The sequence below is a fragment of the Salminus brasiliensis genome, chromosome 13 (genome assembly GCF_030463535.1).
Source record: "Salminus brasiliensis chromosome 13, fSalBra1.hap2, whole genome shotgun sequence".
NCBI lineage: Eukaryota > Metazoa > Chordata > Actinopteri > Characiformes > Bryconidae > Salminus > Salminus brasiliensis.
Window position 1 is genome coordinate 37,712,233 of NC_132890.1, and position 71,760 is coordinate 37,783,992.

The following is a 71,760-nucleotide window of genomic DNA, read 5'->3' on the forward strand; positions in this document are numbered from 1 at the left end:
AGCCATGTGCTCTCAAGCACATTGTTACACATAATAGAGGCAGGCAGGACAAGCATAACTAAAAGGAGAGAGCCAGAAGGTAACACAGACATTGGAGCACTTTAAAACACTGGAATCCGTTAGCTCCACCATCCACAAACCTGAGTGATCACTTTCAAACGGTGGGGCGACAGCTCCAGCATTTCAGTTTACCACAATTCCTTCTGTCCAGTAACCCCCACTTCATCTAAAGGGAAACATTAATTACCGAAGGCTTAACTAAACAAATAAGTTGTCAGCCTAGACAAGATTTAGAGTCTAGAAACATTATCTGGTAGGTTATGATTTATTAATCGACGGTCAAGAATTCACTGGTTTATTTAAATTCATATAAGGTTAAGTTGAATTCATATATTGTTAGATGTTCAGATATTAAGTTGAATAAAATGGCCCAAATAAAACCTGAAAATATCTGAAAAGGCTATCCGTCCTGAATGAGAAATGATAGGGTTCATATTGAGACTCTTATTTTGGCAGATCTGAGCCCAGTCTGAGCCTTTATTGAGATCTGGCCTAAAACTCAGAATGAGACACATGTGAGATTACTGAGGTCTTCATTAGTCTCCTCTGTCTTTCCGTCTGATCTCACTGTTGTCTAGGAGAAACTACAGAGATATTAAGGAGATCCCCTTTAGGCTTTTTTTCCTGAGGAGCTACTGGAAGGTGATGCCACATGCACAAAAGGTTGTAACAGAGGGATTTTTCCCACCATGGAGTGAAATAGTGCTGTAAGGACATCGTAACTTGTGATGAGATGCATCACAATAAAGAGAAACATGATAGGACAGAGATTCAGTGATGCTCCATTTGCATCTTTCAGCTGAGGATCACAATAAGACTAAGTATATGCATTAACACATGAAGAAAGTGAGAGTATACGTGAGAGAGAAACGGATACAGACTGACTTCACACTGAATACACCCTCTCACGCCCAGTTCACCTCCCCAGGAAGCAGTTTAATGAGAGCCTGATGACTGGAGCTCTGCATATCCAATTTCTTTTACATTACTCACAGAGGAGGTTGTGATTTAGCACGAGTTTCACAGCCAGGCGGGGCAAGCGAGGTAGGCTTACTTCACAAACTTGAGAAAAGTCATGAGACAAGTAATCCTGGACTACACTTGGGAAGTAGACAGTAAGAAAACTTTAACCAGTAAAACAATAAACCTGCTGAAACTGCTAAAATGCTTGATTTTTTGAAATGCTTAAATGCTTGATGCTTCTATTTTATAAAGCTCTACTTCATGATGAGAGATGGAAAATGAGAGGAGTTTTCTCATTGAAACAATTAGGGATGGGTGAAGCTACAAATCATACTGCAACCAGCCAGCAGAGGCACTAGACCAGTATTTGCGTCACTTTTGAGAGACGTTGCGATGTCCATGTTTTCTACAGTTGTTTTAAAATTGGAAATGCTAGGCTAATGTTGCTAAAAACACTAGAGGTTCGTAGTCAACCTAACTCTGTTCCATAAATACATGCTTACACACATATCGTCAGACTTGTTGAATTCTTAAGTGTGACCTCAAACCATCAGCTAGATGATTGGGACACAACTGGGTGTTTCGATGGAAAAAGCAGGCTAACAATACGTTTCTGGAATGGACTTCACAATGTCCTGACCTCTGGACTGTCTTTAGAGTCGAGTCCATGTCAGGAAACAACCAGAATTCTCCCAGAATGGCCACCAAAGAGTAGGGTCAAGGTACAACTTGCTAAGGGTACATTTGACCCAATATTAGGTGTGCTGCATGTCTAATCTTAACCCTGTATTGATTTCAGATTAAAAGTAGTGCACTAGGTTATTTTTTCTATTGAAGATGTATGTTGAACACCTTCTGCCTCGATAAAAACCAGTACAAAAAAATCACTGGAAGCCTAATATTACCATGACATACCTGTTCATGATGTGTTTGTACAAACTTCTGACCACAACTGTAGATTACCCAGTAAAGGCCTGTTTACACCTGCTATTAACAGTGCTTTGGTGATTGGATCACATTCAGATCACTCAGACCACCCAGTTAAAAGGTCCATGTGGGTACCTTTATGGGTATCCCAACTGGGAATCACTATGTTCCCAAGATGTCCACCAAGGTCAGTGGTAGAACCATGAGGGGTTAAACATGGGTTGTTCACTACAGATGGGGCCTAGATGGGACCCATGTGAGATTAAGGTGGGCTGTATCGTATTTTGGGAAGCCCAACTGGGTCTCAGGAACAACACATTACAAAGTACAAACCCACTCAGAAGCCAAGCCCACTTGGAACCCACCTAGCCCAAGCGAGCCCCACATGAGCATGTTTTTTCAAGTGCAAAAACAGAATCCGGTCAAAGTAGTAGATCCAGATACCAACTGGAAACCAAACGCATGTCAATGCCAGGTGTAAACAGGGCCTAAGAGTTTAGAACCAGAATCCATCCATTTTAATGCTTTAATTGAAATCTATAGATGTTAAAACGTTTGGAAATTTCCAGATCACATGTATTGATCTAGTGTTACATACCAACACCACACTCATTCACATTGGGCATCTGAGCTGAAGCATTCCGCATGCTGTCAAACAGCTCATTCGAACTCTCTGCATTGAGGTGTAACACAGGGTCTCAAAAGCCCATCTATTCTTGATCTTCGCACTATCATCAAAGAGTCACAGCCCTAATAATGGTCTAACACAGGCAACTCCCCACACCCAATATCCATGCTCTCAGATATTGCCACCATGTACTCTCTCACACACGCACACACACACACACACACACCTCTTTGATTAGCTTTCATGGGCCTCTTGTAACATTTGCACTAAAGACATGCCGTAATGTGTGACTTATCACAAATGAGTCGGTTCTGCCTGAGCTGCTGCAGACAACCGGCAAATGAAAACATAACACCAAGTTGGCAGACTCTGAAAGGCTTGCTGACAATCTGTGAAATCAACACAGCAGCCATGGCTACCTGTCCGTCTGTGTGCGTGTGTGTTCGAAGTTTTCACCTCCAGAGCATCCAGCATCAGATTCTTTGTGCTTTCTGTGCTCGCGTTCTATCTATGCCTCAAAGTCAGCAAAACAAACCTACTAAAACTACTAAACAAATAGATCTTCATCGTAGTTTGCTCCCCATCCTTTTTGAGGCCTTAAGAACTTTGTAAATTCTTGGTTGTAGAGTTTTCTTTGCACTACCACAGTAACACAACTCATGCATTTTGTCCAAACATTTTGTACATGTATTAAATACTCTCTGCAGCAGATTAACATTATGAAGCTACTGGCACCATGATGCCTAATGCCAGGCGTGGGCTAGAGGGGTATAAAGCCCCCCAGCATTGAGGAGCTGTGGAGCAGTACTTTTGGGATGAGTTGGGAGTTAGGGATGAGGTGACTTTACTAATGATCTTGTCGCTGATTGCAATCAAATTCTCACAGCAATGCTCCTCTAAAATCTAGTAGAAGTCTTCCACTCTGGACAGTAGAGACAGTTACTCCAACAAAAGCAGGATCAGCTCTTTTTAATTCCCTTGATTTCAGAAGAAACAATAAATTAGCAGGTGTCCCAATACTTTTGTCCTACTAACCCTTTTATCTAATATATTTGTACACAGAATAGAGTTCCATAGAACCCTCTTGTTTCTATATATTTAGTAGATTTAGTTGGAACCCACCTAGGAACCCACCTAGCCCGAGTGAGCCCCACATGAGCATGTTGGCTGGATGCATTGGACGGTGGTCAGAGACGGATGTCACCCACTTTTATTACAAGTGCAAAAACAGAATCCGGTCAAAGCAGATCCAGGTTTTAAAGATAACGTGTGCTTCACAGCGACCCATTATTAATTAATTAAACCTCTCCCCCAGCACACTGTAACTACACTTTCAGGGCTGCCAATTCTCACGCATTTGAGATTCACAGTTAGCTCTAATCTCACTCTTTCGTGCCGCACTTGCCACTTCTCACGCATTTTTAACGAGCCGTCGTTTCCCACCAAACTCCCTCTGAAAGACTTTTCTTCAGCAGCTGCGGCTCCAACTTTCACTGATCCAAAAACTTTGAGGGCCGGCAGCGTCCACCTCCTGAAAAAGTGAGTGAGAGCACCACCTAGCAAGTTATTCACAGACCGTTGGTCCAGAAACACTCCACGCAAATGCCAACGGCCGGCCAGCGCTCTGCATGACGCATGGTCCTGCTGCTTTTACGTGTCGGTTAACCACTCAGTTCTCGGGGGGGGGAGAACTCATTAAACTGGTCCTCCATGACCAGGAAAAAAGAAAACTGCTGGTGATACAAGACTTTGCTGCCACTGTAGCGCCTCCTGTTTAGAATGCAGCTCAGTGCGTTGTGACACATTTATGAATGCAACTAGACGCATAACCCAGTCTACAACTGCGTCCTTGCATAAGGTATGTTTTGGGCCTTAGGTTGACCATAGCAGTGTATATGTGTGTGTATGTGAGGGTAGGAGGGAGTTAAACATCTGTAAAATCATGCAGCAATTAATGAAGATTAATACATAAGAATTTACTCATTTACCAACAATAGTAACATCTATGTGGCCAAATAATCTCCTTTTATCTTAAAAGAATAAAAAAAATAAATGATAATAAAAATAATAATAAACAGTACACTGATAAAATAAAGTCAGTTGCTGTATACAGTTCACTGTTAGACTGGACACTGGTCAGTCGTCCTGATGTGTGAGACAGGCTGTAACTGTGTGTGTTCAGAACTGGACTTAAATCAACACTGAATTTTACATGTTCAGCAAAAAGGTGGTCATCCTGCAGTCTGCTAGTGTGTGTAGATTAGGGCCCAGAGCAATGGCTGACCATAGTGTTGTAGTACTGGTCTGGTCTCGGTCTTGTCCTAGTCTTGGTCTCAAGGTAGGGTGGACTTGGAAATCGTTGTTTGGGACCAGACGAGTCTCTACAGTTCTCTACAGTCTCTATTAAAGCCATACATTCACTGCACCGTACCACCACCTCTCAACCTATAAATACTATCACACACCTGCAGGTATTTATAGCCCTATTAACCTTGTGCAGCGCCATCTGCAGGAGCCTGAACTTACTACCACCTTAAACTACCACCTTAAACAGGCTAGGTGACTAATCCGTGGAGCTTACATATATACATTTATTTATTAATGTATATATTAACACTGGTTTAACATACTCAGGCTTTCTATAAAAAAGAACTTGAACACATGCAAGCAATTCTTGTTAAAGGAATATCTTGAAGAAGGAGTTATACACACACACACACACACACACACACACACGTTTCTGGAGAATAGTCATTGTGATTTGGTCTATTTCCAAGAGTTGACTCATGTAGTAAAGTTAAGAGCCACATAATCTCATGTAATTGGATTATGTGAAAGAGCATTTGTAGAGTTCAGCTCAGTTTTAGTTATGAAGATAATCTTCTGATCCACAGTGGAGTTAGTATAATTATCAACCAAGACAAAGAAGCAAAAACAGCTGCATAATAGCAACAATCTTCTACCTCATTATTAAGATACAACTTAATCAATTTCCCCTAACAAGTACAGGAGGACAATGAGGGTAAAAGAATTGGGTCAGAAAATAAGGGAAGTTAGATGTACACAGTAAAGGCAGTATCAGATTATAGATTGTCTCCAGATACACCAATTATTAACAGCTTCACCTGGTGAAACTACCTGGTGGGTTGTAGTTAAGGCCAATAGAGGCATTAGACTAAATCACGGACAAGACCAGGACACACTACTGAGCCTGAGTGAGGACCTAATCTTTATAGCAGTTTTTTTGTTTGTCTTGTTTTTTTGTTTTTTTTAGTTTCAAATATAATATCTTTTAGGCTAAATAAATTAAAGGTACAATAGCTAATGAATCTGTCTTAATTCAGACTTTCAAATGAAAATTATTTTCAAAATATATATAGCTCTATGTTGGACAAATAAATATCTAAAATGTTTATGTTGGGCAGAATAACTGCAAAACAAACAAACAAACAAGCAAAACCAAACAGAAACTGAAACAGAAATAAGGAAGCCTTGCAGTCGTCTGGTCTGGAATACATTTCTGAGTGTTCCTTACCTTGAGTCCGGGACAAGACAGAGTCATAATAACATTAAGACCTAATGAAATTTGTGGTCTTAAAAAAACTTGAGACTTGAGTTCTACACCACTACTAACTGATGCCAATTATCAGCAGGGTTAGGGTCATGGTTAAAAGCAGAGTTATGATAACCAGAATTCTGCATAGTTTACTGGTTAAGCCATTATCACACACCAAGGCATGTTAATCAGTAACTACAGGGTCTGTCACACTGGTGGGGCTGTTCTCTGGTAATAGAAGTGTTTGTAATAATTCTTCACCTTAGCTTCCTGTAGCTGCTGCCCTCATCAGATTCAGACCCCTGACTCTGGCCTACAAAGCCTAGACTGGACCAGCCAGCCCCTCCGTACTTGATGGCGATGGTCAAAAGTCGATCTGCACCAAGAGCCCTTCCAGCTTCAAGTACGGCTCGGCTCGACCCGCCATCCTTTAAGATCCACGGAAGACGAGCGTCCAGACTTTTTACTGTCCTGCACCGAAGTGGTGGAACGAACTTCCCCTGGGTGTCCGAACAGCAGAGTCCAACGCTCGCTGTCCTCAAACCCAGACTGAAGACCCTCCTCTTCTGAGAGGACTTGGGTGAAGAGTAGAGTAGTAGGAGAGTAGTAGGAGCTCTAAATTTTTGTCTATTTAAACTAGCTGAGGTTCTTCTTCAGTAAACAGTGAAGCTGTTTTGTGAGTCACTCTGAATAAGAGTGTCTGCTAAATGCATGCGTGAATGTAAATGTACATGTTAAGGGGTTAAATCATTCAGAGTATTTTGGTGTGAAATGATCTGATGAAGAGAGGCGTACAGTCAGAACTGTTCTCTATATCACAGAACGTTAAGAAATGAAATGAAATAAAATACATCGGGAGGTACATGCTGGAAGCTGAAAGGCACAACAGTCCATGAAGGTAATGTCATTTTCAGATTTACTGCTGTTAATTTTAGTTCATCTGTCAGATTTATCACCATTATCAACATCACATACTAAAACTCAGAGGACACGAAGTTCAAACCATGTAAAAAGCTACAAGTGGACTACAGTTGACTATCCTGGTCAATATGTTCTTATACCTGAGAAAATTCAGAAGTCATCCCATGATCACAACAATGCTTTGAGAAGGGCGCAAACTAGCCCAATCAGAATGCCAGACGTCAGGCCACTTGCCCCAGAGCTCAGCCTGTCACCATACTGGTCCAGCAGCTGCAGTGCGACACCATTGGTCCAGCCGAATCCCAACTGAGGAAAAGGAAAGCACAAAGCCGAGTTAGTTCAAATAATCAGGGACTCGGTGTGTAACTGGACTGTAACTATCTCGTCTAGATGCGGGCCTGTATTCAGCATCAGCCAGTGCTGTGGTGTCGGGTGAACTCATTGGAAACTTCAGTTTATTTCATGACCCTCTCACCTCGGGATAAAACGACATGGATTAAAATGAGTTTCCTGCTCATCCTCTGAGTCACACTAGTTTTACCCGTAAGCGTGCAACAGTAAATGAGATACTACATCTCTGGAGCCGTTTCACTGGGCTGCAAAACACACTTAATTCAACTCTAATTCCACACGGGATTAAAATGATGTCTCCCTAGAGCTGTGATTGGGATGCAGGGAGAAATATGAATATCTAAATATGATTATAGCGTCAGGACCTGAACTTCATATTCACCACCTCCTCCAGGTTTGCCATCTCCGTTGACATCATACTGCAACAGAGAGAGAGAGAGAGAGAGAGAGAGAGAGAGAGAGACAGATAAAACAAGCTGTACCAATTACTGTAGCGCCGCTCCAGACAAAACAGATTTAAAACAACAGTATATATGTATGCTAGCCTGAGGCAAACAGTGTTCAAAATCTGTCTCCACAGCTACAACAATACATGGCCTAAAGTATGTGGACACTCGCTTGTTGAACATCCCATTTCAAAACATGGTCATTAATATGGAGTGCTGTCCCATTTGGGCTATAATAGCCTCTATTTTTCTAAAAAGCTTTCCTCAAGATTTTGGAGTCTGTGAGAATTTGGTGCATTCACCAGTCACTGTGGAAAACATGGATGCTGTGGTTCGATTGCCTTCCCTTCTATAGAAATGAAGCCTAAACTGTCCACCATGTTGTCAAATGTGCAACCAGAGTCTGCGCAGTAGAGACCAAAGGCCTAGGACCACACCCGCCTACTCATTTGGCAGACCCGGCCCTGACCAAACTCAGTGCAGAAGCAGAGCGGATTTCCCCCTGGACTCCCAGTCTGTCCGGTAAGTGGACGCTCCAACAGTACAAGTGCAGCTCATGTAAGTTCCTCTACAGCTCAGCTCCTCCATGTACTGAACAGAGCCATGCAAAAACTGATCATGTAAAAACGGGCCAGTATCAGCACAGGGAGACTGCTGGAATTTGGAGACACTGGAAAATGGGTGGAGTTTTCTCATTGAAACATACGGGGATGGGCGGAGCTACACATCATACTGCAAACCAGCCATCAGCGGTGCGCTGTCCTACAGCGGTGTGTTTCCTACAGTCATTATTCTACTGTAACCCTGCTTTGTTCACAGGGGCGCAAAGCTGTAGCCTACAATTGCCTCCAGTGGCTTTGGATGCTGTAGCATCAACATTAGCCATCACTTGAACTGTGGGGCCGAGCAGAACCCTGAAAACAACCCCAAACCATTGCCTCTCTAGATTTCACTGTTGGAATCATGCCAAACAGTAATACTAAACCAAAGTTCATCAGTTTATCCATAGTAAAGTGTGATTCAACCAGAGAACATGTATCTACAGCTCCAGACTCATGTGGTACACTTGCCATTGTGCATAGTGATCTTGGGATGTGTGTAGCAGCCACGGAAACCCACCTCACAAAGCTCCAGACACACAGTTTCCATGCTGATACGGCACAAAATTGGCAATTTATATGTATTGTGTATTTCAGAATTCTGCACTGCTCAGTAAGTTTGTCTGGTCTGCTGTTGCTGAGCTATTGATGCTCCTAGATGGTTTCGTTTCACACTATAATTGCACTTACAGTTGGCCAGGGCAGACCTCGCATGTTTGAAGTGACTAAGCTGTACAAACGGCCAGTGTTTATCTATGGACACTGGGCCACTATGTCATTTTATATAGCTGTTAGCAATGGGATGCAGGTGAAACACCTGAACTTAATAATGAGGGGTGTCCATATACCTTTGGCCATATAGCATATAAGAAACCAAAACGCTGAATATAAAAACACAAAGTATATATATATATATATATATATATATATATATATATATGTAACGCATATGAAAACACACCTTCTCAAACATGGCATCATATTTAACATAAGCCAGCCAGTTTGTTCGGATCCACCGCTGGGCTAAATCAAAGGCCAGCTCTTTGGCGTCTGCCAAGTCAAGCTGTGACAAGCCTGAGAGAGAGGAACAATGACAGATGGGGAAATGAGCTGGAGAGCCATAATTGGATGATTTACACTAATCATGTCTTTAAAAACTAGCCCTTAAATACACTGATGTATTATAAGACCAGATGTGCATTACTGGGTACAGTAATCTGTACTGTATTTGTTCTTTATATAATGTAAATGTAGTAAATAAAGTTTTATTTGGAGTGATGCACTACCTCTTATATCCTATACTATTTCTGAGGGCTAGAGTACAGCACAGTTTGATGCTTTCCCAACTCAAACACAACGGGATCAACCCACCTGTCAGTTCCCAGGTTAGGTATATGTTTTCAAACAGAAAAGCTACTAAACTGTGCTGGATTCCACAGTTAAAACTTTTCGTTCCCCTGCCTGTAAAATTAGGTCCTAAACTACAAGGCAAGGTGTTGACTTTGGTTAACTTACTGCACAATAGCAACCACTGAATATATTAAGATATTAAAATAAGATAACCCAAGCTTGTACGATACCAGAAAGCATGCAGCACTGCAGCAATATGAAAGATTTCTGCTTTGTGTTTTAGTGTATTCTCTACTTGCTTCTAAATATGTCACAGACATTTATAACCATTCATTATGCAAGAATTTGTATTTATTGCTCCTGAGCTCCCCCTACAGTTGGGAAGTGTAATTCATGCTTTGAGCCACCCCTAAAGAAAGGCATGCTTTACACATGCATTTCTGGATGAGCTGAGAGAAACAGAACTGTCACTGAAAGGTAAACAAGGTAGAGCAGCATGTGGACTGAGGGGGTAGAGTAATACTACAGGATTTTACACTAATATGACTATGGGTTACGCAGCGTTACACAGCAGCTCTGCAGAGCGCTGTCCTGCTTGCTTCACCAGAGCTCCATAGTGCAGTTGGCAGAGCTCCGAGCCCGGAGTAGCAACGCTAGAGACGCTGTTCTCCCTGATACAGCCAGTGGAGCTTCAGCATGATCTTGAAGCTGCTGATTTACACTTAAAATGCTACATAAATTAGCTTTAAAACGCCAGCCACACTGATTAACACAGGAGTGTGCTGCTCCTGTGCCATGGCAGCTGCTTCTGGGTGAATAACAGGCTTCACTTTTTACAGCTGTTCTTTCAGACAAATAAATATAGGCGGTTCTGCACTCGTCTGACCTGATGTCTGAAGTCCCCCTTACTTTAAAACCAAGACAAGTCCCCGACCACTTGTTCGTATGCAATCTAGCCGACATCCTTAAACACACACATGACCTCACTTAACAGACATCATGCAACATGATAAACGACTATAGGCAGCTATAATGAATCAGAGCTCCCACCTAACGTACTGTGGCTCTGTTGGATTTAAAAAAGGAAAATCTCACAACAAATATTGTTTATACATACGCACACATACGCACACACTTAACTACACACACATGTTCATGTTCAGGGAATACTATGTGCAATATCCCCCCCCCCCCCCCCATGTGCAATTAAGAGTCTTTTGCTGTAAATAGTATTGTTATTGCTCTTTTAATTCTTATTTATATTGTGTATATAGTGTAAATTATTTATCTAAATTTTTGTAACTGAGTGTCTTGCTATCCCTTTCTGCTGTCACACTGTGAATTTCCCCACTGCGGGACTAATAAAGGACTATCTTATCTTATCTTATCTTATCTTATGCTAATTAAGTACTGCTAAGCAGTTAGGCTCCGTTTAGCTTTTGAGGTATATTACACTCTGTATTTCCCTACTGTTTACTGGGAGTGATCAATAGGCCGGATGTGCAGTCATACTGATCAGTTCAATCAGCTCAAACCTCCGATATGAGCTGACGGATCCTTGTTTGGTTCTGGGGTTTGTCAATTTTCTGATACCTGAACTTAATCGGAAAACTGAGAACTGTCAGCTCATATAGAACAACATCAGACAGACAGAAAGGTTTGCTCAGGGGGGGTCACAATATTCATGCCTGCATCCCATGCAGATACCTTCATCTTGCTCATACCTTCTATGACTATATGCTGGAGCGGGGGCCAGGCATTAGGCATGTCCCACTGTTGCCCGCTCTCACTCAGGGAGGTGGGAATGCCATTAGGGTAGTCCAGACCTCCACTGCCCTGCGGGAGAGAGAGAGAGAGAGAGAGAGAGAGAGAGAGAGAAAGAGAGAGAGAGAGAGAGGTAAAGGCATGACTACACAAATATGGTGTGTAAAGAGTTCCATCTGCTGGACAGTGCTGTGCATTTCATCACATTGGGAGTGGGTCAACCTTCTGCAGTTCATATGATGCAACTTACAGATGCTTTACGTGCTCTGTAGTAGTAATAAACATGGCTCAGACGCACACAGCTCGAGTGTGAGTGTCCTAATTAGACAAGCATGAAAACAAAGCATGGAGGCTGAAAATGAGCAAAAACATTGTGTTTTCATTTGCCGTTGACGCTGAATTAAATATGTGTCTCACAACAGCATTCACATTTGTGATTGCAAGCCATCACATAAATGCCAAAACACCAGTGTTTCCTTTTTTTTCATTTGCAAGATGCAAATAGTAGAGCTGCTTTATAAACAGTATCCAAAGTATTCTTGAGAGAATCAATCGAGGGCAAGACCTTGTTTCTGAACACGAATCTCTAATTTAAACTTCCCGACAGCAGCATAGGCTCGGGGGATCTGACAAATTCGTCTGATCTTTTAGTGGACAACCGAGAATACAGAGAGAAGCTCCTGCTCTCAAAACATCTCAGAAAATCTCTGAAAACACTTGACAAATGTTACTGGACGCTAAATTGCTTCTATTTTCTGAAATGCAGCCCAGCATGCTTCAGGCCCTGCATGCGCTCTGCAGGCAGGTCCGGACAGTCTGTATTAATGACACTTGGAAGAGTGATGAGATAATTCAGTGGTTAACTCTACAGCAGGAAAACATTCACTGCCAAACTACCCCTAAAGACCGGCCATGTCTTGTAGTTAGCAATATTAGCATGACTTTAGGGTCGCGGTACGAGTATGGCAACTTTCTGAGTGGGTTTCCGGCCTCTCTAATTGCCCACTATTCTCAAGCTTGCAATACATGGCAAGAGTTGCTCTGTGTGTCAGAGCATGAAATGAGTCATATTCCAGTTACGCTCGCAGTTCACTCATCCACACGTTATGTAACGCAGTGACTCAGAGGTGAGACCTGTGTGTACACAAACTAGAACATCCAAAACATTAGCAACAGATAATTGCTTTAAAAACTGGGATCAGACAGATCGTTAGCCTTGACTGGCATCTCAAACCGACGTCGGCTGGTGTATTTCCTGTACTCTAGAAGAGCTAGAGGAGCTTTCTTGTTTGCTGGGCTTCTACCAGGGTTTCTGTTAGCTGGTAAATGAAAATCTCACTGGCAGGAGCGTGCCTAAGCCCTGGCTACGAGGCTATTTGTATTATTTAAACAAACTCATAAAGAGGGTCGGCTCTGTCCTGGGATGCTTCTTAGACCCAGTGCAGGTGGTGGGAGACAGAGGGATGACAGCCATGCTCTTATCTTATTTATTTCAACACAGTGCAACTGCACCAACCAAGCCACAGTACTTTTAAATCCTCTGACCCACAATTTTCATTTTTTTCCACCAAGTTGGGTTATTGAAATTGCAGTTGAGGCTAAAAAGCACCAAAATTGTTTATTATAAATATGCAGTGGCAACATTGATATGTACAGTTACAGCCCAGCAGTCCAGCACAAACCAGTATAACTTAGGATATGGACCAATATCATTTGCCAAAGCAGAAGCAATAATAATAATAATAATAAGCAGCATTAAAATATGCATAATGTTTAATTGTAGATAATTATAAATTGTAAGCTATTAGCTACTGAATATTACCTGACACTAATCTAATAAGCATGAGGATGAAAGGATACAGTGTATAACATAACAGCTATTTTAGTGAGCAGAGACTTGAATTGGAATTATTCCCATTGCTTGGACTATTTCTTTTAACTATTTCCATTTTGAAGGTTTAAGATCAATGTAGTTAATGCTTCGGTCTGTGGTTGTGTTTGGGTGTAGTCCCCTTTATCAATAGACTTGATAGACAGGTTAAGTGTAGTAGCTTGTTTCAGTGAAATGGTTCTAATAGAGCGAAGCTTCTCATAGGAAACGCTGATTTCATGAGCATTTAAGGGGCAGTATCTCAACCTTTTTGTACAGTATAAGCAGTACAAAAAGGTCCTAGTGAAAAACTCTGGCTATTTCTTTGCTAATAAATGTAGTGCTGATTCTCATATTTTAGAAATATTTATGTATCAATATAGGCAGATATGTACAAAAAGAATATGTGGAATTGGCATCAGCCCAGAATTACACTGGTGACCCCCCTGCATGGTGTTCCAACACACCCAGTTTACCTCAGGAAGGGCTTGTAAATCGCTCATTAGTCACATCAGTTGCAGGGCAGTACTATCCCAGGAGCAGGATTAAGCAGTGTTGATTTTCTAAATATTACCATTACAGATACCAATGATACTGGACAGATACTTAAACAATTACTTGAGTACTCAAACACAACCCTAGTTATAAAGAGAGCAGTCCACTCACTCTCAGATACTGCAGAGCCAGCTGTCCCATGCCAGGCTGCGAATGGCTCCGTGCCCAGAGAGGACTGAGGTTAGTTGGATAGAAGGCTTGGTGCCTGGCCCCACTCAGCAAATTGTAATCAAACCAGGCTCCTTTCTCTGCCTCCCAGAACACACTCTCTATGGCCTTCAGCCTGGCAGAGGCCGCACTGTCATACAGCACCGCTCTCTCCTCGTCGCCTACGGACAACAAAACAGAAGAAAGCACTTAGAAAACCCACTGACATACAGTATAGCGTCTCAATGTTCAGTGGGCAGCCTGCTCATTTACACAACCTAGGAAAAGGAAAGGTGTGCTGCTCACGGTGATAACTTTCTGATGTTCAGAGGCCAACAAGAGCTCCTCAATATTTTACTGTAATTGAATTAATGAATTATTATTAGTATTATTAGTGAAGCTATTTTAAATTAGTGAATTCAGCGAGGTCCTGATTGAGTCCACATTCAAACCTGGCAGGAATGCAAGCAAGACTGCAGTTTGTCTGCAGTGTTAAACTGCTGTGGATATGAATAAATAAATGTAGATTACAATGTGGAAACGATTATAGATTGAGAACAGCAATTAAACTTATTTTATTTAGGTTATCATACCAGGACATTTACACAACGTAACGCCTCTACATTTATAAAGTTAATGTGCTTTAAACTGCAGGCTTAAGTAATACTACGGGTAATATTAAAATGATAAATATCCTCCGTAAATCCAGATTCTCATACAACGTATGTCCAGCGCCGGCTAGAGGGGTTTAAAGCTGAGCTGTGGAGCAGAAGTCCTGTGTTCTGGTAAGTGATGTAGCTCTATTAAGCTCTGGGAAGAGTTTAATATGTATTTATGATCCAGAACTAATCATCCAATATCAATACCTGGCCATATGCTAATGATCATGTGGCTGAATGCATTCAAATCCTCACAGCAGTGTGTAAACCCTTCTCAGTAGAGATTGTTAAAGCAGCAAAGTAGTCCAGATGTAAGAGTCTGAGCTGTAATTTATCACTCAAGATTCTCAAACTTGATAACAAACAAAGATTCATTATATAGGCAAAAGTATTGGGACACCTGCTCATTCTTTGTTTCTTCTGAAATCAGGGGGATTAAAAAGAGATGATCCTGCTTTCGTTGGAGTAACTGTCTCTACTGTCTAGTAGACTTTCTACTAGCTTTTGGAGCATCCCATCTCATTGCCCCCAACACATCCCAATTAAAAGTACTGGATGGAGCTCCTCCACCATCATTCCAAAGAACACAGTTCTTCCACTGCTCCACAGCTCAATGCTGGGGGGCTTTATACCCCTCTAGCCCACGCCTGGCATTAGGCAGCATGATGTTTATCTGCTTTGGAGAGTCCTATTCTATTGGCAGTCCTTCTTCTTTACAGGGACTAGACATAATAGCTGTGTTCCAAAGCCTAGTTGGCATTTCTCAGCTGCTACGTCAAAGACTGTTGTTCTGAAGTGAAGGACAGTTCGTATGAAGCCTCAGCATCCTCAAAAATGGTGCATAATGAAGCCTCCAGAGCTTCAGAGAGTCTCCAGAGAGTTTATTTTAACATATTTATAATTACATTATTTTTTCATGGGCTCCAAGCTGTGCGCAGGAGTCGGGACATTTCCAGTGACATCACCCCGCTGCCTTGTTAGACTGTTCCAACAAGCTACTAATACGAAGTCCTACCTAAGACCCACCCAACCTCAGCTTCAGCCTAGGCTTTGGAACGATCTTTGGTCCACAGACCAAGTGTTCTCGCTCACCCAGTATCCTGGAGAAGGTGGCCAAGAGGTGTTCATTGCGATACAGCAGAGCATTGAGCTCGACGGGCAGGATGGAGCTGGTGTTGGTGTCTTTGAAGGACCCAGCGTTTTGACCTGAGCTGTCGATGTACCAGCGCGTTGAGAAGTCCCAACCAGACTCAGCTCCTGCTTGTAGCTCTGCCCACAACTTCTCCTGAGCCTCTGAGAGAGAAAGACATACACATGCACTACCTACAGTCAGCGGCCGTTTAATCAGGTACATTTACAATATTGATGCGCTTTGCCTGCAGGCACCCGAGCAAAAGCACCATTGTCCACTGGGGGGGCTTGGCACATAGCTGGAAAACTGCTACGCTACAAATTGTGCATGGCAACAGTATGCACTAGTGTTTGTCCCAAACAGGTAGGTGTCTGATAAAGTGGCCAATGCACACAGTGGTCAAATGCCCCAGACAATACCATATCACAAACATGGGGACGTCACTGCTGTGCTCAGAATACAACACCACCCAAATAACATGTGGTTAGGGATAACTGTGTGGTGCTCCTATGATGGTGTCTTTTCAATAATGGATATGGAACAGAGTGGCTGACAAATTGTGCATACTAACAACATGCACTTACCAGCAGGTAGACCTTCTGCGAGCTCTGCATCATGGGTATATGACTCAGGCCTGCAGAACACAAAGACAAAACATCAGCTAAGTAACTCTTCAATGTAACATGCACTATATGCCCAAATGTTTGTGGACACACCTTCTAATGAATGCATTCTTTACTTCAAGTTACACCCATTGCTGACACAGATGTGCAAATGCACACACACTCACAGCCTAAAGAAATATGGCCAATAAAATGATCTATGACCCTATTGGCTCCATGCTGCCTGATGCCAGGTGTGGGCTAGAGGGGTATAAAGCCCCCCAGCATTGAGCTGTGGAGCAGTGGAAGAACTGTGCTCTCTGGAATGATGGTGGAGGAGCTCCATCCAGTACTTTTAAATGGGATGAGTTAGGGATGAAATTAGGATTGGGATAATCAGCAGAATCACAGCAGTGCATCTCCAAAATCTTAAACACACAAGCATAAACACACATCCAAGCTAGTGAGGACCAGCTAAATCTAGGGCCGCAGACTGGCGGGGTGCTGGTGCTTGTGTTTTGTCTCCTAGCACAGTTTGTTCTCTCATTTTAACTCTAGTCTTTCCCAGGCAGAACACTAGATTATATTGTGGTGAACTTGTAGGCTATGCTAGCGCACTGCAGGCACTCCATGCACATGCTCAGTAGTCTGTCCTGTCGGGCTAACGGGAGCAGTGAATATGTGAGCTCTTAAGCCGTGTTTTTGAGTGGTTTCTACAAAGTTGCTTACACATTGTTAAAATGACAATTACGATATTATCATAGATGATATTTACATTTATGACATTTAACTGAGGCTCTTATCCAGAGTGATTTACAAGGTGGGCCAATGTAGTGTTGGGAGTCTTGCCCAAGGACTCTTATTGGTGTAGCGCAACATAGTCACTCAGACCGAGGATCGATCGTAGTGGTGTTATCTGTTGCGCCACACCAACATATCGCACACCCCTACTGCCTATGTTTGCATTGCAGACCCATCAATGGCGACTCCTAGTTCGTATCACCGAGAAGAAAATCATAGCTGCAGAACACCCTTCATCAGCAGACCACACTGGATGACTGTTCTGCATCGTCCCGGCTCAATTATACAGAACATGTGAAAAATCAGTGGAATACCCCTTTAAGGAGTTCGCGACACCATAATATCAGTGTAGGGATTCTTACCTGGGCTGGCCCACCAGTACATTATACCGGTTCAGGAGATGCACGGCCCCTTTCATGTCAACTTCAATGGAACGATTCTGCATCCAAAAGTTATACTCCTTCTCCAAGGTTGGTAAGGCCTCCCTGCAAACACCACCAACACACGCTGTCAGAGCCCACTGATTACACTGCTGCTGTTGGGAATTTACTGTAAATGCAATACCTGAGGAATTCTGCGTCTTTGGTGGCCTCATAGTAACTCTCCACCATTAGGCAGAGGAAGGGTGGCTGGCTGCGTCGCTCATAATAAATTCTGCCACCATTTGGTACAAAACCATATCTGCATTAAAAACAATTATATTCTGATTAATGTCGGTCATGGATTTCATAAATCAACATTATAAAAGAACTGTTATATTCAGGCTGCAAAACCAGTAAAGCTGTAAAACCAGTGCTTTATTGGTTTATATAGAGAAGCTAAGGAACACTATATGTCCATATGTTTGTGGACACCCTGTCTATTCCCTGCTAATAGGACTGCTTAGGACTCTCTAGTGCAGATAAACATGAACCTAATGCCAGGCATGGGCTAGAGGGGTATAAAGCCCCCCAGCATCGAGGAGCTGTGGAGCAGTGGAAGAACTGTGTTCACTGGAATGATGGTGGTGGAGCTCCATCCAATAATTCTGGGATGATGGGGTGGGATGGTGATCATCATCAAACATCCTGACCTCACTAATACTCTTGTTGCTGAATGCAATCAAATCAATGCTTCTCCAAAATCTAGTAGAAGACCCTTTTCCCCAGACAGTAGATCATCACAGTTACTCTTTTAATCTCCTTGATTTCAGAAGAAGGTTTAGGTGAAGGTCAAAGGCAGTGAGGTCACCTGTTCACCATATACAGGAAGTTCTGGATCATTCCTTTGGCTGTATCCATCATCTCAGAGAGGAGAAGACCATTTAACACCCAGTACGAGTCCCTGTGAGGTAAACCATAAGGTAACAAATGGTTTCATCAAACCAGATCAGTGGTCAGTTTCTGTCCACAGGGCAGTGCACAAACCTACTCAACACCACAGTGCCTGATACCCTCACACCAGCAGCACACACACACTACCATATAACTTCCACTGTATTAAAAACGGTCTATAATATAATATCTGCTTATCTGGTAAATGGAGTAAGGGGTGGCTGATAATTGTGCAGGACAGCAGATAGGCTTTAGTTGGCAACTGTATACCTACAGTCTTCCTCTTATGTATAAATACCGCTGATAGATTATTTGAAAATATGAGTGATTATATGAAATATGAAGGTATTTATCATCATACAATAGTGCCTTTATTACGCACCAAGGAGCCAAAACATCATTTAATTTGTAACTCACAGCTGTATAATAATAATATTTAAAACAGCGACACCAGCAGGGAATCATATCAGTGTTTTAGTTTCGGTGTTAAAAATATAATACTATTATAATATGTAGCTTCTGGGAGCTGTAGCTGGTGAGAAACCAGACAGAAAGCGTAGAGCTTGACATTTTGTTTTCCATGATCCCTCCTTAAAATAAGGGCATAAAAATATGTGTGTTTCATTCTGAGATCAAATAACCCATAATAAATAAATAAATAAATAAAAATGTTATATAAATAAAATAAAAAATAATAAAAGTTACGTTAAAAGACATCTCGCTAAATTTGCCCCAATTAAAGTCAAATTCTTACTATTTATAAATAAAAAATAACTTAAATACTCAACAGTGTCTTTTGGCAACTTTAATATATATATATATATATATATATATATATACTTGCAACAATAATGGACCTTTAAGGCAGACAGACCTCAACATATTGCCATTCAAGCAGACATAAAAGGGTGAGCATATGTGGGTTCCCTTACCAGTAGTAAAACTCAGTGAAGCGTCCACCTGGCACAATGACGGGATTTGGGACATAGATCATTGAGTGCAGCTGGGGATTGTCTCTGACGTCATTACTGACCTGAGAATACGGAGTGAGAGAGCGAGAGAGCGAGAGATTGAGATCCATCATGAGGACGCCTTGATCAGTTTTGCAGTTTAAAAAATGCAGCTCTACGGCACTGACCTTTCGACCAAGTGACTTCCACAAACCATGCAACTGCTCAGCCCAGCTGCGAAGATTGGGGTCAGAGACCTTGGACAGGAATTTGGGGCTGCAAAACAATAAAACCACAGCTACCGTCCTTCCTGATTTTAAATGACATAAATATGAAGTACAACGGCACAACCCCTCACGCTAACAGCTGTAGCGCTCCTAAACCACAGTGGACACCTCACACCCTAATCTATAAACCTAATCTATAAACCTAATCTATAAATCTAATCTATAAACCTAATCTATAAATCTAATCTATAAACCTAATCTATAAACCTAATCTATAACTGAACTGAGCTTCTAAACTTCACTGAACTGCAGCACAGTACTGATACATAACATGCAGAACATTTGCACTAAGGTTATTTGCACAGCTGTACAGATGTTAATCTTCTGTAAATGTTTATATAATTATATCTGTACATATTAGGGTTTTTTCCAGCTCTTTATTACTATTCGTACTTATTTTATACACTTATTTAACTTATTATTCTTTATTCTATTTATTGTTTAGCGTATTTTTCTCAGTGTAATGCTTTACTTGTTAACAGTCTGTTTGTTTGTTTGTTACATGTAATACTTGTGTTGCTCTCACCAAGTACAATTCCTCCCAGATTCTGATTCTGATAAATGTATTGATTATGCTTTGAACTGGGCACATTTTAAAATCTGTAATATAAACAATGGCTTCAAGTGAAATCCATCCTGTTTTGCAGACAAAGTCATTCGAAATGGTTTTAAGTGAAATGTAACATTGTAAAAACAGACATCATTAAACTCATTAACTCTGTTAATTAGTTATGGCTCCCCTAGTGGTGTGCTCAACCCCAAGAAAGAGCAGAAGGTTATTAGGCAAAAAAGCATAACTTTTTTATATATTTTTAATATATCAATAACTGAATTATTTTGGTATTTTTTGCCCAATATGGTTCTGCCAATTAACCCACGCTTTCATAGTTCCCTTTAGCAGTAGCGATGCTCCTGAAACTGGGAAGGTAAGGACTTAACACACGTCTCCTCTGATGCATGTAAAATCAGCCACTGCCTCTTTTCTACCTTTCGACACGCTCAGAAGAAAGCACCGGGCCTCCCGCTCCACCACGCCAGCTAACCTGTGCCGTCCAACATCGCTTTTAGAGTGATGAGGGAGAGAGCATGGCCAATTGTGCTCTCTTTGACTCCGTCCTCTGATGGCAAAGCAACATGGCTCGGGATTTGAACTCAAACCTGGTGCAATAGGCTGCTCTTTAAGCAGTTTTTTAAAAAGGATGAAGCCTCGACTGCACAGTCTATAGAAGTCCCCCTTTAAGCTACATTTTATTATGATATGTTCTGCATCTGGAAAAAAGGGCTTGAGTCTTAAAATTGAGACTCCTATTTTTGACGGTAGACAGGGGAGTATCTTACTTGTCATGCCAATCGGGAGGAGTCCACGGCTCAAACTCCGTCCCATCACCCGAAAAATACGTGTTTACAAACACCTTCAGCTCAGAGGCAGGAATGACCTGATCTGGAAACTTCTGCATCAGGTTGGAGAAGGCATCTAAAACAACCTCTGAACAGAGAGGAAAGAGCAAGAGTTCAGCAGACAGAGAAAACACGGGGTAGCAGAGGTGAAAAGCAAAAGACCAAAGCAGCCTCGTACTCGGGTCTGCAGTCAGCTTCATATCCACAAAGGCCTTGTTGTCATTAAACAGCTTTGCAGTCTGGACCTGCCGCAGGAGCTCCCCAGTGCAGTAGATCTCACTAGAGACACAGATATCAAGCAGTTGGACACGAGGCAGTAGCAAGCCAGTAGGTCTGATGTTCAAGGTAGTGCTCATTAAAAAACGAGATCAGTGGCCTTCTCTAAGCAGGTCTGCTTTACTGACGACGTCTGATCAGCTGGGTTATCATCATTCCAGAGTTCAGTAATAGGAGGACCACCCGTCTCTGTCTGTGTGATCCGTTATGAACTTCAGGCGACTCTTTGTAGCCTGGCCTTTAACAGCAATGGTGTTCTGTGGCAGCTTGAGTCCATAAATTAGGAGCAAGCCTCGAAACAACTAACATGGTCACATGGTTTGCATATAGTAAAGCAGTGTTGTAGGGAGCGAGTCTGGTCTTGGTCCAGACAGCAGTCTTAAGACTGCTAGTGTATATATAGTTTATAATATATAGTAGTAGTGTAATAACTTAAATATAGTTTAGTATATAGTAGTAGTGTAATAACTAATATAGTTTGGTATATAGTAGTAGTGTAATAACTAATATAGTTTGGTATATAGTAGTAGTGTAATAACTAATATAGTTTAGTATATAGTAGTAGTATAACTGTAATTTTAGTTGTATAACTGTAGTTTAGTATATAGTAGTAGTATAACTGTAATTTTAGTTGTATAACTGTAGTTTAGTATATAGTAGTAGTATAACTATAATTTTAGTTGTATAACTGTAGTTTAGTATATAGTAGTAGTATAACTGTAATTTTAGTACATAGTAGTAGTATAACTGTAATATAGTTTAGTATATAGAAGTAGTGTAACTGTAGTCTAACAAATTGTGAAATATATATAAAGTTCCTTTTTCCTTTGTTATATTGTTATTTAGGTTATTTGATGTTTTTTTAAGTATGTATTTTATTATATTCAGTTTTGTAGAATATTATGAAATTATTTAGGTATTATTAAGGTGGAGGCTTTTTATAAACCTATATGGATTTTGCATCTACCTGCACTGTATATCACGTCACTTTTGTTTTATGAGTTTTTTAAAGTGTGCAAAGAAACTAAACTAAACTTTATTATTTTAACAACAGGTTTGGGGGACACTAAATTAGTTACACTAATAGACTGTTGTATGTTTGTTTACCTAAACTTAGACCATAGCAATAAAAATAACTTACCTTAACAGTTAATGAGTGAACTGATATTAATGGATTAATGAGAGTTAAATATTCCAGCTTGACCGGATCCTCTGGTCTCCTCTTAAGATCTCCTTTAACCACAAGCAGCTAAAGTGTTTGTTTTTTGTCAGATTTCTTGCAGTGGAGTCTGTTTTAGGCTGCAAACTGACAGTTAGGTAAAATATGTTACGAAAGTGGCCTCCAGAGGGCGCAGGTCTGCACTCCCCTCCCTATATGTGCTCTGAATCTGAGACAAGTGTTACTGCACAAAATATTTACCCATTATTATTATTATTATTATTTTGTTTTTTATTATTATTATATTTTGCAACGGATTTAGAAGCGTGTATATATGATCAAAATGTCTCTTTTACAAAAATACTTTTACATTTCAAATTCCATATTGTTTTCCTTTCTTTTAATCTTATTCAGGCTTTTATGGTTTGTTTTATTGTTGATGTTGTCCACTTTTATGTTATTATTTATGTGTTCTGTGACTTTAATCTTTTTACTGTTTTATTGTATAGTGTCCTCGGGTACCTTGGAAGGCTTTATACACAAAATGAGCTTTAAACTAAAATGAGCTCACTAACTCAAAAACTCCTGTAGCTGTGATGTGATGTGGCTACATGTGGTACATATGGGTTCAGGTAACAGGTACAGTGAACTTTGTATATACACACACACACACACACACACACAGGAGTGAGAATGGGAACCCACCTGTCACACGGAGGAGGGAAAGCAGCTTCATGAGAACCCAAGATGAACAAGAAAACCCCAACAGAGAGCCACCACATGTTTTTACAGTCAAAGCAGGACCACTTTCTGCAGCGAGGAGCGGTCAGGCCACTGCAGCTCCAGCAGGACCAGAACCCAGCCTATCTAAATGATCTGTGGATGACGACGAGTTTATAGCCCTGAGGTGATTAACCTCCCCCCTAAACAGATGGCTTATGACTTCTCTTCGGGGAAGTCAGGGCAGTGTACAACCCGTCCTCATATTTAGTCACTGATTTAAGGTCATTCAAGTTTCTCACAAATGTGTTTATAAAAGTATTGGGACACCTGCTCATTCACTGTTTCTTCTGAAAACAAAAGTATTAAAAGAGCTGATCCAGAGAAGAAGGCATTGCTGTGAGGATTTGATTGCATCCAGCGACAAGAGTGTTAGTGAGGTCAGGATGTTGGATGATGATCACCACTCCACCTCATCATCCCCAACTCACCCTAAAAGTTCTGGATGGAGCTCCTCCACCATCATGCCAGAGAACAGTTCTTCCACTGCTCCACAGCTCAATGCTGGGGGGCTTTATAACCTTCTAGCCCACGCCTGGCATTCTTAGGCAGCATGGAGCCAATAGGTTAATGATGTCTGTCTGCTCCAGGGAGTCCTATTCTATTGGCAGTACTTCTTCTCTACAGAGACTAGACAAGATGTGTGTAGATTAGCCACATCTGTGTCAGCAATGGGCGCAGCTTAAATGCACTCATTAGAAAGGGTGTCCACAAACATTTGGACACATTGTGTATTACATATAAATATATATCTTAGAACCAAGCACACGACTCAAAGTTTAAACAACTGTCATTCTGTTTTAAGGTAAACGGTTTGAAAGAGCTAATATCATATTTATATATATATATATATATATATATATATATATATATATATAAATAAAAATATAAAAATATAAAATTAGAGATTACATATACACACACACACTTATAAATATATATATAATCATTTCTGGAGGGACTGAATTGTGTGAGCATATGGACAAATGTGCTGCGGAGTACCACATGGTTCAATGTTATAACCTTAACAGTTCTCTTTTTTACAGCTGTTAATGATGCATATCCGTTCCGTCTGAAAAACAAGACTCCGTATGTAACCAGCTGGGTCATATTTCTCAGTTGGTATCGCAAATCCAGGGAGAACAAGTTGGCACCAACCCAATCAGACACGGTCTACACAATTAGTCCGATAAGGAGCCAGAGTGCATTAAAGCTGGATTCAATAAGACCACTATATCAGTCCACAGGTCCCCTTTGCCCAGAACAGAGTAATCAATCATTTATTATCCAGTATTTTATAGCTGGGCTGTAAAGAATTTTTATTTCCTTTTACAAGGGCAGCCTGATTGGGTGCTGGAGAAAACACAACCATACCACCCACTTCTACCAGATCAGGAAGTCAGCTTCTCCACTATAAATAAAATCAAGCAGCTTTTGTTCTCTAAGTTAAGAATTCATATGGGAAATCTATTCAAATCATTTCAGCAATTGTATCCCTCATAATAATTGGTTAGAAGAGGCTTTACACATAGTTCAACACCACATGACCAATAATGCATTCTGCTGCATTTGGGACACCTGCACATTAATTGTTTCTTCTGAAATCAAGGGTATTAAAAGAGCTGATCCTGCTTCTGTTGGAGTAACTGTATCTACTGTCCAGAGATTTGATTGCATTCAGCAACAAGTGTTAGTGAGATCAGGATGTTGGATGATCACCACCCCACCTCAACCTCAGCTGATCCCAAAAGTACTGGATGGAGCTCCACCACCATCACTCCAGAGAACACAGTTCCTCCACAGCTCAACGCTGGGTCATGTTGATCTGCTCCAGAGAGAATAAACATTAACAGTATACAGCCTCTAAGCCCATACATGTAAGCAACTAGCCAAGTTTCACCTGTCTGTTCTTGAGCAGCAAAGTGAGTTTTTACTGTGGGAACCAGTGTGGATTCTAGACTCTAGGAAAATGAGATTTGGTCACCTCACTTCATGGGACTCGTATCTGGACTGAACCCTGATTAGATTGTAGCCCTACGTATTTACACTGGGTAGTCAAATGTGGCTCCAGTTACACCAAAACCTGATTGCTGTGGGAGACAGAAGATGCACATTTGACAAGCAATTAATACTGGGGTTTGGGCTGTACTGGGATGAATGCATTTTGGAGGGGTGGCGGAGTCCACACTGCTGTAACATCGCTCAAATGCACCGCAGACCAGCTCCTGAAGTGGTTGAAGTGATTGGATTAGTATCTGGTTTAGAGGAGTCTGGAGAGAGTTTACACTTGCAGTTTTATGTGGCTCATTTTTATCCAGATATAAGTGACTAGATGTTAACAGAGCCTTTGGCTGCGTCCAGACTGCAGCCAAACCGAATTTATTTCTCAAATCAGAGAGGATTAGGTCAGGATGCACAAATCCGATCTGCATGGGTTGCTATTGTAAGAACATTGGAGTAAATGGGCTGTAATACACTGAGGGGCAGCTGGATTTGACTTGGTTGTTGGTCATGTGAGGGACAAGACTTTGAAATTCAAGAGCATCGGCGCAGACGGAGATGCATCTGTACATATCAGACTGCAGTCGCATTTCAAACTGTCCCCAAATGTGGTCTGGATAAATGCAATTGTGTGGTTTCTGGCTGTCCGGAAAATTAAAAATGAATCTGGATACAAACTTGATACACCAAATTCTGGTGTGGGGCTGGTAGTCTGAACACAGCCTCTGGACTTGAAACCTGATCAGTCTAAATAAATTAAATAAAACGACAAAGCCGATTTGTCCAGCAGCATGAACAAGATCTCAGATCAGATATTTAAACCTCCCCTCCCCAAGTCCTGATTACAACCACGTAATCTTAAACACACAGCAGGCGTTAACACACTGACATCAGAACAACCACAACATGATGTAATTTCAGTGAGCTTTATTCAAACAAAACCTAATTATTTGAGAACCACATTTTTTTTCTAATAAAGCATCACTGTCAAAAGTTGCCAATTCAAAAAGGAAAGAGCCAGACAGTCAAATCCGTTCATAAATAGAATATTGACATTCATCAATGAAAAACAAAAAACAAAAATAATAAACCTCAGGGCACAGGTTTTATGACTTGATTTTCCTTCCCCGGATTCTCCAAATTCGTGGCTTCAAATGTATTTTTTTTGCTTTCCCCATTAAGACTGTAAACCCACCCACATTTACCCCACCCCAACTGATGCATCTTTATGAAGGTCTTCCATTCCTTAGACTAATTAAGATCAAGGCTTGCTGCAGACCAGGGATGTCAAAGGGCGTCTCTTGTGCTAGAAGGCTGCAGCGTTGCATCACATCACGCCAACAGGACAGACATCCCTGCTCCACAGCGAAAAAAAAAAGATGCATCAGGGCAGCAGTTCACCTCCCAACCCACCCAAACTGAAACAAACCCTGAAGAATGAGCTTGAGATATTTGGATGATTGTGTGTTTGTTTAAACTATCCAACCGAATTGGGCGAGACGGTCTCGAGCTCAGTCTTCCAACAAAACGAAAGGAAAAAAAAAAAAAAAAAAGTAAACAAAGAAAAACCCCATAAAGGCCATAGCCTTTACTCCAACACACGGTCTGTGGCAGGTGACAATGCATTCCAATGTGCGAGAGAAAGACCAGGTTCTCAATTTTAAAAAGAAAAGAAAAAAGGCAGCTGCCAAAATGCCTGTGTAACCCCCATTCCCTCTCCTAGTGTCACATAAACCTCCGTGTTTTGAAAAGTACCCACCCCAAAATAATCATAAAAGGCCAATTGAATTAGGAGATCTATGTGCGTTTCAGGGCGACTGTAGGAGAGAGAATGAGCGTCCTGGTTCAAAACCATGCTACTATCAGGTGCTGGATGCTTCCAAACTAAGGAAACCACCTCTGAAATAGGATCAACCTCTATTTAAAGGTTTTCAGTTCAATTTGTCAATTTAATTTTCTGAAGAGTCAATTTTAGAGGGGCAATTAGCAAAACCACAAGCACAGTTGCAACACCCATAGTAGACACGGCTGAACCACAAAGTCGTCTCGCCTGAAGTTACATCATTAGCGGGGCCCCGGAGACAAAGCTGTGCTGTAAACTCAGTGCTGTTCACTGACACAACAATGGCCAACGGAGTACAACAGTAATACCACAGAATATAAATATCCCCCCCCCCCCCCAACAAGATTAACCTCAGCCTCCAAATTCAAAAGCAGCCGAGGGCAAACGTCTCCTTAGCAAGCCCCAAAACAACCCCTCAGCAAAATGTTAACCCTCCCCTACATCCTTCAACGCGTTTAGTGTTTAAGCAGTGATCACACCTTCTGCAATACAGAAGCATGAAAATAAGAAAGAAGAAAGTATTTTGGTTATCAGCACCCATTACGTTCTCCCATATTCTGAACCACTCCACCCTCCCCAAACCTCGGAATACTTCAGCCCCTAGTGGGCAAGTGCAGTGCAATCAAGTCTTGATGCCCAGTCCCAGAACCAAAGTCCAAACTTAAGTGCAGCCCGCACTGCTAAAGGCTTAGATTCACTTGTTTGTTTTTTTAAATCTCTGCAGCATTTTGTGAAAACTGGACTTCAAGAAGATAGCAATCCGACTTGCAATGCACTGCAAGAGCTCTTTTGTCGCTACATTGATCAATTCTTGTTTAGAGATTCTTTGCATTTGTTCGTCGTTTTTTTTCTCTCTCTTCTGAACGACAATGTGTGTCAACTTCTCTAATCAAAGCATCCCCCCTCCCACGCCACCCCTACCCAAAAGCATCATGTTGTACCAGTGCCATTGGCAGTGAACATAGATCAGTGTAACAGTTTTATATTACCATTCGCATGGTGATGTTCTCCCCCTCCCCCCAAAACTGCCAATTACAGCTGCACTGCAGCAAGAAGCATTACCACATGATGCAAAACGTTCACTTCTTATGATTCGAGTCTCTGACTAAGCACCCCAACAAGTGCCTCGTAAGTCAGCGGAACAAGCAAAGGCTGGAGAGATTTTTTTTTTTTTAGTTTCATGTCTCGAAAATCTCAAAGTCTAGTTGAGCTACTGACATCAAGATGAGGTGCACGTATCAACACTGGTTAGTGGAGCAATTTGAGATCGAGGCCAAATAATCCAACCACCTTCTCGGACTCAACATGGCACAAGAAAAAGGATGTTCTGTGCACAATAATTAGGGGTTATTTACAACTAAAACTCCATGCCAATACTTGACAAAAATAAATAAATCTGGAGTTACTTTTTTTTTTTCCTAAACAAAAAGAGCAGAAACAAATCACCAGGTTTAAAGCTGGTCTTATCACATATCTGCTCAACCAGAGCAGGGTGTAGGGTCTTAAAAAGAAAAAACAAAAAAAAAACAAACAAAAAAAAAAAACAGACACTTTCCAGTGCTGACAGAATTCCACATCTTGTATGTTTCTCACAACCATCCAGCCTTTTCAGCTTGTTTTAAAACGACCCGTTAAAAATGAAACCAAGTATTTACAAAGTTTACAAATGTGCCGAAACTGCTTCCAGTGGCACATCTAGGACAATGAATCGCCACCCAACAGGAAAGAGAAACTACACCGGAACAAGAATGGAAAGGGGTGAGGCCAAAAAAAACAAAAAAAAAGAAAAGAAAAATCCAATATTTCCACATTCATCTGACTGGGGAATAATCATGGCCAGAGATAAAGGCTGGTGTGAGTTTCTGATCAAGTCTCTCGTAGTGTCGGTGCACCGAAGACAAAGGGAGACAGTCTGGGTCTCTAGAAGCACAGGTTCCATGACGAGAAAATTAAACGCCACTGAAGGCATTCGAGGGACTTGTGAAAAGATCAGAAAAACATCATGTCCCACTTTCATCACCAAGAACAGTCAACTTCCACATCCAGAGGAACGGTCGCTTTTTCCACATGTATTGGAGTCAGCACCAGCACACCAACCCTTCTGCTCTCCCATAACAGAATCTACTTGGTCCATTTCTAAATCGATTCAAAAGGAAACAAAAAACAAAAACAAAACAAAAAAAAAAAACACAAACCCAAACACTGCATGTGAAGAGTAATGAATCCTCAAAATATTAAATTAGTCACAGGGCGGTTACCAAAACTTGGCAAGTGCAAGATGAGCAGGGCGAGATCCAGAAAAACACATTATTACTTTTGAACAAGTTTGACTGCTTGTTAAGGCACTTGATACAAATTAACTACAAACGAACAGAAAAGCAGTGCTGCAGAGTGGGATGGAACGAGCTGGGTGCAAAGGTGGGCAGGCGATGAACAGGTAGGCAGCAAGTAGTCACGTGCTTCCTCAGGTGATGAACCAAGAAATCAGCTTCCATCGTCCCCTTCTACCCTTGTCCTCACAAGTGCTTAAAAATCTTCAGAACATGAAGAGTGGTGCAGCAGTCCTTTTAAGGGCCATGATTTCCCCCCCATTATTGGCCTGTTTCAATCAAATTCCTTTTGGTGGCACAAACAGAGGGGGGGAGAAAAAAAAAAAGAAAAAAAAAAGGAAGACAGACAAGATAAAAGGGGGAAAACAAGACAAACAAGGAAAAGGAATACAGAAGAGAGAGAGAGAGAGAGAAAATGGAGAAGGGAGGAGAAAAAAAAAAAAAAAAAAAAAAAAAAACGTCCCCAAGACACAGTAAAGAAGCAGAAGGGATGGACAGCAGGGGACGTACACGACTGGTGTTCTGCAATAAAGAGTGAGAAGAGTTAGATTTTTTTTTTAATCTAAATTGAATACATGTCTAATTCTACTAATAACAGCTGCTTAAAGACACATTACAGATTATTGGCACCATCACCAGCATCTGCCATCTACTGCAGTACTGGTGCCCGCCACAGATCCTTAAGCAAAGTGAACACCAGGGGCTACATGTAAGAAAGTATGTAGAATAACTAATGCAGTTCTAATTTTCCCTGTGCACAGACCATAAACAGTTAGAAAACTCAAACCCTCTAAAAGCAATTAATCCTCTTGTGACAAACAGACTCACTCTGAGTCCTCAAGTTCTGCTTTATTTATATATATATATATATATAAAAAAAAAAAACACATACACTACTTTGATTACATTTAGTGATTCACAGCAAGTCATTTCCAATTAATCCTGCAGTACCCATCATTTCCACTAGTTGTAGTAATTCCCCCATCTTCAGTACATTAGTCTGCAAAAACATTTATCAATTTTTATACAGACTGCTGCTTAGCATCTTTTGCATACACATCTTTCGCACATGTGGCCTCCAAGTGTCCTACATGTAAAATCAAGCAATTTTTTTTTTAACAGAAGATGTCCAAACGGGATGTGGCATAGAAAAAATGTGCAGTAGACTGGATACACTGACAAGTGTGCCATGCTCACCTCTCCTGCTCACAGTTTGACCTCCTCACTGCTCTCGCTGTGATACTCTGCCACATACAAGCTCTTATCAATGCTGCTAGGAATGGGCTTGATCTCAGTGCCCAGCTGCTCCTCAATGCCCTTTAGGTTAAAGCGGTCATCATAGGTGATCAGATTAATAGCCAGACCCAAGTGTCCAAAACGACCTGAGGGAGAAAGATTCATTTTAACAGTTGAAACCATTTACACACTTACAGCCAAGAAAGTGGAAAAAGATCTACAAACTGAGACTAAAGGCTTACACTAGTTAGAAAGGAAGATCCCACTTACCAGATCTGCCAATACGGTGGAGGTATGTTTCCCCAAGCTTGGGGAAATCAAAGTTGATCACCACATTCACAGCTTGAATGTCAATTCCTCTTGTGAAAAGATCTGGAAAAAAAAAAAATTACAACTGATTTCTCCTAATTTGCTCCTATGGAAAATGATTCAGCAAACAGTTAACATACCGGTGCAGACGAGATTTCGGCACAAGCCATTTCTGAAATCATGGAACACGCGGTTCCTGTGTTCCTAAAGGAGGAACAAGAGCAGAAAAAGAATTTAACCAATTCAAATACCAAACAAATTAAATAGTCCATTACACTTTTATGCTATACTACCAGTTATGGCTGGGCAATATGGCAAAAATACTACATCTCTATTTTTCCACTTTACTTTTTCCACGATACACAATACTTAAAATTACACACTAAAAACATCAGTAGCTACAGATCCTTAAAAACGACTGTCCAGATTCTCTCCTGTATTAAATATAGTGATTATTATCTGCTGCGCTTCATCTAATTAAACCAGTCTAATTACACTGTCTGTACTGAAACCGGCAGCTGTTGTGTTTATTAAGCACTAACAATATCCTTAATATACTTAGAAAAGCAGATTATCACAATAAATCAAGATACGATAATATACAGTCATACTGCCCAGCTCTACTACCAATGCAATTAATCACATTTCAAACATCACAAAAATACAGAAGCATCAAGGACACCATGATGTAGAGATGTTACTGGTGCATATTTTGCCATTAACTCAACATATTTCAATCTGGGTTTGGATATAAAGCTGAAGGCACATATGCCCACCTGTCTCATCTTGGCATGAATGTAGAAACAGGAATAGCCAAGCTGGGATATCTTTTTAGCCAGGAGCTCCACTCGCTGGGATGAGTTGCAGAAGATTATAGACTGATTGATCTGGAGCTAAAAATACACACAATTTCAGGAATAATAATCAAAGTAGGTCATACAGTAACCCAAACGCGCGCGCGCGCGCACACACACACACACACACACACACACACACACACACACACACACACACACACACACACACACACACAGGTCTGCTTACCCTAGAGAAGAGAGTATTAAGGCAATGGACTTTCTGCCTTTCAGTAACGTAGGCGTAATACTGGGTTACGCCCTTTAGGGTTAGCTCCTCCATAAGGTTTATCTCGTACGGCTTCTGCAGATGGGAGTTCTGCATAGGACAAAGATCAACAGCACAGCAAAACCTGCATTACTGTACAGATACATACTCTGCCTTCATTCTTAGCTCAACCACTGCACTTAGGATAACACCAGACACTAAAATACTTCCATTTTCTCTGCAGAGCAAAAAACACCAACATGCACTAATGACTCACCTGTAGGTAAAAAGAAAAATGCTTACCATGAACTTCTGTACACTAAGAGGGAAGGTTGCAGAGTACAGCAGAATTTGCCTTTGTTTGGGCAGGAAGCTCAGAATCTCCTCCATCATCTGCACAAAGTCCTGAGACAGGAGCTTATCTGCCTACTCAACCAAACATGACAAGGCAAAGAGGAAGAGGTTGGTGGGGACAGACATCAGGAATATTAAAAGCAACTGCAGCACCTGTGTTTACATTATAAAGCATCTGAACATTAGTAAAAGACAGCCAGCCTTTCTGAACACTTCGGTCAATGGACGACTCACCTCATCCAACGTGATCATCTGCACCTGGCCAACTTTTGCCACTCCTTTCTTGATGAGATCCAAAATTCTTCCAGGAGTGGCAATAACAACATGCACTGCAAGGCACGAGAAGTCAGCCGATTTAGTTGCAGATAACGATATGAAACGTAAGAAGATTCAGAAAAGGCCTTTACAGACTTAAACGAGGACATACCCGTCTCATCAAGCCTCATGATGTCATCACGGAGGTTTGTCCCACCTGTGGTTGCCATCACCTTAACCCCACCCATATGTTTGCTGACCTGTATGCAGATTTGGCTCACCTGTAGAGCCAGTTCTCTGGTCGGCACAATGACCAACGCTGCAAAGCCATAAACAGATAACAGCAATCATTCAGCATTTAGATACAAGCATGAATGAAGTAACAAACACCCATCAAGAAATCCTCACCTTGTATGCAGTCCTTCTTCAGGTCAATGCGTTCAAGTAAGGGAATGAGGTAGGCGCCACTCTTTCCTGTGCCGTTCTTGGCTCTAGCCAGAATGTCCCTCCCAGACAAAGCAATGGGAATGCTCTCCTCCTGCAGGGAAGAAACCAAAAGCAGTTAGGAGCAGATGGCCCTGATGAGATCCACAAACAGATCCAGCCAAACATGCTTAGGAAGCAAACTGAGCAGTCACTGAAGATAAACAGGAGGCATATGCTTGTTGGTTCTCCATTCTTTAACCAATATCTGAGGGGCACAATTTTTTAACCCACAAAAAGAGGGTTAAGGGTCTTGCTCACGGGCCCAACAGCAGCAGCTTGCCAAGCCCGGGTAATTGACTCTAATTAATAGACCAGTGCTCCAACTGAAGCATCTTAGACCTTTAGGGCACCTTCACACCTAGTTTGTTTGACACCAGACCCTGATCACCTCTTCAAGAGTTTTGGTCCACATCAGAGCGCAATTACTGCATTCACGCCTGCCCAAACAAACCACTCCAGAGTCCAATTTAACCAGACCAAAAATTGCAGGTATGAAATCGCCCTTAGACATCAGCAGGGGTCATGTAATGCATAGTACATGTTCCACTGAGGGGTCACGCTGTAACCCTATTCTATTCAAGTCACTTTCCACACATACCTGGATAGGTGATGGTTTCTCCCAGCCCATCTCAAAGATGCCCATTAGCAACTCCCGTTTCAGGCAGTAATCTTCAAATTCATTCCCCTTTGTAGCAGTCACGTCCTGCAGAGTAAAAATGAGAAAAAGAAGGCTTGGTAACTGGACTGGTAACAAGGAGACCTAAAGTAAAGTGATCTTATAGGGTACTTATTCAACTGCACCTCAAAACCAGACTGTTAATCTTACTAAAACAAATATGATCAGACTTACAGAAGTTTTCATTCGCATATCCTTAGGAGGAAGCTTTAAGTTCTTCTTCCAGTCATCTCCCGGTCTGAAGAAACAAAATCTTTGTAAAACAAACTTTCAAAAAGAAATTTATTAATAATAATAATAAAAAAAGATATGGTAGAGGTGCTATGCAATTTTTTTTAATTAATAAGCAGAAAAAGCATTTTTCAGCAGTCATTTTTATATTGCCAGCAAGCTTTACTTCACTACAAGAATTCTTGGTGCCCTTGAAATTCAGGTACTCACTTGATGACTGTGTTTGCTGTGGGCACAGGCTGGGAGTTGCCATTGTTGATTGTGCTGGAAGCTTTAATCTGGGTGGGTTGTGTCGTTTGAGGTCCCCCTCCTCCTCCACCAGGTCCTCCTGCTGGCTTCACAGAGCCTCTCATTTGGCCATTTTGATTCGACAGTCCCAGAATCACTGGATTCTCCGTTCTGGCTGTACTCATGTCTGTTTAATTCTTTTTTACCAAGATAAGCACAAAAAGTGGGAGAAATACCCCTTCGTCCAACAAGCTTGCAAGAATGTAAGTGTCCTTGACACAGCTTTTAGTTTGTTTTGTTTTTTTGTTGTTTTTTTTTAATCCAAAGCACAAAGTCTAAGCAATTTTCACACTTCGTTGTTCCTCAATGTCAGTCTTTTGTGGAACATCTCAACACAAAATGTCTTGTCGCTTAAGCAATTAGTCACAGATTCTGCAAGCAGGAAATTCGCAGGAACTACTCCTTCACAAAGAGGTTCCCACCTTTGCAAAAGTATAGTCTCACACCGGAGAGAGGCTAAGCAGCCAGACGGTTAGTCATTTTAGTCTTATTCTCTGCGTCCACTTGGGTCTCTCCAATTTTCAATGCTGATGATCCGAAGAGCCTTCAACCTGGACCCAAGAAAGGAAAATATGCATTGCATGAATGTTCATTTTAAGCAAACAAAAGGCTAAAAATTCATTTCATTCCAGTTATAAACACACAACTGCTGTTTTTAATTGCTTCTCACTGACTGTAATCAACAAGGCTCAAGGTAACGTATTCAAGCTGTTAAAAGCCATTTTCACAACAATCACACAATTTACGCTTTTAAGGATCTGTACAGTAGAGAATATTTTATAATACACAGAAAACTCAACTGTACAAATTCAGAGCTTTCCCAGACTTCATTTTCAATTGGGATTGACCACAGACACTACAATTTGATCCAAGACAGCAGTCCTTGGGGCCAGTTTCCTGGACAAGGATTAGGTCTAGTCCTGAACTACAAAACAGGCTCTTGGTCCTCTCAACTTAAACACCAGTTTATACCAGGCCACATATGGAAAACTTGCAGATTAGTCACTCAACTTTACTTCGTTAAACACCAACACAGGCCCAGTATTCAGCTCATCACCCTCATAACTACATTACAATAATAATCAACCGCAGTTTCATTGGCCCTGAAATAGAACCCTGTGGGACTCCACATAGGCCAAATGGTTATCATCAAGCTCTCCATCGTAGTTTCTGCATTAGAATTTATAACAATAATTTAATTAAGCAACAAACTAAACATTAATACTAAAACACAAGTAAACACGTTCATTATATTGTATTTTCAATTGTTCACTTATGAACATTTACTGCTCTACCTGAATGGAGTTTAAGGCTCTGTGGTTTAACAAGGTTAGTCTAACAGTTTAAAGCCGTCGAAATAAAATAGACATCAAAAACAGTCCCATAAAACTCAGCTAAATGAAAGCTTTCCCCATCTTCCTCTCCAGGCCAGCTTTCATTTTCCGCATTTCAGAAACAGCAGGTAGCCAAGTCCAGCTGATCGGAACCGCCGCACTGAGGCTGTGCTGTCCCGGCCCAAAAGCCAGGTTCTCCGGTGCAAGTGAGGGCGGGATTAAAAGCTAGAACCCTGCCATCGAGCAAGGCTGTATCCAACAGCTTTTCCATCTCAAAACAATCTCCGATCATGAGGCGGAAAAGCGCACAGCTGGCAACGACCCAGACCGAGCCTCGACCAACAGGCCCGGAATGACGGAGCTAGCTAATTAGCTAGCACGAGGAAACCGCCGTAGCACACAACCCAGCTAACGCCAACGCTAACTCGCAGATATTAGCTTATATTATAACATCTTCAAATTAATTACTAAATTTTCTCCAGCGGGACGAAATCACTGCATCCCGCCCTGTAACTGATGCGTTTCTCTGCCCCTGCACTTAGCTATGCTAGCCAGCCAGGCATTGTGGCTTCGAGGGGAAGCAGAGAGCAATGGTTAAACTAGCATAGCTAATAGCTAAATATAGAGCTAGATCGATCGATCGATCGTGGCAGCGATAAGAAAACATCACATTCTACATCTTACACGATTTAGAAATCACGACCAGGAGCATTACTCATCCTAAAAAGAGGACATGTCCAGAAAACACTCGCGCTAGCTAGCTGGAATAAGAGCCGGCTACGTTAAAGCGGCTAACAGTAGCGCTAGCTAGCTAGCGTAAACAACCCCGACGTACAGCACAGCCGTAGCTAGCCTTTAGTGAGAATACGTCTTATTAATAATACGGTTATTAATATTAATTCTCCGCAAGTTTCAATTCCGCACTGTCACGTTGTCGACGGGAGTGAGCTAGCTAGCCGGTGCTAGCCAGGCTAACGCTTCTGCGGCCGATTTAGGCAGGCTAGCTTTAGCTATCGAGCTAGCACAACACCACTGAACATGACACGCTGGAGATTTGAGCTTTATCCAGCGCAATGGTTTTAGGGTGGTGTTCTTATTAATGTTAACTAACTAAATAAAAAATATAGCTAGCTAGCTACTAACCAGCTAACAGAGCTAGCTAGCTAACTGTCGAAACAGCCGTGCGCAGGCCCGGTCAGCCAAGCAGAGCAGACCACCAGAGCTCCAGGGTCGAGAACCGTGGATGATTATAGCTAGATGGACTATTGAGAGGACGAACCAGGCAATCTGTCAGGGATCTGGGATCGTTCGTTAAAGCCCGGCAGCTCAGTTTTCCCCTGAAACAGGAGAGCTGCGTGGACGAGCTTGTGAGCTAGCTAGTTAGCTACCGTGCCCGTGCCAAGGGTACTGCAGCAGTGAGCGTCACTGAACCCAAACACGAAGCCTTCAGCTACACAACACAGGTCTGCAGCTCCGCACCCGGCTCCGCACCCGGCTCCGCACCCGGCGAAGGAGGACGCGAAACGGGTTGACTCAAACATACTCACCGAATACGGCTGAAATTACCACTCCGCTACGTATAATTCCTGAATAGCTACGAGAAGAGTTATGTGATATTTTGGGGGGTCTAAACCGAACGGCCAAGATGGCTTCCAGTCATCTTTAAACCCTCCCTCCGCCGGTCAGCTGACCCCGGAGCCGCGGCCTAATCTGGGGCTGCGTCCCAATCGCCCGCCTGCTGAAGGCCACGCGCTGCCTGACCTCGGGAATGCGGGTTCGGCAGGTTTGCAGGAGGAGAGCCTCTCAGGAACAGCTGGGCTACACCTCAGTGGTGCAGCAGCAGCGAGGCGTTTACATTAAAGGAGAGTCTACATTAAAGAGTCCAAGGTCAGATCTGTAGATGTTCACCTGAGGAACCGCTGATCATCTAACAGCTCTAATACAGATCATCTCACCATCTTCAACCAGCTGCTGTAGACCTGCTGCTGACAACCGGGTCTGGAACTGGAGACTAACTGGATTAAGGAGGTTGAGGTTGAGGTTAGGATTAGGATCAGGGTTAGGTTGTGGGTTGAGGTTAAGGTTAGGATTAGGATCAGGGTTAGGTTGTGGGTTGAGGTTGAGGTTAAGGTTAGGATTAGGATCAGGGTTAGGTTGTGGGTTGAGGTTAAGGTTAGGATTAGGATCAGGGTTAGGTTGTGGGTTGAGGTTGAGGTTAAGGTTAGGATTAGGATCAGGGTTAGGTTGTGGGTTGAGGTTAAGGTTAGGATTAGGATCAGGGCTAGGGTTAGGTTGTGGGTTGAGGTTGAGGTTAAGGTTAGGATTAGGATCAGGGTTAGGTTGTGGGTTGAGGTTAGGATTAGGATCAGGGTTAGGGTTAGGTTGTGGGTTGAGGTTAAGGTTAGGATTAGGATCAGGGTTAGGTTGTGGGTTGAGGTTAAGGTTAGGATTAGGATCAGGGTTAGGTTGTGGGTTGAGGTTAAGGTTAGGATTAGGATCAGGGTTAGGTTGTGGGTTGAGATTAAGGTTAGGATTAGGATCAGGGTTAGAGTTAGGTTGTGGGTTGAGGTTAAGGTTATGATTAGGATCAGGGCTAGGGTTAGGTTGTGGGTTGAGGTTGAGGTTAAGGTTAGGATTAGGATCAGGGTTAGGTTGTGGGTTGAGGTTAGGATTAGGATCAGGGTTAGAGTTAGGTTGTGGGTTGCGGTTAAGGTTAGGATTAGGATCAGGGTTAGGGTTAGGTGATGGGTTGAGGTTAAGGTTAGGATTAGGATCAGGGTTAGGTTGTGGGTTGAGGTTAAGGTTAGGATTAGGATCAGGGTTAGGTTGTGAGTTGAGGTTAAGGTTAGGATTAGGATCAGGGCTAGGGTTAGGTTGTGGGTTGAGGTTAAGGTTAGGATTAGGATCAGGGTTAGGTTGTGGGTTGAGGTTAAGGTTAGGATTAGGATCAGGGCTAGGGTTAGGTTGTGGGTTGAGGTTGAGGTTAAGGTTAGGATTAGGATCAGGGTTAGGTTGTGGGTTGAGGTTAGGATTAGGATCAGGGTTAGGTTGTGGGTTGCGGTTAAGGTTAGGATTAGGATCAGGGTTAGGGTTAGGTGATGGGTTGAGGTTAAGGTTAGGATTAGGATCAGGGTTAGGTTGTGGGTTGAGGTTAGGATTAGGATCAGGGTTAGAGTTAGGTTGTGGGTTGCGGTTAAGGTTAGGATTAGGATCAGGGTTAGGGTTAGGTGATGGGTTGAGGTTAAGGTTAGGATTAGGATCAGGGTTAGGTTGTGGGTTGAGGTTAAGGTTAGGATTAGGATCAGGGTTAGGTTGTGAGTTGAGGTTAAGGTTAGGATTAGGATCAGGGCTAGGGTTAGGTTGTGGGTTGAGGTTAAGGTTAGGATTAGGATCAGGGTTAGGGTTAGGTTGTGGGTTAAGGTTAAGGTTAGGATTAGGATCAGGGTTAGGTTGTGGGTTGAGGTTAGGATCAGGGTTAGGGTTAGGTGATGGGTTGAGGTTAAGGTTAGGATTAGGATCAGGGTTAGGTTGTGGGTTAGGCTGGGTGAGGATATTAAGTCTTGATGTATCAGATGAACAGTAAATCTACTGAATGTCAGTAAATCATCAGCAGATCATCTTCAGGATCTTTACCTCAGTGGATTCAGACGCTTCACTGATCTGCTGTTGCTGTTTTACTGATCCTCTGATAAGAGTTTATTAATCAGCTATAAAACACCCCTCAGAATAAAGCGTTACCATAATAACATACAAATATACCCTCAATAACTTTGCCTGTGAATAAAACTGATATGGTGAGTGATGTTTGTCAGTATGGTGGTCACATGACTCCTGACTGCTTTTGGTGCTCCCACAGGCCTCAGGGAAATAAATAAAATATAGGAAATGTGGGATAAGAGCCCTATAAATATTGATGCTTTTAACTTTCAGGTTAAAAGGTTTTATGTCCCAAACTTCCACCAGGCCTCTCTCCTCTCCTCATCCTCTCCTTCTTTCTTTCTGTGCCTCTAATATTACTTGAATATGTTAAAACTTAATGCTAAATTTCAATGCTGATCAGTACCAGAATGAGTGTCTGTGAAGAACCTGCATTTTCTGTCCACTGTCCCATCACCTGTTCATACCCCTCCAACACCAGAATTGGGCAACCAGATTAATGAAGGACGCTGTATCATTGCCCACCACACAGCCCTGTCACACCCTGTGCTGTTTACTGACACTTAGGCACAGTTCTGTCCCAGATTGCACATGGCTCTGGGCCAGATATGGCTCAGTTAGGACACCTGACCTCAGTTACTGCTCAGGTCTGGCAAAGGCAAATGTAGCCAATCTAGGCCCGGCTGCAGCAGGAGCAGCCTTTCAGTTCTTTAACTGTAGCAATCGTATGGGTTTGTAGCTACCGCATGAAAGTAGTAATGGTGGGTCAGTACTGTGCCGTAATTGTTTGTCCTATCTGGAGAATAATTCTAGATATTTTACACCAGTAAAGTAACCATTAAAAACTATAGTTATTAGGGAGAGTGATTTTAGTATGTTTATCATTTAAAACATATAATTAATAACATCTATATAATTTATACAGTCTCTGGTTGGATTCACCTTGTAAGGTACAGTGAAATGTGTCCTCTGCATTTAACCCATCTGTTGTAGTGAACACACACACACACACACACACACACTAGTGAACTAGGGGCAGTGAGCACACACACACCCAGAGCGGTGGGCAGCCAACTCCATCACCCAGGGAGCAGAGAGGGTGAAGGGTTTTGCTTAAGGTCCCAACAGTGGCAGACTGCCGAGCCCGGGTATTGAACCCACAACCCTGTCATCAATAGCCCAGAGCTCTAACCGCTGAGCCTCCACCGCCATTCTGCTGGTTCCAACAGCAATTTCACTTCATTTCAGTCTCAGAAAGTTTTTGTTTAGCAATTCAGAAAGTGAAGGAGCTCAGAGACTAAACACAGCGCCAGAGACAGCAGCGGCCAGAACCCCTTTTTCCAACGTGAGGCAACATCAGCCTGGAATTTGGACTAATTTGGAATTATGGACTAAGATTATCAGACGAGTGCTGGATTCAGTGAAAAATAGTCAAATCAGCAAATCAGTAAATCAGCCTGCAGTTCTCTGCTGGAGAAAAACACAGACATGGCCGATCCGGATGGAATAAACTCACATGGAAGCTCCCATTAAAGAGAGAATTACCCCAGAGCCCAATAGAAACGGAATCTCATCCTAATAGCCAGGTTTCACAGAGATGCAGACACAACCGGGGGCAGAGAGCAGCAATCGTCACACTAGAGAGCAAATTTGACGAGAAGTAAACTGCAGAGAAGGTGGATGAAAATAATAATAATAATAATAATCAGAGGGGATCAAAAATGAAAAACAACCCAGCAGAGTGAACAGGACTGTGTAAACGCTGATTACAGCAGCTGATTAACCTCACAGCCTTCTGCCCAGCTATATTTCTACAGTGCTATCTTTGCTCCCAGGCTGCGCGTGCACCCGTTAATGTTCGGAACAGGAAACCCGTCTGTAGGGCCATATCCTCAACATCAGCCTCCGACCAAAAACCCTCAGCTTTAAAAACTGAACCACCTGCAGCTGTGGGTTGTTCACAACACCACTGTCAATCACCATGCAGCTGGAAAAGCCCACATAGTCCTGACAGGTTTTTTTTACAAGCTGTGCACTGTGAGCTTGTGTGGCCTGCCTCTTTTCGGCTGAGCTGTTGGCTCTAGATCTTTCCATTTCACAACAGCAGCTCCTACAGTTGACCAAGGCAGCTCCAACAATGGCAGGCATTTGTTCAGAACCGGGAAACGAAGGCATCCAGGAGTATCTAGATATATTTGTGTTGGATGTGAACAATTTAGGGTGGTTTAGCTGCAGGACCAGGATTGGACAGCCCTGCTTTTGGCCATATCTACACATATTTGGTGAAGAACTGAAAACAGCTAGTGAAAAGGAAACCTGATCATATTTTCCATGATGGAGACCCATCTTCGCTGGTTCACGAAAGCTCCTGCTGTGGTGGATAATTACGGTCTTGAGAGTTATGCAGCTTTTCGAAAGCACCTAAACACAGCTAATGTTATTATAATCAGTGTTAAAGCTGGAGGAGTTAACGAACATCTGATTAAATGAACCCAACTGACAAATAACTAAACTAAAAAGCTTCTGAATTTGGAAAGTTTTTGAACTTTGTGAAAGTGTTTAAATGATTGCATCTGTTTCTTCAGCTTGTTCCCTTGTCTTCTCTTTTGGCCCAGTTTTAGTGCTTCTTTGCACTATATATATATATATATATACATGTAGTTATATATAGTGGTAACATCAGAGTCTTCAGTTTGAATGACTTTCTATCTTTAAGGTCATTACATAATTACTTACTAAGTTAATTATTGATCAGCTTCTTTTTATTCACTGGATTGCAAGGAAATACCACCTTTTCCACCTCCAATAACCTCCTGAAGCGTTTTAAACGAACATCTGGTCAGAAAGACTCTGCATTCAGCACTGTGTGAAAATGGTTAGATATTAGGCAGTTTTTATTTATTTAAAAATATTAGAAGAAACTAAAAAAACAAATAAACAATAGCTTACAATTTTAATATTTCAAATATATTTCTATAGCTCAGTTCACAAAGAATAACTAGTAGTCACAAAGCAGCTTTACAGAGATCCGGGTACGAGCCAAGGCCGACAGCGGTAGGAAAAAACCTTGAGAGAAACCAAGACTGCAAAGTGGAAACTGTCCTCCTCTGCTCGACAGCCGGCAGCACAACAACAGCAGCAAGAATAGCTGGACAGAAAGCGTGAAATAATGAAGAGCCGTGGCTGACGAGAGAGCAGGTGGCGGGTTGTGAGAGTGGGAGTGAGTGTAGGACACGGGCCCATGAAGGTTATACAGTCACAGCTAGTGTAGCTAGTGTTCTGTGAATGAATCAGTGTGAGGATCCACAGGGTCGGGCAGTACCAGGACAGAACAGTCAGAATAGGGCATGTTATTACAAAAAGCGAAGGTGTTGTGGTTTGATAAGGGTGTGGATTTTGATCATCTTTCTAGTTAATCATCAATAATCATTTTAAGAGCTCTTCTCAAGCACACCTAGTATTTACAGTGATCATCTAATACCTACTTCTCTAATCAAGCCTTCATTAAATGAAAGCAATGGATCAATAACATCTCTTACTGAATGTTTTAGTTTATTTCTGTATTTTTAAATGTTTTATAAGATACAACATTAACTCTTATTTTGGCCCGATACGAGGACTCTAATGTAATCTTTAAGGCTTTTGGTTTATGAGTTAATGACTATAATGTAAAAAATTGTACTGCAGCGCTACCTGTTGGCCTCAATGCACAGGTATGTTAGCTTGTTTGTAGCATGGAGGTTCGCTGTTCTGGAAAATCCAAGCATCATCCAGTCTTAGACATGTCATTATTTATATCACATCTTCAAATCCATTCTGGTGGTGTAGACAGGCGACATTGTAAAAAGTCTGTCCCTGTCTAAATACTTTTGGACCTGACTGTCTTTGTGTGTGAGATGTGAGCAGAATCTCAAATGGTGATGAGACCGGTTTTGATGGTGCGTTCAGTACAACAGGCCATTCTCACACTTCTGCGTTCATTAATGCTGAAGCCCCTCCGGTCGTGTTGTAATCAGTGGCTGAGACTGCTGCCCTTTTCCTAAATCCACAAATAATATACCCAAACACACCGACCAGAGTTCCCACTCCACCCAGTTTAACCAGTTTAACAACTCCAGCTCAAAAACTCCGCCCCCTATGTGTCATTTTTAACGTGGCGACTAATAAAATGAGAGTTAAACTGAAGAGGAGTGAATGCAGGGCTGAACGGTGGGTTTACTCATGATTCTGATTAAGAATGCTAATTAATCCAATCAAACTCTTTCAGCAAGGATTGGTTAAAACCCTTGAGAAATAGACCCCCAGTGCTGGTTCAGAGCCCTCAGTGCCGGGTCAGAGGCCTCAGTGCTGGGTCAGAGGCCTCAGTGCCAGGTCATCAGCCTCAGTGCCGGTTCAGAGCCCTCAGTGCCGGGTCAGAGCCCTCAGTGCCAGGTCATCCCCCTCAGTGCCGGCTCAGAGCCCTCAGTGCCGGCTCAGAGCCCTTAGTGCCGGGTCAGAGCCCTCAGTGCCGGGGCCAGCCCCCTCAGTGGCGGGTCAGCCCCCTCAGTGCCGGGTCAGCCCCCTCAGTGCCGGGTCAGAGCCCTCAGCACCGGGTCTTGGTGAGTAGGTAAATGTAGAAATACGATGCTGTGTCTCTTTGCTAGCTGTGGTGTTCAGGACGCTCGCTAATGTTGCTAATGTTGTTGATGTTTACATGGACAGAGTGGGTGGAGCTAAACTTGCTGGACGTGGGGTTAGCATCACATGACTTCATTTTAACTTCATTTTAGTGGGACACAGCAACATTTCCTGGGGTATGTGCTCCAGTACATTGGGTGTAATGACGCCTCTGCTAAGAGAGTCTGCAAAATGCTTTAAATGTAAATTAAATGAATCTGCAGACTAAACAAAATGTGCAATAAGATCTTTTAAAATGTAATGATATTTTCATTTTTTCCATTATTAATAAGTCATTCGTCCGTTGACACTATCACTACATTTTCTGGACTATTTTCTATCCATGCATGGATTGTTGGGGACTTTCCTCAACCATTTTCTGGTTATTGTTTTTTTTTGATGATTATATAAATATATGTATATATTTATTCCCTGATTCCATGAACTAGAGGTGTAACCACTTACAAATAAATGTGAACCGTTGAGTCTTTCTTAAGCACACTATCAGGAAATAACCCTCAAATGGTGAAACTGCATGGAGATGGGGCTTTTCTTGAGGTTGCATAAACCAAGAATTGTGTAGAAGACATAGACCTGGAGGGGAATAACAGAACATCGTCAACAGTGAGGGAGCTTAGCTTTATTTGCCTGGGTAGCGAGTTTCCACAGAATTTAGTTTCTACGCCTACTCACTTCGTTTTAGCAGAAAACAAAGAGGTGCCAGTGCCTTCAGTACTTTCACCACTAGGTATGTAGTCAAGAGGGTTCCAAGCACAGGGCTCTGACCAGAGGCATACTGGTTTATGGTGAGTAGAAACACAGAGGCCTGCGGGAGGCTCGTATGTCCTGCCAGTCAGGAGTTTGAGACATTTGGGAAAAGTCATGCACGTGTTAAATCATACTGTAGTGTTGAAATGCTGCCAAAGTTCACAAGCTGACTCAGAGCTGAATACCACAAATCACGGCCAAGTCTGGGGAGAATGGGTCAAAGTGTGTGAGAGTTCCAGCTGTGGTTGAGCAGTTTCTCAGGCTGGAGCGCCCCCTGTTGACCAAAGTTTGTTAGAACATGCACTCTGACTCAGAACCACAGGGATTTCGGTCTTGGGGGTTAGAGTTGGAGCCAAATGCCAAGTCTACAATAATCTCCCACCCTGGAATCAATCATTTTAGATGATTTTAGAATCATTTCATCTGATGTTGGTAACAAACACGGGACTAAGACTTTCACCAATCTTGTTTCCTGGATACACGGCAAAATATGAATTTATGAATTTACAAATAAATAAAGTTGTGTAAACAAGTTCTTAAATGATTTAATAAAAGGCAGTGGATATATCTAGCGTAAACATTTGAGCTACAATAGAACTTACAGTATCATCATCTTCATATGTCTAGTTCAGACCCCAGGGCATGTAACGATGCATGTAATGATTGTAAACAGAAAGAAGCAGACTGTCTTGGCTGATTGACTGTGTCTGAGCTAAGTGTTAAATCATGTTAATTAGATTTATGAGCTGTTTGGCTCATAAAAGTCAGTGTACCTAAAGATTAGAATGGGAAGATTTCTTATACACTGTATGGACAAAAGTATTGGGACACCTGCTCATGCATTGTTTCTTCTGAAATCAAGGTTATAAAAAATGTTTCTCCTGCTTTATTTGGAGTAACGGTCTCTACTGTCCAGAGAAGAAGACTTTCTACTAGATTGTGTAGGAGCATTGCTGTGAGCATTTGATTGCATTCATCAACTACTGAAGTCAGAATGTTGGATGATCACAACCTAAACTTATCTTCAACTTTTATCTTACTGCCCAACACATCCCAAAAGTACTGGATGAAGCACCACCATCATTCCAGAGAACACAGTTCTGCCTGAAGACTCCAGAAGCTTCACAAAATGTAAACAAACTGACATGGACAGACTACACCACACATGGTGAAGAAGCACAACAGCGCCTCGTCTACCTCGGTTTGGTATGAACCCCCGCCTACTCAGGATGTTCTACACCTGCACTGTGGAGAGTATTCTGACGGGCTGTATCTCCACCTGCTACGGGAACTGCACCGCTCAAGAGCGGAAAGCTCTGCATTAGCATGATATTATTATTATTATTATATAATTATTATAAAACATTATTACATATTAGCATGGTGCCAATAGCTTAATGCTTGTTTGTCTTATTCTATTGGCAGTACTTCTCTACAGGGACTAAACAAGTTTAGTGTGTGCATTTGCACATCTGTGTCAGCAATGTGTGCAACTGAAATTAGCTGAATGAATTCATTAGCAAGAGTGTCCACAAACATTTGGACATATAGTGTTTTACTTTTTGAGGTCCAGATTTGTCTGGTTTTATGTAAAAAAAAACAAAAAAAAACAGTCATAATTCATTGATCACGACCATTTTCCAACTTTCTTCAAATTTCAAAATAACACAGACTTGCTTTCCGTCGACCACGCTGATCAGCCATAACATTAAAACCATGTGTCTAATACTGTGTATTTTCCTCTTGTGCTGCCAAAACAGCTCTGATCCACTAAGGCATGAACTCCACAAGACCTCCACAAGGTGTCCTGCTGTGGAATCTGGCACCAACACTAACACATTTAAGTCCTGTATGTCAGGTAGGTAGACAGGTTCTGACCACTGCATACTGGAAACACCCCACAAGACCTGATGCCTGATGTTTTGGAGATGTTCTGACCCAGCCATTATCTAGTTGGTGTTGCGCAACAGATAACACCACTACCTGCCACTGAGCTACCACACCATGTGGGAGACTGGGGTTCGATTCCTGGTCTGGGTGACTATGCTGCGCTACACCAATAAGAGTCCTTGGGCAAGACTCCTAACACTACATTGGCCCACCTCTGTAATACGAGTAACCTTGTAAGTCGCTCTGGATAAGAGCGTCTGCTAAATGCTGTAAATGTAAATGTAGAACATCACAGTTTGGTTCTTGTTAAAGTGTCTCAGATTCTTACGCTTGTCCATTTTTTTCTGCTTCATTTCCTTCATCACCTTCAAGAAAGTGAGTCATATATCCACTCTTTAGGAAAAGCCCCTGTAGATCACCAGTGTTGGTACTAATGTTATGGCTGATTGGTGTATATGGACTGGTAGATTCTCAAAACGTTCTGATAGGGGTCCTGGAAGCCAGGGAATTTGAATTATTAGAGATCATTAGATCCTGAGTCAGGGGTTGAACAGCTTTAGTGTAAAAAGAAAAAACTGAAAAACAAACCCTCAAAACTGAAAAACTGCCTGAAAAAAGGTGCAGCTTGATTGACTGAGCTTCTCGGTTTCATAACATTTGATGTTCTGCAGGCTCTAACATCAGACTGTTAAACAGAAATGTCGGAATAATCAGTGGGTGTAAGATGAAAAAAAAAGACAAAGCACGAGAGCTGGAACAATGTTTCCTGGAAACACGCTCGGCTGACCTTTAGTTGTTTCAAGTCCCTGACTTAGGCTGCTGATAAACGCACGCTTAGGAAATATCTGAATAATTAACGGTCTACAACATGACAGCCAACATAGAGGAGGAGATCATTTATGAGGTGAGTAGAGCTACTCGAGTCCAGCAGTCTGAGGGTCCGGACCCTTTTCTTAATGCTTAAATCATTTAGGAAACAGATTGACGGCAGAGGACAGAGAATAAGACTGATTTGTAATATAGCAATCAGTGCCTTACCCACACTGCGGCTCCATTTCCTGTCAGTATTTTGAACATTGCTACAGAAACAGACTGAAACATTACTGTATGTTATATTATGGAGCACCGTACATCCTTTTCTGTGTCACTGTGGTGTTAAAATGAGCCTTAATGACAATTAAAAACTGTTGGTTGATTCAGTTTAATGAAAAATGTAAAAATTCGATTTTTTTTTCTTTTGTGCCGTGGGGACTGAAATTATATTCGTTTTGCTTGCATATTAATTTTGTTTTTGTCCAATAGTCGCTATAATAATCGCTATAAGGACTAGCAAAAGAGAGGAAGTGAGAAAGTTCCATATACAGCTGGGGGTTCGCAATATGAGCAACTGCCTTCTGCCACCAAGCATGACGGCCTGTAAAACTAAGTGTACACTAACGAGTGCACTGCTGGTTCACAGGGGTGTTAAACGTAAATAAATGTATATCATTAGTGGAGCTGGATTGTATCAGTCTATAGTCTACAGCTGTACCATCACTGGTTCCTTATGGAGCACTGTAGAGTGTACTGCCTTCCAAATGAACAGCTGTGTTTAATTCTATTATTTTAACATCATCTCATCTCCTGCGTTCATAAACTTCAGGTCACACCCTGACCAGTGACCTCTGAAGTGGTGAGCTCATAAACTCGTCTTGTTAGCACTGTTACATTTACGTACTGTAGCCTGATTGACGGCCCCCCGTTGCCCCGTCTGACGATGGAAAGGGGCCGACAGTACCACAACTGACCAGCGATGCCGACATGGCTGTAGCATGTCAGTGGGTATTAGGCTGGTGCCTGTGTCAGACCCAGCTGGAGTTTGTACACACTGTGTATATTTAATGGGCAAATTTGACACACAAACACTACGGTTCAAAAGTTTGTGTTTTTATTAATTGTATAATTTTACATAGAATAATTATAAGAATGGGGGGGGGGGGGGGGGGGCAATCGAAGGAATCAGAACGAACAGTGCTGACCTTACACATGGCACCTAACCCCCGACTCCGGGTGTTGGTGTTCACTGAGTGTGTTCAGTACCCCGGGTGGGGTACATGTGGAAGGTAAATTTCAGTGCACTGCCGTGCATCGCTGTCATGCAAAAGCCTCGCATCTCCAAAACAGCAGCTGTACAGGAGAAGGAAAAAGGCTTCTTGACTCTGAATGGACGTCAATGTGAGAGGATAGTCAAAGTCTCCACTACTTTTAAAAAAATAATTTGTCGGCCAAAATTCTCCCAATGTGGTTCTGCCAATTAACCCACCTGTTAGTAGCTCCCCCAAGCACTAGCAGTGATCTGGACACTAGGAGGGTAAGCACGTCTCCTCCGATACATGTGAAACCAGCCAACGCCTCAATGCAGCATCGCTCGGCCGCACCAGCTAAAAGACCCCTGAGCCGGCCATCATCGCTACCCACCCAGAGAGAGACAGCACGCTCCGGCTGCTGATGGCAAAACGGCATGGCTCAGGATTTGAACTTGCGACCCCCCCGTCCGACTGCTTAGCCACTTGAAGCACCCATCCAAAGCTTTTGGGAGGAGTTGGGGAGTTGGAAACGATGTTGGGTTGTGATCATCCAACATCCTGACTTCAGTATGCAATCAAATTCTTACAGCAATGCTCCTCCAAAATCTAGTAGAAAGTCTTCTTCTCTGGACAGTAGAGACAGTTACTCCAACAAAAGCAGGATCAGCTCTTTTAATACCCTTGATTTCAGAAGAAACAGTGAATGAGCAGGTGTCCCAATACTTTTGTCCATATAAAAGCAGATTTTGCATGCAAGTAATGAAATGTTTTATTAATTTAATCAACAATTCTGAATCATATTACATGCATCTGTTTATAAACTATTAGCTTCAGCTTTCTCAGTGATAATGGAATCACCTGCAGCTCTGATCCTCATCCTGGACACGTCGAAACCTTCTTTTTCCGTCTCTCGCTTTTTATTTTTGCTACTACTGGTTTAAAATCTGTGATTTGTGACTTTGCGCAGGACTGTATGTTATACAGATATCTGACATTTAATGTCAGACTTTTCAGCAGTACTGTACATTGCAGCCAATGCTTTGTAGGTGTACAGTTACAGCTGTTCCTTTCCCATGCAGTTTGTGGTAGTCATGCATATGCGCTTCATCTGTGGTGGTTTGCTACTCAGCTGCTTTTTCCTGCACTGTAAAAATACAATGTTGAACTGTTAAGACCACGTGGGGCATTTTTTGGGGGGTTTCTCAACATTCTCAGTAAGATTCAACTGTTAACCCAACTCCGATCTGAGTGTCGAGCTGCCATTCAGACACTGCCCAACTTTAAGAGGAGAAATATAGTGTGTATTACATTAATGGCAGTTGGCCAGTGTCTAGTCTGTTGCAGAGGTGATATTATGTGGGGCTAGGATTCTTCCCCAGCGATGCTTATTGCATGGGCAGGAAATTGCACCTCGGTCTGCTGGGTGGAGGAGAGAAATGTTACCCTATGTTTTACTAACCACAATCTGAAAACACGAAGGTGATGTTACCATTGCCATTTGCATGCAAACCACACCGTGCCTCACCAAGTATTAAATAATTTATTCACCTTGCCAGCTCTGAAGATGCTGAGATGTGGTGTGTGTTCAGTGAAAACAACAGCGGTATCATCACCTTTGAAGGGTTTCGTGTGAAAAGCCAGAATCGTGAAAGGCAAGGTTCTTGTGTACAAACTCAATATGTGCAATTATGTTCCTTCAAACTGCAAAAAATCTCATATCTTAGCAAGGGAAATCCCCTTAAATGTAAATACCTGATATTTCTCATTTGAAGATCACTGCAGGAACATTATAAGATTAACTATTAAATGTCTTATTCTTCTGGCAGATAATTTAGCTAAAATAATTGAGCTAAAATGATCTTCTAGTGAAATTAGACCCATTTAATTCATACAGTTCCTTAAAACAAGTGAAAATACATTAGAAATACACTATATGGACAAAAGTATTGGGACACCTGCTCTTTCATAGTTTTTTTCTGAAATTAAGTGTATTAAAAAAGTCCAGGAAAGAAGACTTGCTACTAGATTTTGGAAGAGCATTGCTGTGAGGATTTGATTGCATTCAACAAGGACAAGGAGGTCAGGATGTCGGATAACAATCATCACCCCACCTCATCATCCCCGAATCCCCAACTCATCCCATTCCAGAGAACACAGTTCTTCCACTGCTCCACAGCTCCTCAATGCTGGGGGGCTTTATACCCCTCTAGCTCACGCCTGGCTCTGCTTGGCAGTACTTCTCTACAGGGACTAGATAAGCTGTGTCTGTGTGTGCATTTGCACATCTGTGTCAGCAATGGGGGCATTTTTTTTTCACATTCTACAGTGCAGCGTAACTCGAAGCGCTTCATTCATAAACTCCCCTAACCAAGACTTCAAATTTTACGCTAGCTAACCTTAAACATGATTAGCGTGTCTGCCTTAATGCCCTATATACAATACAGCTTGAATGTCCCCATTTCAAGCACAGTTTTGCTCTTGGGCTCCCCCTAGAGTTGCAGAGTGTAATTCACTTTTACTCCAATGCTGCAAATACAAATTGCCGTATGAACGCCCCCTCATGGACATCTATAATGGTAAAAGGTATCTGCAGGTGGAGCAGCATGTGGGCTGAGGCGGTAGAGTAATACTACAGGATTTTACACTAGTATGACTCTATGGGTTACGCAGCGTTACACAGCAGCTCTGGAGAGAGGTTCTCCTCCTGCAGCTCCACCACCAAAGCTCCATAGTTTCAGGCCCTGTCCAGGTGCAGGGGAGAGTCGACCTATAACCAAGAGAGTAAACATACAGATGTATACACATGTTCAGGATGTCGGACAGCTATTGAAGCCTTCGCTTAGTTTGGAGGGGGTTTAGTTGATCCAGCTGAAAGAGTGAGCTGAACCATCTGCAAAAACAGCCACAATCTCCATATTCCATGGATTCCACAAGTCGCTTATTCTGAGCTACTGTAGCCTTTCTGTCAGCACCAACCAGTCTGACCATTCTCTGTTGACCCCTCTCATCAACAATTTGGCAGAACTGCAGAACTGTAACTCTAGAGTCTGACACCAACACGCCTGACACCAACAATCACACCCCACTCAAAACCATGGATGACCATAGATGTTGAAATCACCTGAAGCTGCATGGTTTTAAGCACTGCACTGCTGCCACGCGATTGGCTGATTAGAATCACTGAAAACAGCCAGCAGGTTCATGTCGGGCTCACATGGGTGGAACATGGGCTAGGTGGGTTCCAAGTGGGCATGGGCTCTGAGTGGGTGTGTAGATGCGTTTTTACTGGGACACATTGTTGCAGCCCACATGGGTCCCATCTAGGCCTCATGTCCAGTGTACAACCCAGACAGGGCCCATGTGTAACCCCTCCTGCTGCCATCAGTGATCCTGGTGGGCATCCATATGTGGGGCCAACAAGGGAATCCAAGGACAAAACCTTCTGGTTCCCAGTTGGGACACCCATGCAGGCCCCGTATGGACATGTTAGCTGGATAAGTCTATTCAAAGGGAAATTCCACTGATTTTACCATAATACATTGTTTTATAGGTCAGTGATTTGGTGTGAAATGATTTATTGTAGAGAAATGCTCTAGAGATTTCTGTACAGTGGTGATGACAGGAACCAGCAGCGCAGAGATATGGCTATTATTGATTTCTATATCTGTGTCATCTGAGCTTTAGAAGTAATGTTGATGATATAGGGTACAATTGTACACCATAGTGCCCGTATCTGCCTCTCCACCAAAAAATAGATTTTTTTTGACTGAAACTTTCTTTCAATACAAATGAATACAATACGGAAACACATGATTCAGGCATCAGGCAGCGTATTCACAGCCACTGTGTTCAGTCCGTTTCTGTGAGGGAGCTTTTAGAGGCATTACATTAAATGTACAATGCTTTTGCTTTTTATCATTCATCCAAACAAACAACCCCCCCCCAAAAAAACAAACAAACAAACAAACAATATATATATATATATAACTAGGGACATCCTGATCCAATCGGGACAGTCCAGTCATATTTTTTATCAATTTATTTTTTGATCAGATTTTTCATGCCATGTGACGCACGCACCATCTGGGGAGAGAAATTGAAAAATTGGCAAGGCCAATTGTGCTCTCTCTTGGCCTTGGTTGCCGACAGCTAACAGCATGACTGTGATTTGAACCAGTGATCCTCTAATCATAGTGACAGTGCCTTAGTCCACTGGACCACCCGGGGCCCCACTCAGGCATTTTTTTATGGATCTGGTACTGGCTATTTTAACCCCAATCCAGTTCTGAGTCTTTATTTTAACCATGGGGTTCAGAGCGCCACCCGGTGTCCTCAGTGCACCATTAACAGACATTATCTCAGCCGGCTGCAGCAGCAGTGTGGACGTTCTCAGAAGGTAAATAGAGGAGTTGAGGTTCTGCAGTGTGGAGCTATTTTACAGTGGAACCTGAAAACAGACCATAATATCTGACCCTTTATAAAACTCCTACTGAAAGGCTCTGTTTTACCAGCGGGAGAACCGCTTAAACCAGCACTGAGAACCCGTTCAGAACCGAGTGGAGGCTAACGCTAATGCTAACACATACGCTATAGAGACCCCAGTCACACACACAGCACACTCACCCACTGTAAACCAGTTACTACACACCAGTAGACCAACAACCACAGATACTGATTGGTCAGGGAGGAGAGTCAGACTGGATAATAAGATATTAAACACTATAAAACATCAGTCAGTCCAGAAAGTCTGATTATAGAAACTGATGCTGAAATAAAGGGATTTTACTGATCAGATTAATCAGCAGCTCGTCTGATGTGGGACTGGATTATTTATACAGATACAGAGATCAGAACAGGTCGGTATTAAGAGACTTGGATCGGATCGGGGGGCAAACCTGTTTGGGACGGCATTAATTATGCCATAAAAACTGAAACCTGCAGCTGACGATCAGTGAGCCACAGCTTAGTGACTGACTCACAGTAGAGCCACAATAACAGCTTTCAGTTTCTTGGGTAAGTGGTTTTAAACTTGGTCTTTAAATGAGGTTTAAAATGAATGAAATGAATCATCTTTTTGTTGTTTAATCACTCCTGTGTTTAGTTTGGGATCTCGGTCCTGCTGAAAGGTGAAGTGTCTCCCAAGCTGTCTTTGTTATCACTGTGGGGATGGTGTGTGTTGAGGAATGGACAGTGTGTTGTATTAAATTTTGTCCAAAAAGCTCCATGATTGATGGATAAATAAATAAATAATGTGGTGATCTGTATCTTTTAATACTCAGTATGCTGGTTTTGCCACCAAAGAGAAAAATCTAGAGGAAACTCATATAAGAACTCATTACTGAGACTCATTAAAACCGTCCAAAACACAGGATTCCAGAAATGAATGAAGACTGAAGCTGTTCGGTTATATAAAGAGCCATAGGGGGGATTACCCCAAAAATGGGTACCCACCCACACATTCCTGTTATTAGAAACGTACACTCTTACATTTCATATCTGCCTTCATCAAAAGCTTATAATTAACATTTAAACACCTGCTCAACCATCATATCTTCTGAAATCATGGGTGTTAAAGAGTTTCTCCAGCTTCTGTTGGAGTAACTGACTCTACTGTACCGATAAGAAGACTTTCTACTAGATTCTGGAGGAACATTGCTGTGAGAATTTGATTGCATTCAGTGACAAGAGCATAAGTGAAATCAGGATGTTGGATGACCATCTAATCATCCCCATCCCACCTCATCCCATGGAGCTCCACCATCACTCCAGAGAACACAGCTCTTCCACTGCTCCACAGCTCCTCAATGCTGGGGGGCTTTATACCCCTCTAGCCCACGCCTGGCATTAGGCAGCATGAAGCCAATAGGGTCATGATGTTGATCTGCTCCAGAGAGTCCTATTCTATTGGCAGTACTTCTTCTCTACAGGGGCTAGACAAGCTGTGTGTGGCTGCTAATGTTTCAGTTTGAGAATTTAAGGATAATTCAGAGTAGTTCAGCCTTCAGGTTCACTTTAGAAGCTCCTTCTTCATTGTAAACAAGTGGTTTTGGTCGCCTGCCTTTACTCCTGTCTTTCGGTCATGGAAGAGGAGCAAGTATATTTAACATGGCTGCAGCGATACACAGCAGAGTGAGCATGTGTGTTTCTGCTAATGAACTAGAATTAATTACATTAATTCATTAATATAATTCATTCTAGTTCATTAGCAGAAACCCTCCCAACACCACTCATTAGCAATAACCTGTAAATAATCTGTAAATAATATTGTTATTGCTTTTTAATTCTATTATTTATATTGTGTATATGGTAGTAATTTATCTACATTTTTGCATCTGAGTGTCTTGCTATCCCTTTCTGCTGACACTGAGAATTTCCCCACTGTGGCACTAATAAAGGATTACCTTATCTTCTCTTATCTTAACTAAAATGTAACCAGTGTGAAATATGATGATAATTATTTTTTATTAAGGCCAGACGCTCCCTGTTGTAACACCATTCAACATCTTATTTATATTTAAAAATCCTTTTTCTCCCACCTTGGTTCTGCCAATGAACCCACCCAACTCAACTCCTCCCAGCACCAGCAGCGCTCCCGACACTAGGAAGGAGAGTACGGGCCTAACACACGCCTCCTCTGATACAGCCGAAACCAGCCATCACCTCTTTTCCAACTAGCCGGCGTCCCCAGCTCCACCGCACCAGCTAACAGACGCCTAAGAGTGATGAGGGGAGAGAGCGCCCTCTACCCACCTGGAGAAAGCACAGCCATTTGTGCACTCTTGGACTCTGGCTGCTGATGGCAAAGTGGCACAGCTTGATGTGCAAATGCACACACACACACAGAGTGGCTAGTCCCTGTAGAGAAGTACTGCCAATAGAATAGGACTCTCTGGAGCAGATAAACATGAATCTATAAGCGCCATGCTGCCTAATGCCACTTTTGGGATGAGTTGGGGATGATGAGGTGAGGTAGTGATCATCATTCAACATCCTGACCTCGCAAATGCTCTTGTTGCTGAATGCAATCAAATCCTGTCAGAAATGCTCCACAGTCTTCTTCCATGGACAGTAAGCAGGATAAACTCTTTTAACACCCTTGATTTCAGAAGAAGCAATAAATAAGCAGGTGTCCCAATACTTTTGTCCAAAAGTACTACTGCCCAGGAAACTATTGCCCACCCGCCACAAAAACAAAAACAAAAACTGCTCACCAGATGTTATCTGGGTGCTGGACTACTCTTAGTACAGATGTGGTACCAGCCCAGTACTGGAGTATTACACATCTACCCTGTTGGTAAACCCTGCAGGTGTACAGTTGGAGACTTATTCACATTTCATGCTGGTCATCCTCCCGACTCTTCTCAGTCGTCACTTTCTGACCACAGAGCTGCTCTTGGAAGCTTAGTTTAGGCTGGTGGACTCTCCTCAAACCAGCCCTGACATATAAAACTCAGCATCACTGTGAGCCTGATTAAGGTAGTAGTACAGTTCAGCATATTTCCTCACAAGCTTTGTGTAGACAAAATAAACCTGAGTTCATGAGCTTTGAATGGAATTGAAATGTTCACTAATCAGCCATAACATTAGTACCCCCCCTGTTGCCGCCACTACAGATCTGTCCTTTCGAGGCATGGACTCCACTAGACCTGTGAAGGTGTCCTGCTGTGGTGTCTGGAGCACCAAGACTAACGTTAGCAGCAGATCCTTTTAAGTCCTGTAAGGTGTGAGGTGGGCGGGGCCTCCATAATCATCAGTGAACCTAAGGTGCCCCTCACCATCTCCGGTTCACTGGTTGTCCTACCTTGGAGCACTTTTGTATACTGGGAACACCCTACACGACCTGCCTGATGTTCTGGAGATGTTCTGACTCAGTCATTATCTAGAACATCACAGTCTGGTTCTTGTCAAAGTGTCTCAGATTCTTACGCTTGTCCATTTTTCCTGCTTCATCACCTTCAGCACCTGACTGTTCACTCACTGCCTAATAGATCCACCCCTCATCAGACAGGAGACACTGTAGATGAAGATCATATATGCTGACATTTGTCAGTGGTGCTAATGTTCTGGCTGATCGGAGTAGATTCCAATACTGTTAGACAAATGTTCAAAACCAATCCTGTAGTTTGATCACATATTGATTATGTTTGTGTTCTCTGATCAGTTTTCAGACACCTTTATGGATGATTACGAATTTAATGTCTCTGAGAGTCCACTCCCAGAGACCCAGTTCGTCTGCGATTCTGAAGAAGACTCTCTGCACCTGTATTACACCGTCATCCAGCCTCTAGTCTACAGCTTGGTGTTTCTGCTGGGCGTGACAGGAAACAGCCTCCTCCTGACCGTCCTGCTGCAGCATCGTGCTCGCCTCCGCATCACTGAGATCTACCTGCTGCACCTGGCCCTGGCTGACCTTCTCCTGCTCTTGACCTTCCCGTTTGCTGTGGTCCAGGTGCTGACCGGCTGGGTGTTCGGCGACTTCCTCTGCAAGTTGCTGGGTTTGCTGAACCGCCTGAACTTGGTGTGCGGGAGCCTGCTGTTGGCGTGCATCGGCTTCGACCGCTACCTCGCCGTGGTGCACGCCGTCTCCAGCCTGCAAAGCCGCAGGCCGCGGATCGTCCACCTGACCTGTGCTCTCCTCTGGCTCTTCTGTTTCATTGTGAGCATGCCCAACATCGTGTTCCTCTCTGTGATGCCCAGCAATCAGTCTGCAAGGCTGGAGTGTCACTTCAACAGCCATGGCATCAACGCCAACAACTGGTTACTCACTAATCACTTGCTGACCAACGTGTTCGGCTTCTTCCTGCCCCTGTTCATCATGGGTTACTGTTACACCGCTGTGGTGCTCACCCTGTATAACAGTCAGCAGAGCCTGGAGAAGCAGGGGGCCATTCGCCTGGCTATGGTGGTCACCCTGGTTTTCTGCTTGTGTTGGCTACCCTATAACATCACCCTCTTTCTGGACACCCTGGTGCGCTTGGGAGTTCTGCCTCAAAAAAGCTGTGAAGCCCGAACCGCTTTGGCTCAGGGCCTGGGGATCACTGAAAGTATTGGCTTCATCCACTGCTGCCTCAATCCCATCCTGTACGCTTTTGTAGGGGTGCGTTTTCGGAAGGACCTCCTGCGACTGCTGGCCAAATGGGGCTGCGGAGCGATTTGTGGTCCATTGTTACGGGCTGGAGTTCTGAACAGGGTGTCGGTCTCGGAGGCAGCTACCACCACCACAAGCAGCCAGTACATATGAGGATGGAGCCCAGGAAAGAAGCATGCCGAAAGTATCCAGTCGTTTAATGATGAGAACCTTTGTTTGATTGTTTCTGACCTTCTGACCAAATCTTTGGCTTGATGCTTTGGCTATGCAGAAATATAGATCCCACGTACACTATATGTCCGAATGTTTGTGGACACCCCTTCTAATGAATGCGTACAGCTACTTTGGGTTGCACCCATTGCTGACAGACTCTCTGGAGCAGCTAATCATGAACCTATTGGCACTAGTTATTGGGCTAGAGAGGTATAAAGCCCACCAGCATTGCGCTGTGGAGCTGTGGAGAGATAAGGTAGAGTGGTGATCATGATCATCATCATCATCATCATCATCATCCAACATCCTGACCTCACAGCAATGCTCCACAATCTAGTAGAAACCTTGTTACTCCAACAAAAGCAGGGGAAGCTCTTTTAAATACCCTTGATTTCGGAAGAAACGATGAATGAGCAGGTGTCCCAATACTTTTGCCATATAGTGTAAGTGCCCATAATAACTGGGGTTTGACTGAGCAGGTTGTAGAGCTTTGACAGAGTCAGATGATGGCATTTGTTGCACTGTAGGAATTCTGTAAATAATGCTTAAAAGCGCTTTGCACAGCAATTTGGAGGAGTGCTCTTAAAGCAGCAGCTAAGATGAAAGATTAAAGCTTAGTGGTTAACGGTTCAGAAATAAACTTTTTTTTCTGCCTCTTTTTTTCTTCCATTATAAATCAACATCATCAAACTTCTCAATTTCAAGCAAAAACAATCACAAACTTTGAACAGATTTTTTTCTTATTTGCTTTTAGACTTCTATTAAACACAGTTATACAGAACAGTTGCAAACGAGCACAAATTGCATCTTATTTACAGCAACTATATATAGAGAGATTTTATATTTATATATATATTTATATATTCCCTTGCACAACAGTTTGGTAGCCAGAGAAAATGGAATTAGAAACTGAGAGCCCCCAACCCCCCCACCCCTGTCACCTCCATTAAAACAAACACATTGATCTGTGAAATATACATATTTTACAGACATTTTAAAAAATGGCTTCAGAAATTGTTGCTTAACTGAACTGATTTAGTCTTCTCTCTCTCATTGTATATCTCAGAATTAAGAGATTATTACTAATAACAATTATATTAGCATCTGATTGCCACAATCAATAAACGTCAATAAAAACATGTCAGAGTTGGAAGTAACCCATACGAAAAAAAAAAAAAAAGGTTTTTACAGGTTTATGGAGAAGCATGTTCAGAAAGGCATGCCTCCAGGTCCATAGCCCAGTGGACTATCCAAAGACATGCCCCTCTGTCTGATACCCTGGGGCCCCATCATGACAGACTGCGGGTGTGGAGGTCCCATCATCGGCCCTTGAGGGGACAGGAGTGGCCCCTGCTGGCCAAAGTGCTCCCCGGGAATGGCCATGCCTCTCTGCTTAGCCTGCATCATCATTAGGTTCTGCTGGGCCATAAGGTTGTGTGGATGTTGCTGCGGCGACATCATGCCCTGTGGAGGATGGGACTGGTGCTGCAAGAGGCTGTTAGCCATCATGGCCTGCTGCTGCTGATGATGGTGTTGCTGCTGTTGTGGAGGCATACCTGTCCTGCCCATCAGGTGTCCTGGATGACATATGGGCCCGGGCCCCATGCCACCAGCCGAGCCCATTCCTCTGGACCCTCCCTGGTTCATGACCATCCCAGGCCGCAGGCCGCAGTGCGAAGGGTGCAGGGGAAGCTGCTGCTCAGCCATCATGTTCTGCAAGTTTGCAATGTGTGGGTTGGAGGAAGGGGCGCTGCTGTGAGGGGGTCCGGAAGCAGACAGCTGCTTCAGGAGCTGGGCTGAAGGAACCTGCTGAGGCGGCTGGCCTTGGTGAGGGGCCTGCTGCGGTTGGGACATGGCCTCGCTCTTGGGGAAGTACTGCAAGGTGCTGCTTGGCTTGTCGGCAGGAATGATTCGAGACAGGTCAAACTCAGGTATACCCGAATGCGTGGGCCTGATGACCTCACTCAGGTCCGGGCCCTCTCCCATGGGCATGGAGGGAAAAGAGTCTGATGGGTGAGGGGGGCGCTGATGCGGCATGCCCTTGCCGAGTAGGTGCATTTGCTGCGGAGGCAGGACGTCGTCAGGAGGCTGTGGGTACTGCTGTCCCATAGCTCCGATGGGGGAGTGCAAAGGTCCTTGCATGCGGGAAAATCCACCCATCTGGCTTGAGGGATGCATGGGGGACACACTGCAGGGTCCTATCCCGTCTGGAGGGCCCCCTGCGCCTCCCATCATCGCTGACATGCCCATGGGGTTAGGAGAAGGCAGCATTGGTCCAGAGGGATCATGGGATAACTGCTGACCTCCCTGGAGGACCATTCCCATTGGGCTTTGAGGGCTGCTGTGAGGTCCCATTGAGCCCTGGGACAGGAGCATCTGCGAGGACTGGTGATTTGGCATATTTCCTGCAACAAAATACAGCAGAAAATGAATTATATTCAGCAGTTGGAGTAAATGCACCTGGTGTATTTCTGTTTATGGAGTAAATACACTAGGGAGATTCAAGATTAAAAAATAAACAGTAGTCTGTAATGATACACTGAGAGTTTTCATAAACCGTAAATACAGCTGAACAAGTTCCAGGTCGCTGTCATAAAAACATAATATACCAGTAGACAGCTAGAAGATACTTTTTTCATTTCCACAGGCATGGAATATTAGGACCTGTGGCAAATTCCCATTTTTGGGGGATTTTTAAAAAGTTAAAGGCAGTTATTTCAATAGATTGCACCTGGCATGTTGGGTCCAGGAAGGAGGGGTCGATCAGGTGGCATCTCATCATCAGACGTGGCGATTGTCTTGATGGCATCATGATAGAGAGGAGTGGAAGTGGGCATTGCGTACTTGGACATCTGAGACATAATAAGGGACAGAGGATTCTGAGACGGTGGTGCATCTGGGGAAGAGGTGAAAGGCATGTTGGGAGGCTGACTGCTGGGAGTTGAGGTGGAGCTCCGCGGAGGCAGGGACATACCTGAAGAGGAAAAATCAGGATAAGAAGGCTTCCACTCCATTCCACACATTTCTAACTAATGTGTGGAAAGGCAGACTGCATGGCTAGGTGCTTGATTTTATACACCTGTGGCAATGGGACTGAATCAAACTTGAATTCAATGATTAAGAGGTGTGTCCCAATACTTTTGTCCATATAGTGTACTCCAGAACTTTAGTACATATTTTATATATGTTCTGCAGTGCACATTCTTTACCTGTCTCAGTGGAACTGCTACCTCCATTTCCCACTCCCTTACTGCTGGGTGGACCTCCAGGGCTCGGCAGGGCTGTCTTGGGTGAGGCAGTCCATCCTGGAGAGGCAACAGGCATGGCTGGAGATTTGAGGTGTCCAGGGGAGCCGGACGGTGACCGGAGTCCGAGAGATGAACCCATGACCTGGGGGGACTTCATTGACGTGGTAGAAGGTGTTCCTGCTCCAGACGCCGCTGGTAAGGGAGGGTGCGGCGGACCAGCAGGTGGTAGCTGAGTGGGGGATTTCAGGCCTGGGGCAGAGGGAGAGGGCATAAGCGGTGATGGTTCCTGGCTAAGGGAGGGTGACTTGAGCTGGTGAGGCGGGGGCATGGCAGGGGAGCCTATTGGGTTGACGTTAATGGAAAGGTCGGATGGATGTCGCGAACCCAGGTCTGGACCCCTCTGCCCGGTATTCATAGGCATATGGCTAAGCCTTGAAGTGCCACTAATTTGGGGGGGACCTTGCTGGTCAGGTCCAAACATCTCAGGGCCTGACTGTTGGAGGTAAGGCCCATCCCCTTGTCCACCTGGAAAGGGACCCTGATTGGGGAATTGAAGAGGACCATCCGGGCCAGGAATCATTCCTTTGTTAGCACCAACCCGGCCATTCTGTGCAGCCCTGATGCGGGAGATGTCCTCAGGGGTCAACATCTCTACCCCAGGCCCTCCTCTTAGTTTCTGGGCCAACATCTGCTGCTGTTGCAGATTCATGTTCATGCCCATGTTCATATTCAGGTTTCCCCCTAAGGGAGAGTCAACAATATCTCTCATTAAAGGGCCACCACCCCCACCTGCAACACCAATGGGAGGGCTCATCATGGCCCGGGAACTGGGAAAGTCCATTGGATCGCCACGAGATGGTGGACCGCCTCCCATGCCAGGATTAGGAAAGCCAGGCCCCCCAAGTCCACCCTGCTGCTGCTGCTGCCTGGATAACTGTTCGAGCTCTAGCCTCCGGAGCTGACGTTTCTCCATGATACGGAACATCTCTTCGCGCGTTAAAGGTCGGTCAAGATCGCCCTGCATGTGCTGAGGTGGTCCACCGGGGGGATAGCACCCATGAAATGGACCTCCTCCACCCATGTTAGGTGGTATGTCATCCAGCCAGCCCATCCCTGGTCTGGGAGGTCTTTGAGGCCCTAGCCCTTCCATGGGTAAAACTCCACCAGGGCTTCCTGGGTATCCGCCACCACCTGGAGGTCCTCGCTGCATCTGCCCAAGAAACCTGGGCCCCCGAGGCCCCTCCTGATGCATGTCCATCATCCTCAGATTCCCTCCCATCCCTCCTCCCATCATAGGTCCTGGTCCCCACTGCTGGTCTCCAGGCTTGCTGTGATATGGTGGTGGGGGACCTCTTATCATGAGGTGTGGCCCCCCAGGCATGTTTATTTCAGACATCATGCGGAAGTGCTGGGGGTGTGTGTGGGGGGTCATCTCCTGCTGCCGGCGCTTCTCCTGATAGTACTCCTCCTGCAGCTTCCTCCAGGCCATCTGTTCTGGAGTTAACCCATCAGGACCTAGCATAGGACCCATGTCCAGTCCCAAGGGTGAGGACAGGTGGTGGTGAGGAGGCAGACCATGGTGTGGACCCATCATGGCATCATCCATACCAGGCCCGCCAAGGTTCTGCGTTTGTGAAATAATTGATTGCAGAGGTTCCTCATATTTCTTCATTCCACCCATAGGAGGCATACCAGGGGGCAAGCCACTGCTGTTGCCAGCACCTCCGACACTGTTCTCCCCATCCTCCAACCCTCTCCCTCCATCAGTATTATTATTGTTGTTAACGTTGGAGCTGTTGTTTGGGTTGCTGTTGGGACCACCAGGGTCTCCATGTCCAGCACCTGCACCACTCCGCAGAAGCAGTCTCTCTATGTCCCTGAGCGTCTGCAGAGAACGCTCGCGATGCTCTAGCTGCTCTTTAGATAGTCCATCAGTGTTCAGTGGGCCTCCTGGCTGATCATGTTCACCCTGAAGATGCGCGGACAACACGGTTGGACTGGCCGTGGGTGAGACTCCTGCACCTGGATGACTTATGGTGCCTGACCCATCAACTATTCCACAGCCTGGAGCTCCCGAAGGCTGCGGGCCCGAGCTCCCTGGTCCGGAAGGGTGAGATGCCGCACCGTTATTGTGACTTGGAGTCCCGACAGGATGAGTCTGGGTACTTTCGCTTTCTGGATGAACTGTGGATGAGGGGGTACCTCCGCTTGCCAGGTGCCCCCCAACAACTCCACCATCTGAGGCTGGCCGTGGTGTACCACTTTGGGATTTGGGCGTGCCCATGGGAGGGGTGCTACTAGAGCTAAGCTGCTCTGATAGGCTGGAAAGCTTCCCGACACCAGTGCACTGCTGAGCAAGACACAAAGAGAGCACAAGAGACAGAAAGAAAGACAAAGAGGGGGACAGAAATAAGAAATCTTGATGTTTAGTGAACTAAACCTACATAACAAAATACGTCTAGCCTCAAAACAAGAGCTTCTGTAAGTTCATTTTTAGCACACAGAGCCACCCAAAGAGCACAGGAATTGTTTTCTTACAGGTTCTTTAAAACACATTAAAAACATCAAAGAAAAACAAAGCATTTTCCATTTAGTAACGACAGGTGTGCCATTCTCAAAAAACTCTCAGAAAAACTCTCAAACAAAAAAAGGGAACAAAGCATGTGCACAATGACTTAAATAGATATTTAAACAAATGCAGCCTCACACGCTTAAGAGCACCTGCTTGAGCATGTGTATTTAAATATGAGTGTTTTCTCCTTCCTTCCTCTTTCAGGAGGACGTACAAAACTACGTAAGTTTATTCCAAAAGTAGAACTGAAATGTCATTCACTATAAAACTGACAATTTATGGTATTTAGCTGACGCTCTTACCCATAGCGCCTTACAAGAGGTGGGCCAATGCAGTGTTAGGAGTCTTGCACCAGGACTACACTTATTGGTGTAGTGTACCCAGAATGGGAATCGAACCCTGGTCTCCCACATGGTGTAATAGCTCACTGGCACTTAGTGGTTTTATCTGCTGCGCCACACCAACCGTGTGTACAGGGTATGAAAATAATAAATTAGGTGTAAGAAGGTCCTTATCTTTGAGCAAATCAGCATCCTAAAAGAAAGGATGGGTCTAACTGTGTTCTGTGATGTGGGGCAGGAATGGTATCCCCCAAAACAAGCTTCAACACTGCCAGCTGCTCTCCAGGGTGCTGAAGTCAGGATAGACAAGTTCTGGATGGAGACAGCCCACCTGACAGGAAGGCAGGAGTTCCCCCAATTGCATAAGACTTAACTTATTTTAATATGCAGTCTCCAATTTCATCATCAGCAGTTGTTTACTTAATCAGGTGTCAGAAAAAAAAGTCAACTTGCTAAAGTCTGTCTGCTTTATGTATATGATATTTTTTTGTACAACATTACATAAATTAGAATATTTTATAATATTTCTGGCCACAAGTTAATATGTGACTACAAGAAACGATTTATGCTCCCTTCTCCAAATACTGAGATAAAGAGGAAGTGATTTGTTCAGAGGACGGATCTGTGTTTACGGTGGCCTTGCTTATTTATTCTAAATGGACTGAACTGAGGGGCTTGTACCGCACGTTTCAATACACTGCCTGTTTCTGACTGAATGTGTGACAAATGCCAGCAGAGCACGTTGGTGCACAAGACTAATACTGGTCACTGCAAAAACAGCAACATCAAAGCACTAAAGAGCTATTTACAAACTTATTTCATACAGAAGACGACAAATCTGAGGTACTGTTCTATAGGTTAACTGGTGGTGAGGTAAAGTAAACACCCATTAACCCGTGTGGACTGGCTATTGTAAATGATCATCTCTGGCATTTACAAACCTGGTCCAATTTGGTGCGAGGAACATTTTGCTGGTGAAACAGAAGGATGGAGTCCGTATGGCCGTGCATCACTGCCTCCGCAGCACTGTGGGATACACACACATACAGTATATATGCTGATGTCATACACTATATGTCCAAATGTTTGTGGACACCTCTTCTAATGAATACATTCAGCTACTTTAAGTTGCACCCATAGCTGACACAGATGTGCAAATGCACACATACAGCTAAAGAGAGTCCCTGAAGAGTGGTATTGCCAATATAATTGAACCTATTGGCACCATGCCTAATGCCAGGTGTGGGTTAGAAGGGTATAGAGTCTCCCAGCAGTGCTCATTCTCCAAACTCTAGTAGAAAGTCTTCTTGGACCTTGGTGAATGAGGTGTCCCAATACTTTTGTCCATGTAGTGTACATCAGTACTTAACTAAACATTTAGACACATTTACAAAATCAAAAACATTTTCTAAAATCTTAAATATTTCTTTATTTGACTTTTCTTGTTTTTACATTATCTCAATTTTCTGTTGTTTATTTCCAGATTAAAACAAAACAAAACAAAATAAAACATAGAAAAAAACATTTTTGAAGAACTGCACTGTCCCTGACTTTTGGACTGAGTTAAGGGGTGCACAGTGTGAGCACCAGTGCCGCTCACAACCTGTAGAACACCTAGACTACAAAAAAATAAACAAACAAACAAACAAACAAACAAAAAGACTCACCTGTTGGCCAGGCTGGTGGTGAAGACGTACACTACTTGCTGAGGGGGGTGCGAGGTCAGGTCAGAGCGCAGCCCTGGACCAAGGCCACACCCCAAACCAGGCCCACCCTGTTCACTGACTGAGCTCACTGCAGAGGGACCCGAGAGAGACTGGCCAGGACAGGACATCACACGCTCTCCTGAGAGACAGAGACAGACAGAGAGAGAGAGAGGATTGTCTTTATGAGGAACAATGAGTTAGGTCAACCGTTCAGATCTAAAAAGGACATTGTTGGTTGCCAGCATTTACAGCAGCTTCTGGGGCTTTAAGAGGCTCATCAAATACACTGCATGTTATTTGGCAGCTCTGTACAGTAACTACATGTACAGTGAGCATGTGTGCCTTACTCATGAGCAACACAGTAACACTCCATTACATGTACTTAAATATTACATTACATACTTACTACATACTAATGGTGGTGAGTGTGTACTATTCAAGAAATAATTCATATGAAAGTTTACATAACTGTAAAGTTACTGTTTGGGAGCATTGTGAATACTTTACACACACGTAGTTACAGTAAAATCTTACGTACTATTTAAAAACCATCATCATGCACATTTTATCTGCGCATCAAAGTCTGAAAATCAGCCACTAGGTGGAGTCCTATGCAACAGAATGGCTTAATGGAGGCTGGCTGTGGTCACGTGACCATCGCCTGTTAGCCTGGCTTTTGTGTGGAGAAATGATGTATGCGGAGATGCAAAACAGAGTGCTTCATGAAAAGAAGCCTTTTGTGCCTCAAGGCCAGAGAGCATGAATGAAAAAGAAAGGCCCAAACAGGACCTGAGCGAGGGGGTCAGGTACAGAAATGCAACAAGTACAGTTCAAAAGGACTCATTTCTCTGGATTATCCACTCATTTTCCAGCGTGACGCACGGCACTCAATCAAAGCCCGTTCGTGATCACTCATTTAGACTGATGATGCAGTTACGTGCATGTGTCCCTCCACACGCGGGGGAGCTGACAATACAACAGGCCTCCAGTCGCACGGTTTACTGTACACAATAACAGTCGGTCAGTAAGGGAGCGAAGATGTGAGCAGACCACCTTTCTTTTTTTTATTTAACAGTTAAAAAATTGCCATGATTGTAAAGTAAGAGTGTGTTTTTACTGTTTTTACAGGCAAGAAAACAATACACTGTCAGGTTTTAGTCCTGATTTGCTTTGCTTTGTTTATACTGACAAATCTGCAATGAAAAGGTGACGTATGACAAACGTATGACATAAGGCTGCAAGTAGAGGTCTGCACAAGGCTAGTGAGTCCGCAGGTCCAGTGTGATTTCCTATAAGCTGCTGGATCCTTAAACCTGTCTTATTAAATGGCGTGGTCTTGAAATCAGTATTAATCCACATTATTGATAAGGTACAAGCTGTGAAAGTAGCTGTACGCTCCTGTGGCTGCGTCCCAAATCACACACATCTCTACTGTACTGACTCTGGCCTACACAGCCCAGAAAGGACCAGCCAGCCCCTCCGTACTTGATGGCGATTGTCAAAATCCTGATCCGTTCCAAGAGCCCTTCCAGCTTCAAGTACGGCTCGGCTCAACCCGCCATCCTTTAAGATCCACGGAAGACGAGGGTCCAGACTTTTTACTGTCCTGCACCGAAGTGGATGAAGTAGGCAGATCCGGAAGGCCTCCGTGCCTGTGCATTACTCTGTATTTGGTTCCTTTAGATGCCTTTCGTTGGCATTGTGTTCGTACTTTATATAAAACACACCAGAGTTCGTCTAGAATCAGCCCGAGACCCATCTGCTCAGACGGTCTCTGCCCACTTGTTTGGGGCACACCAGAGGTTCACCAGGGTTCATTTTAATCTAGTCAAAGCTGACAAGTATAAACACATCCTAAAAAAAACAAGTGATTCTTTACTTGAGCACAATTTCAGCAGGATCTCACACGCCTCCTATATGCAGATGTGCATGAGGTTCTCTAGAGCGCTTAAAACAAAAAATTATTTAATCCAACTATTTGAGATGTTCTCCATCTGTCCGACATGTTTACTGTGGCAAAGGTTCTATACAGAACCATAATAATTCACCTTTACATGATTAAATGCTTCCTTGCCTGGTAAAAATGGTCACTGTGATGCAAAACCTATTGTACACTTTATGTCCTAAAGTTTGTAGACACCCCTTCTAATGCATGCATTCAGCTACTTTAAGCTGCAGCCAGTGCAAATGCACAAACTCAGCCTGTCTAGTCCTTATGGAGAAGTACCACCAATAGACTAGGACTCTCTGGAGCAGATCAACACCATGGCTCCATGCTGGCTAATGCCAGGCGTGGGCTAGAGGGGTATAAAGCCCCCCAGCATTGTGCTGTGGAGCAGTGGAAGAACTGTGTTCTCTGGAATGATGGTGGAGGAGCTCCATCCAGTACTTTTGGGATGAGTTGGGAAGTTGGGGATGATGAGGTGGGGTCAGCTAACATCCTGACCTCACAAATGCCCTTGTTGCTGAATGCAATCAAATCCTCACAGCAATGCTGTGCTCCAAAATCTGGTAGAAAGTCTTCTTCTCTGGACAGTAGAGACAGTTACTCCAACAAAAGCAGGATCAACTCTTTAATACCCTAGATTTTGGAGGAAACGATGAATGAGCAGGTGTCCAAATACTTTTGTCAGCACAGTGTAGCTAGTAATACTATACAGATCCCTTTTTGCTGAGTGTGTAGTATTTCCCTGAAAATATTAGGCAAGAGCGGAAAGAGCCGGTCCTGGAATAGCAGCAAACAGGTGAAAGTAGTCTCCAAATATGTGCTGAATCAGGCTATTCGTCAGCTAGACCCTCAGGCACGGAGGATTTAAGAGCCTTGACACACCAAGTCGGCATCAAAGAACAAGCTCCAACGAACAGCACAGCCTAGAACAGCAGTGTGTCATAAAATGATAAATGCTGACATAGAAAATATACTGCTTAAAAAATATAATTAAATAACAATCACGGCCACACACACACACACATTCTGAACCTGTGCGAAATCAAACATCTCTCCACACCAGCAGGTGGCAGTAGTGTATATTCTGTTTAAATGGTGAGCTGAGCCGTTGAGCTCCAGACCTGCTGCTGATAGAGCTGCAGAGGGGGACCAGCTCCACATTAATGCCTATGGGTTTCATAGTGGAAAGTGGTGGTGTCCCAATACTTTTGTCCATACAGGGAATGTTGCAGTATATAATATAACATCTACTACTGCTACAGAACCCTTGTTTGGTTCATGCTTAAGTTGTGAAATTTTGAAGACACTGCTTCTGGCTCTGGTCCGCTAAAATACGCTGCGGGGTCGACTTCTGGGCCGCAGTCCGCCTGTTGTCGACCCTGTCTCTAGATTAAGATGTTCCAGGTTAAAGATGATCTCCTTCAGTGCTGCATCTTACAGGTGGGAGGTTCTGAAAAAGTTACAAGCTCTGATTCTGGAGGCCAGATAGTTGACGCTTCTGCTACACGGCTAAATACTGAGTCTGTGTTCTACAGACCCCCACAGCAGCGGAGGTCTTCACTGCCATAAGGAGAATTTACTATGGCTGTTTATTTTATGAGCTACAGGTTCAAAACTGTTCAGTCTGTGGGTAGCTCATCAAAACAGGAACCACAGACTTACTGCATCTTTGGGTTCTTGAAAAGAGAAAAATTAATAATAATACTACTAATTATATATAACTACTAATTATAACAGTAATAATAAAGCCAAACTAAAAAATGCGGCCCTAGCCCAAGTTCAATATGAACGGTCCACTACAGCATTAGACTATTTATTTTTATTTAATATTCAAGAATATTAAATAAATACCTCTGTATTTATCCTTTTTTATTCATTTTAATTAAGGTTTATCTGAACTGGGCATTCATATTTAATAATTAATATTAAAATGCATCTTCAGCCACTTAACATTCATTTATGTTAGTTTGTTTATCCAGACTTTTGGAGGTATGAAGATGACTGCAGCAGGACCTTCACAAATCCCCAAATGGTTAAATAGTTGTGTTCTAGACACTACTGTGGCAGCGCTGTAGGGGGACGGTAGGTTTGTTTGTAATGGTTTACGCGTTTCATTTTGGCTGAAGTGCCACCTTAAAACTCTTCAAAGCATCAGCTGAGACTGTCTCATAGCCCTGTCACACCAAACCCACCAGTACACTCTTAAAAACAAAGGTACTTCGTAGGTAAAAGTAAGGGTTTTTACCATGCGCACAGTGCATGCTGGGTAGTGTAGTGAGAGAAAACGAATGGGTAAAAGCACAAGTGAAGGTGCAATCCTTCACTACATTGTATCACATGACATGAAAGGCGGTTTTAGGCTGAAATGAACTTTTAAGCTTTAAAGGATCTTTAAAAAGAGGAAATGACTGCTGGAAACAAACTGGGAGACTCAAAATTGTTTTAATTTAGTTATACTCAAATGTAATTAAGTAGAAAAAGTCATGCACTGAATTACAGTTACATTCTGTAACAGGTTCGAGTTTGCATTCGTGTCAGTTGTTCAGAAATGTATCAAAAATGTATCAAAATGTTCAGAAATCCTGTGTGTGAACTGTATTCACAAAATTGCATCATCAAATGAAAAATATATAAAATATAATATTAAAAAGTTCTACTGAACTTCAGTGTAAAAGTTCAGAATCCGCGCTTGCGGCTAAATGTTGCTGTGTGTTTCGTGAGCAACCGAGGGAGAAATTATTTCTCACTGAAGAAGCATGAAGTGCACAGAAAAGTAGAGAACGGCACTTAATGAGGCCTCTTCTCTCCATCTCCCTCTCTCCGACGCTGAGCATTAGGCTCAGCAGTTACGGCTTAATATTCTGAGGTTGCGGTCAACAGCTGTGAGGATTTAACTGCATTCAGTGACGAGAGCGTTAGTGAGGTCAGGATGTTGGTCACCTTCCACTGCTCCACAGCTCAATGCTGGGGGGCTTTATACCCCTCTAGCCCACACCTGGCATTAGGCAGCATGGAGCCATTAGGGTCATGAGAGTCCTATTCTATTGGCAGTACTTCTTCTCTACAGGAACTAGACAAGCTGTGTGTGCATTTGCACATCTGTGTCAGCAATGGGTGCAACTTAAAGTAGCTGAATGCATTCATTAGAATGGGTGTGACATTTGGATGTATAGTGTACTTACTGAGATGAGACTAGTGACAGTCCTAAAGAACATCACGCCTGTGGTGTTCACAGTAACAGAAAGTCTGAATTTCACAACAAAACTCTGTAAATGACTAATCACTCCTGTCCTGTACTGAGATTACTCCACGTTTAATATGTATAGTAGTTATAATACTCCATACATCACGTCTAAGCTTCTCTAAAACCCAAACTCATTTGTTCCAAATGGAAAGTACTAGGGGAAACCCAGGACTTTCAGTAAGTTCTAAATATTACCAATTACTGTAAATATCATTTACAAGCGCAACTGACATGTCAGTGTTTCTGCCTGTGAATAACACCTAGCCTGTACAATTTATTGAAATAATTAACTGGTGCGGTCTGAAAAGAGTTTTCCTTTTATTTCCTACATTTTGTCCAACTCTAGGGAGTCTTTTTTTTAAGATTACTTGGTAAAACAATGGGTAAAATTAAAGAACCGCTTGAATGCTAAACCATTTAATTCAGCTGGCAGTTTTTAAATACTATTAATGTCACACATCAGG

At 43.1% G+C, this 71,760-nt stretch overlaps 4 protein-coding genes across 11 annotated transcripts in view; 1 reads left to right on the forward strand and 3 right to left on the reverse strand.

Moving 5' to 3' along the window:
• Positions 1–7,223: 7,223 nt before the first annotated feature.
• On the reverse strand, positions 7,224–23,496 carry treh (trehalase (brush-border membrane glycoprotein)). Its single transcript, XM_072695472.1, has 15 exons — positions 23,420–23,496; positions 21,458–21,558; positions 21,220–21,367; positions 19,783–19,870; positions 19,577–19,677; positions 18,562–18,654; positions 17,896–18,012; positions 17,694–17,816; positions 16,513–16,562; positions 15,889–16,089; positions 14,102–14,319; positions 11,526–11,637; positions 9,413–9,525; positions 7,772–7,825; positions 7,224–7,361 (listed from the first exon to the last, which is right to left on the reverse strand). Exons 1-15 carry the CDS (start codon positions 23,494–23,496, stop codon positions 7,224–7,226), a joined length of 1,734 nt encoding a protein of 577 aa, XP_072551573.1.
• Positions 23,497–26,407: 2,911 nt separating this feature from the next.
• Positions 26,408–37,532, reverse strand: ddx6 (DEAD (Asp-Glu-Ala-Asp) box helicase 6). The gene is made up of 14 exons (XM_072695485.1): positions 37,447–37,532; positions 34,488–35,116; positions 34,221–34,284; positions 33,969–34,073; positions 33,293–33,422; positions 33,057–33,203; positions 32,864–32,958; positions 32,579–32,701; positions 32,258–32,386; positions 31,990–32,106; positions 31,354–31,417; positions 31,175–31,276; positions 30,866–31,050; positions 26,408–30,190 (listed from the first exon to the last, which is right to left on the reverse strand). The coding sequence occupies exons 2-13, from the start codon at positions 34,688–34,690 to the stop codon at positions 30,875–30,877; spliced, it is 1,455 nt and encodes a 484-aa protein (XP_072551586.1). The 5' UTR covers positions 34,691–35,116; positions 37,447–37,532; the 3' UTR covers positions 26,408–30,190; positions 30,866–30,874.
• Positions 37,533–47,668: 10,136 nt separating this feature from the next.
• Positions 47,669–58,961, forward strand: cxcr5 (chemokine (C-X-C motif) receptor 5). Its single transcript, XM_072694728.1, has 2 exons — positions 47,669–47,774; positions 57,098–58,961. The coding sequence occupies exons 1-2, from the start codon at positions 47,739–47,741 to the stop codon at positions 58,175–58,177; spliced, it is 1,116 nt and encodes a 371-aa protein (XP_072550829.1). The 5' UTR covers positions 47,669–47,738; the 3' UTR covers positions 58,178–58,961.
• Positions 58,962–59,176: 215 nt separating this feature from the next.
• bcl9l (bcl9 like) overlaps positions 59,177–71,760 on the reverse strand; it is a 65,012-nt gene continuing 52,428 nt past the window's right edge. For 6 of the 8 annotated variants that reach the window (XM_072694735.1, XM_072694729.1, XM_072694730.1 and 3 more), the window contains 5 exons: positions 66,066–66,243; positions 65,340–65,424; positions 61,447–63,835; positions 60,969–61,211; positions 59,177–60,642 (listed from right to left, as the gene is read on the reverse strand). In XM_072694735.1, the coding sequence (XP_072550836.1) occupies positions 59,447–60,642; positions 60,969–61,211; positions 61,447–63,835; positions 65,340–65,424; positions 66,066–66,243 (4,091 nt within the window). In that variant the 3' untranslated portion in view covers positions 59,177–59,446. The remainder of the gene's footprint in view (positions 60,643–60,968; positions 61,212–61,446; positions 63,836–65,339; positions 65,425–66,065; positions 66,244–71,760) is intronic. The other 2 variants (XM_072694734.1, XM_072694736.1) reach the window with 1 other exon arrangement.

Coding starts and splice junctions, on each gene's coding strand:
- cxcr5 (XM_072694728.1), top strand. CDS start 47,739: ATGACAGCCAACATAGAGGAGGAGATCATTTATGAG. Junction 47,775..57,097: donor AGGAGGAGATCATTTATGAG/GTGAGTAGAGCT, acceptor TTCTCTGATCAG/TTTTCAGACACCTTTATGGA.
- treh (XM_072695472.1), bottom strand. CDS start 23,496: ATGTGGTGGCTCTCTGTTGGGGTTTTCTTGTTCATCTTGGGTTCTCAT. Junction 21,368..21,457: donor GAAGCTGACTGCAGACCCGA/GTACGAGGCTGC, acceptor CTCTCTGTTCAG/AGGTTGTTTTAGATGCCTTC. Junction 19,871..21,219: donor CCTCCCGATTGGCATGACAA/GTAAGATACTCC, acceptor ATTGTTTTGCAG/CCCCAAATTCCTGTCCAAGG.
- ddx6 (XM_072695485.1), bottom strand. CDS start 34,690: ATGAGTACAGCCAGAACGGAGAATCCAGTGATTCTGGGACTGTCGAAT. Junction 34,285..34,487: donor ACAGCAAACACAGTCATCAA/GTGAGTACCTGA, acceptor TTGTTTCTTCAG/ACCGGGAGATGACTGGAAGA. Junction 31,418..31,989: donor TTCATGCCAAGATGAGACAG/GTGGGCATATGT, acceptor TTCCTCCTTTAG/GAACACAGGAACCGCGTGTT.